Source organism: Conger conger, chromosome 1, assembly GCF_963514075.1.
Source record: "Conger conger chromosome 1, fConCon1.1, whole genome shotgun sequence".
Classification (NCBI taxonomy): domain Eukaryota; kingdom Metazoa; phylum Chordata; class Actinopteri; order Anguilliformes; family Congridae; genus Conger; species Conger conger.
Window position 1 is genome coordinate 69270104 of NC_083760.1, and position 72089 is coordinate 69342192.

Here is a 72089-nt window from a genome sequence, read left to right on the forward strand (position 1 = left end):
TCTGCCGATCCCTGAGACAAGTGATTGACAATACACCATGTGATGTGAATGGAACATTTTTGGAATGAAAAATTTTATTTCAAAAATTGGGGAGCTCACTTTCCTCGTATCAACATTTTAGTTTGTGCCTATACTGGTCCGTACCATGTGAAACTGTTAAACAAGGGCCATTAAAAATGTGAATCTCACTATTGATTTTCACTGAACAGCCGTGACAACTTGTACACATAATTTCAAGGTACACGTACACATAATTTTGTGTTTGCGTGTGTTTCTTTAGGATCTCTGGGTGTCTGTAGGCACCAGCTATAGGGTGCGGAAGCCTGCAGACCCCCACTGCTCCCTTACCTGGAGACAGGCCAAAGGTTTGATCCCCACCCAGGCTCAGAATTATAATTTTGCTGTGGAAATGACTTCAAAGTCTGTGGGGACCTGCTAATGACAGTGCTGTCTATAGTCGCATCATCAGCCCATGCATTGGCAGCAATCATTTGGCTGCTTGCAACATGTCACTGGTGTCCGCCGCCTGATGATGTGATCTTTGTCCCTTGGATCTATAGACTGGCATTTGGCTCCACGGCATCTTCAGCCCTGATGTGCATGTTAACACTGCGATAGCCGATATTCAGATGAGAGAGTTAAGACCACTCCAGCCAATATTCAGATGGGAAGCCTTGATTAGGTGCAAAGTTATGTTAAAGAATCAGCTTTCTTTGTCTCTTCTATTCATTTCCCAATTGCCTGCCTCATTGCACGTGTATTACCCATGACAAGTACTTCATTACGAAAGTGTACAAACATCTGACTTATTTTATTTTCCTTACAGAATATTGTTTTGCATATTTGGCTTTTGCAGTGACAGTCTTGAATGATTGATATATCTACGAGGAAGATAAAAATATATAGATGCATATCAAGTGCTGATTTCAGCAATTCACAATAGATTTGCATTACATTAGCAATTACCACAATTTAATTCAATACCCGAGGCACTGTGTGCCTTTGTACAATTTTAGCATTCACTAGGAATAAGAGACTCATTCTGTATTGAGCTTTTTACTCTTACACAATGTGAACACTTATGTAGGCAAGCATGATTATGTCCTACACAATCAATGCCATTATTCCAGAAGCCAGCCATTAAAGCCCTCTTCTTAGATCAAGGGAGAGACATTTTGTTGATATATTTCTTCAAAAATATTGAGTAAACCCTTTTGACTAAACTGGTTCTGGAACACATTTTAACTGGCCCTAGGGTAAAAGTATGCAAGGACTAAATTAAAACAATGTTAATTTCACAGCTTCAGAGTGGCATTCCCTTGACAAACAGCGTCAAAAAACAAGGCAATAAGCAGATGCCTGCATGCAAATGGTTTGGTAGATCGATCCCAGTGCCACTTGGGCCTCTGCACTCCTCCCTGAGATAAACATCTACTTAACAGGATTAGTGTCATCTTTTTTTCAGTAGAGCAATTAAGGGGTTTAGAGACCCTCCTGCCGATCGGGGACACAGCTCTGCCTTTTCTGGGGACACAGCTTCAATTATTCTGTCTTCAAACGTGATGGAAGAGAAGGAGAGCCTTTAGTCACTGCCACAGAAAGAGACATAAAACAGCCACATTCCCCTGTAGCTCTATGTTAGCGTCAATGATCAGATCAGCCTTTTTATCACAGATTAATGGCTTCCTATGAAGGTATGCATTGGGTTCACTCTATCATATTAGCCCAGCTGAAGTATGCAGGCACTGGTGAAAGGGCTGGTAAAACCAGGCTGTATGTTCTGCTAATGCTATAGGGAGACCCTGAGTGAAGTTTTACTTCACTGCTCTCTAGATGACCCCTCTCTCTCACACACACTCACATACGCACACCCCCGCTGTCTCTGCTGGATGTTGCTGGGCCTCTACTCAAGCCTGGACCTGATGAAATACAGAAACACAGAGCTCCGTGAGGAGATGAGGTGTGACGCTGCTCTCTCTGTGAGGATTGGGTCAGAGGTCAAGCTGTCTCTCAGCTCCCCCCTGTGCAGATTGCAGTCACAGGCCGGTCAACAGAGGTTCAAGTGTCAGTGATTGACCAGAGAGTGACAAGCACGAGTCTTTGGTCCAGATGAAAAGTTCTTGGCCTCCTTACACAGGACTGTAAGGCTGGATATACTGACAGAGCTCTCCCTGTTGCCTCACCCCTAACTGAACTGTCATCCACTTCATGCCATGACAGTAGCTTATTTATTTGCTTAGTAGACACCCTTTGAGGGCAGTGAACAGTGCTGTCTGTTTTACATATCATATTCAGGCATTTGTTTACAAAGGTGAACTCTTCCATAGGACCACCTTGGGTAAATAAACTTGCCAAAGGGTATAGCAACAATGGTTCCCCTGGGATTGTCAACCATCCCCCTCAGGCCCAGATTCAGGAGCTCTGTCCTATCTAAACTCAACTGCCTTCACTGGCACTCTGACCTGCACTTTCTTTAACTCCTTTTACAGACTGCTTTGCACAACCCCCTGTGTCTTTACCTCATGCCGTATGCTCATGTTCACAGCACATATAATGTATTCAGAGGTCCCCAAAGAAATTTTGATTGTAATTATTATATGATGCTTGAACAGGATTCCAAATTAGGAATAGAATGCTTCACAATGACAAGCCTTCTACACAATGCAGTTTGGACTTTGACGATTTAATCCAGCATATCAATTAAACACCTAAATGCTAACATTTTCTGTTTATTGTAGCCAACATTTAACGATTTTGATCATTTTAATTCATACACTTCTAAGAATACATACTGTACTTTCTGTAGTGTATCCCTTTCTGTGATTGGTATCTTTAAAAACTAAAAAAAAAAATTTTTTTTTAAAGGGTTACTTATCACAGGGATTACTACTCTATTCACAAGTCTAAGGTGTTGAATGCACACTGAGTGTACACTGATTTGTGCAACTTCCAATACATTATATTAACAGTTATTTCTGGTTCTGTGTGGTTGTGCATGTTTGCATGCGTGCGTGTGTGTGTGTGTGTGTGTGTGTGTGTGTGTGTGCGTGCACACGTTGCAGGAGGACGAAGGTAGGAGGGGAATTAAAAAATGCTGTCAAACCATGGCTTGGGGCTGTTGGCTACTGACAGTGCCTCTGAAGCTCTCCAGAACTGGAGAGGGATCCAGATGTGGGAAAGCAATCACATACGGGCTCTACACCTAAGTACGGGCAGGAGATAAAATAACTCCTCCTGGTGCCAGGAGTACCTCTCACATCCCTGGGAGAGGGGAACCCTTCCAGCCCTCTGCCCCTCATTGACATAGAAACTCCTGACATGTTGCTTCATGGGATGTAGAGTGACATATTTTATTTCTTCAACCAAGTTCATCCTGGTTGTTTTTTCTGACTGCTTTGAGCTTCCCAGGCTCCACCTTGTCACCAGGAAGTCTCTGCTTACTGTAGTTATTGACAACAAATGAAACAAATGTATTTAATGAGACAATGTGTGCTTCTTCAGTGCACCACAACAATACTCATTTGGAGCTGGAACGACTTCATATAAATTTTGATTAAACTCAAAATTAGCGTGATTCTGGGTTTATATAAAGATGATATAAACATGAAGGCCAACATATATGGCTGGACACCACCAGCCAGTAGAAGAGAAACTGGTGCACACACTGGCAGTGTCTGATAGTCAAATATGCAGACCTGATCAAGTGTATTGATCATCATTTGAAGGGGCCATGGAGCTGCAGCAGTAATTAGGGCTTTTGAGTGTGGATTATCCAGAGAGAAAAGGTCACAACCCTACAGACCCTCAGCCTCAGCTAAGTCACGATGGATGAGCTGATGTCCACATGCACCACATTCTCCATCATTCTTTAATTTTGTGTGATTTGTGCTCTTCATTATTATTTGTTTAAAATGTGACCACTGGATTCATTTAGTAAATCAAAAATAAGAATGCAGAGAGAGAGAGAGGGAGAGAGAGAGAGAGAGAGCTGGCCTTTGAATTTGGAACATTTAATATTGTGGTAAAGCAGTATATTTATATTTTTCTCACAAAAAAAGCTAATGGGTTATTTTCTTCAGTGGTCTTGGTTGCTGCTTTCAACATGTGAGAAGTAGCATCTGCTTGATATAATAATTAACTAAAAAAAGGTGTATATATATGTATCATTGTATCAATGTATCATTATTTAACACATATATCTATATATCATATAGAATTAAATCTGTCACACATAAAAATGTGAGCAGAAAAGCGGGAAATGTAGCCTATGTATGTCTGCTGGGGTTCTTGGGCTGCCTGTCTGTAAAGTTGATTTATCGGATGATTGAAATTCTGAACAAACCCCCAGATTGTGACTAACAGCACCCCTAGTGGTGACTGCCGCATTGATCGAACTTGTACGGATAAGGGACAATGCTTTTTGAGAAAAAAACGCGTGTCGTGCGTCCTCTGCACCTACCCGTTTACTGCTCACTTGTACGAGTTGTAATCTACTGTCTACGCCTGTCAGTGTGCAAAATAAATTTAAATAAAGGAGGCTAAAATCACCAACTGTGTTCTATTATATGGGTCAAGTTCCAACATACGAATGTTGGTTTAACAATTTTAGGTTTAAAAAAAAAGTTTTTTCGACATTCTGAGGTGTTCCAGAACTCCATTGCTTTCAGTTACCAGTCGTGATTGTTTCCAGCATTAGAATGTTCATTTAAGACTGCTCTAATCAGATATTTGTGATCTTACATCTTAAATGACATTGTAGTACAGTAAACATTGTTTTCACGCGACGTTTCATCTCATATGTATCCACACATTGTTTCAAACATTAAAATAAAAATATTTTTATTTTAATGTATTTCCTTTGAGGAAAAGAAATTGAACTGAAGTCAATTTCGACAAATGCTAGGTTGGAAAGTAGGCTGGTTCATTCTGATAGCTCACTAATGATTGTTGTGAGACAGAAAAACTATTGCCCGCACAGACTGAAAAGCATCCCGTTACTTCCCATATGGTGACACAGCTTTCAGTCCAAGTAGCCTACGGGAAAGTAGATGCTGTAGCTACAATTCGAGAAGGATACTTAATTCACGATGGACTCACACGAGAATTCTGGGACGAGAGCCCATTACGAAAAGAAGTTGATTTTAGAAAGAGGAAGTTAAATTCAGAGCTGAGCAAATGCTGTTTCTCAAGTCGAGGCCGAACAAAGTCTGTTTGACCACACTAATCAAACATTTCTGTTAGCTTCCGTATGACACGATAGCAGGCTTTAACCTAACTTCCGTGTTACGCTGGCTGAATACAGGAGCAACACGTACAAGTGCACACCACCATGCAGCCGATTCCTGAAGATTTAACTGCTCTCATTTCAGGTATTAAGAAAACAGTGCATGCTTAAAGTTGGTTTTTCAATGAAACGGTGCGCGTACTCCACGGTGACTAGTAATGCATGCTGGCGGCATTATTGCCTATAGTTTAGAGTTAAAAGAGGAAGTATTTAATCGGTAAAACGCATGGATTTCTGAGAAACGTCTGTTTTTCAAGTAGCATACTCACTCGGAAAATGAGTAGAGTGAAAACTAATCTTGTAATGGGGATTTTAAATAGTCCTCGTATGATATAATGTCAGATACTAATAATACATTTGCTGAAGTAACAGTTATGCGAATGGTAATTCATTTGCACGCTTCATTGAAATATAGTGCAGATATGAGGCTATTTTTTTCATTGACAATTCTTTTTATTTTATTTTAAATCATTTTAATAATTTCTGAATAATTCAGTTGGATTTCTCGACGAAATGTAGAATTAATAACCTGCAGTTTTTATGTAATTTCTAGTAGCTACAGTTGATTAACATCCGTCTCTAAAGTTGTCGGCTATTTGTACCTACTGGCCAAAGCAGACACTGCATGAAGTAGCCCATGCATGCATCCTGAATTCTTCTTCAGTCTGCACATCATAAATGCAAAATTACGGTACCTGTCAGTGTGGTAAAGTCGCGGAAAAGCAATAGAACTCTGCCACGTATAGCATGCAAATATTACTATGTAATTCCTACTTTTTGCTATGTTTGCAAAAGTTAGATGTATGTTGATGGTTTAGCTATATAATGAGAAGTTATATTTTCAGTAGTGAATGTTCTAGAAACGTGTATCTGCTATTATACGAGATTAACTTTCTCTAACTACGTAGCCTATCTAGGCTACACATATAAAACAATGTATTGTGACACATTCCATATTGGCCTTCGTTTTTAGATTTGGAGTCTTTTTTGTCCGATGGACTTAAAGGAGAAACCTTGAGCAAGAAGGCGAAAGAAAAACGAGATTTATTTCTCAAACGGATTAAAGAGGCCAAATTGAGGTATACACCCTTGATTTACAAGCTCATTTTATGCAGACATTCATAATGGATGTTCTAAGGCTATAAAAACATGCCCCCAGGTGAAAGATGTTAAGATAATGTGAGTGTCATTGCACATTTTGACGATTCCAAACGGTTATATAATTCATTGCAGTGCAAGTTTGGTAACCAGATCTAGATAAATATGAACCAATATAAAGAGATGCTATTTAAATAAGTATTTGCAAGATTCGATGCTACACTTGGACAAGTTAAAACTACCTTTCCAAGACAATTCTACTGGTATTCACTTTGTACATGTAGGCTTAACCTATTGTGAGCATACTGGTTACTGGTGACTTTATCTGGTTATGTCTAGTCTCTGATCAGCAGTGCATCATGATCAGCCAGTTCCCAAGAGCTAAATTCATACTCATACCGACTCAAATCAGTCATAGTTGTGATATACAAATATGTGTAAAGTGATAAAAAGCCATTTGCCACCTGTAGCTTGGAAGCCTAGCTATGTATTCCCTATATTTTACAAAAGTAGGGATAGATGTATAGTTTTGCTTTTTCATGTGTATTTTGTTTACATTTGCTCTGGAAAATAGAAAATTAGAAATGTGATTGTGTCACTTTAACCCTGACTTGTATTTTTGTCTTTTACAGTTACCCTCATGACTTTAAGGAAAAACGTGAGTGCTGTGTGTGAGTGTATATGTGATAGAGATAGTTCACTGCTCAACCTCACTTTTAAATACACATATTCCTTGTGGCAACAGACCATGCTAGACCAAAACCTTCACTCAATCCTAGGAGTGTTGAGAGGGGGTTTGTTTGCATTTGGGCCACTAAGTAATTTTGGTTAATGAAAATCAGTGCTTGCGTCACTGGGATGTAGAATTGATGCTGAGTGGTCATCTGGGCTTAAGACCTAAACACTAGAGAAAGCCTTGCCTTGTGAAACAAACAGGAAACCAGAGCTGAGCCATGAGGAAGTGTCGGAATCATATTTGCATTGCAAATAACAACAGCAAGGTCTGGTCTGTGCTAATATTTTTGGCTAACCACTGGCCTAAGTTGTTCATGAAAACATGGTTTGTGTATCCTAACTCTCCCATTTAATTTTACACATGGGTTGTTGGTCCTTTTTTTGGTCCGGTTTCACAATCATACTTACAGTATACAGCTTGTTTAGTCTGGCCTGTATTGATACAGGAAGATCATTTATAGACTACGGGCTTGCCTGAAGCCGATTACTTTGTGAGCATGGCTAAAGCCTATAACAGTAGCGGTTTGAAAGGCACAACTGAAGAGAAAGAGAGTGGCTATTTCAGATCAATTCATCACAGGAAAATGACTTGGTGGATTAGGTGTTACACATAGAGCTGAGCAGCCATTAGTTTAGCATCAAGTACCTTTACGTTTTAAAGTTGATAATCAATTAAACTGTCGTGAAAATGCACTCTCTGGTGTTTAAAAACGTTTCATTGATATGGGATTCTCAAAAATGTTTTTAAATAATTGCCCAGTTTGTTTGATTATTACAGTGGCCATTACAGATAAACATAGCTGCTTAAGAAACCTCCTGGCTATTATAGCTGGTCTGTTGATTGGTGGGAAATATGTGGTTTGGTTTGATCATGTTAATGGCTTGCAATCTGAACAAATGGACTTTAACTGTGTAACCTAGGAGACACAGAGGATTCAGACGAGGTGGACGAAGGGGACAGCAACAACGATGGAGGGTCACTGCACTCGGAGCGCACGGACAAGGATGAGGACACCCCTTATGATGGTGCGTGATCTCTGGGTGACTTATGTTTTTTAAATGGCTGCTTAACCAGTTGGAGCGCGGTATGTGGCGGTGTGGTTAAGGTAGTGGTCTTGCATCCCATTAGCTGCTGGTTCAGTTCCCAGGTGGAGCATTGCTGGTGTACCCTGCATAGTGACATCATGGAGCATGAGAAACTGTACTGGTAGCAACAGCAGCCTATATTTTTGGAATTCTTTATGCTCAGATGTTGCTCTTGTGCTTTTAATGATTTATGCGCTACAAGCCTCAGTGACTGCCGTGTGACTTTGAAAGCGCAATAGATTGTGCTGTGGCTGCTGTGGACACAGCATAGCTATCATTTGTCCCCTTGGCAGTGATTCTGCAGGAGTGCCATGTTTGAACTGTGCTGAGCTGTCCCTTTGGCCACATCCATCCTCTGTTTTACGGCTGATGTGATGGTAATCGTCAAAGAGGGATCAGCCGGGTCTCCACTCGATGTTTGATATTCCGACACAAACACTGAAAATGACTCATTAATTATTCTCTCAATAAACACAAACTGCCTGTATTTGACGAACATATGCAGCGATACAAATGGTATAAACAGCGTCTGTAAAGTCTAATGTTCTCTGCTGTGATAAAGGGCGTATTACAGTAGAACAGATGTTTGACTGGACTTGCACTGGATCTTGAAAATTAGCATGTATGCCTTAGGAGCAGTTAGGGTTGAGCAGACATTAATGGAATGCTTTAAGGGTGGTGGGCCTGTATGTGGAGCAGTGAGCATAGTTTGCGTTTAGGGGGAGAGAGTGTATATTTGACTCTACACAGAACACAGAGCTCTGTGTTCCCCCCCCCCCAGGGCTGCTGTTCTTTCTGTTCTTTCTGTAAAACATGCAGACTTCCAGAGATGAACCAGCTGTTTGGTGTAGAGAATGAGGGGCGATTGAAGGGTTGCATGTCAGGACTCTGAGATTTTTAGGTTTCAAGCGGTGTGAGTTATGTTGGTGATGTTCAATGGCCTTCTGCCATAGCAGTGATTTAATACCCTGTTAAACCTCAAAGGAGTGGCTTGGAAGATCTGTGTATATTTCTGCCACACTTGCATGCCTCCTATTTGTTATTATATAAATCTATGAAGATTTAATCATGATCAATACCTTTATTTTTACAGATGGCACATTAAGTGCTTGCTTCTGTTCATAAAACAACATGCTGTGTTGCCTGAAGATTTTTATGTATTAGATTTTTTAGTTGTGGTTGTGATGGCCCATGAAATGCTGCATCTTTGGAATGCAGGACATTTCAAAATGAATTCACTTGCGTTCTTATAAGAAATAAATAATTTGGCATCATAAAATATGGCAAATGAAGAGCCTGATGGATTGAATTGTCGGTTTTACACAATAAAGGTGTATGTCGGAGCTTACAAGTGTTGCAAGCTTATTTCCATAACTCACAATGATAACATAAATATATGTCATTCATAATTTTATTTTGACACTTGTAACAGAAGTGGCAAGAAATAGGCAGCAGATGATGTTTTGGCACGCAGCTTATTATTGAAAAACTATAGAAGAAAATGTTAAAATTTTTACTTATGCTGTTCCAGCTAGGAAGAGCCTGACATGCTACCAATGGCTGTTTAAATATTATGATCAGAAATGTCAGACACTGAAATAGGATTGGCTCAAGAAACGGGTGTAATTATGTTATTCTGGTTCAAGTCTTGGTCATCGCCCACTGTAATCTTACATTTATTTTTTACCCACTGTGAAATAGCCATATTCATAAGTCCAGTATATTGCAGACGTATGAATGATGTGTACTGGGAATGCATGAGTGTGAGTGAGCAAGTGCACATGCCTTTGTGTTTGTACTTGTGCACATGTGAGCTTGCACATTTGTATGTCAGGGTTTGTGTGCAAGTGTGTGTGAGAATGCATTGCTGTAATGCTGAGAGTAAAATGAGCATCACCAGTGGTGGGTTTGCTTAGAGGTCACTTCTCAAACACAGGAGCATTGAGCAGAGAAAGGGATTCCTTTATCTTGGCAACAGCAGCAGCCTAGCAATTGTGTGGAGAAGAGACTGGGAAGGAGAAAGCCCTTTCGGACAGGCGCTTCACTGGCAGGGAGAAAGGAGAAGGGACGTTATTGTAAGCTGATGAACGGTAAACAACTGGAGTTTGAAGACGATAATCTCCTCAACCAGCATATCATTGTGTGTGTGTGTGTGTGTGTGTGTGTGTGTGTGTGTAAAATAGTATGCATGGTCAAAATGCTTTGAGGATGACAGTAATGTGCATTACATTTGTCTTCTGTAGTTTGGTTACTAATGAATAGTTGGAATGGAATGAATATTGAAGTTGGTGATATTGCAGGCTTCTACCATTTTGTATTGGTCTAGCAATGAAACTGACGGGGGGAATATCAGATATGAATTACTGTTGTCAAATATTCAGCTAACCATTCAACTATAGGTCTAAAAGTGGAAGAACTGTGTATCTGGAGTTGAAACAAATTAAAGCTATTTGTATTTATTAGTAAGTAATTGATTATTCTGTGGATTAATTGTTGTTTGGAAGAGGTTAATGAGTTGAACTGAATTAAGTGCAAATTAGGTAGTTGGGCACAGTCCAAAGTGGAAATATGAAATACCAAGCTGAGAAATTACCTTAATAGTTTTTGTTTTGTTGGTACAAACCATTTTGGCTTGCTGTGAGTAAGCTGATATTTCTAACAGGTCCTGGTGTAAGTTTGTTTGTGTGCGAGCAATGTTATAATTTTGCTTTGTGTGTGTTAGACCTGTGTCCTATCAAGGGAGACCTTAAGTAATGCACACTTCTGAAGCTCCTGTGGGGAACTTGGATACATTTTCAGCACAGCCACTGGTATAGAAACCATTCTGGAATCAATATCCTCACATTGCCCCACAGGAGCTAACTGAATTATTCATCTCTTAAAGGCATCTTCCCGCATATGGATGGAAAAATGGTCAATCAAAAGCTTCCCCCTCTCTCTTCTCCTGCCTTGCAGTGTGTGCAAGCAGACTCCATTTCACATTATCTAACACCTTATCTGTTTTCACCCCTCTCTCACCCCTTTTCTCAAATCTGTTTATCTCCATCTCTTCCAGCTCTTATATAGCTACTGAAGGCCTACTGAAGTGTTTGAACGGATGGTCTTAGTCATCACTAAGTGCCCCTGAGTGCACATGCCAACATGTCATACAGCAGTAGTTAGGAATTGTGCTTAGAACCGGTAGGCTGGAGCATTGTTTTCCCACTCTCAAGCGAGCATTGCTTGAGGAAAACTGCTAAGCTGTATGAACTAATTTATAAAAATGTAAACTGCAAGTCACCCTCATACTGTATGCGCACCTGGGTTGGAAACAAATCAAGTGCAAGAATGGAATGGAAAGAATGATCGCTCTGGTTGATATACCCTAAGAGTCCCTTTTCAAAGTTAGTTTCATCTATTTTAGCCGCTGTTGTTTCAGTCTGTGTGCTGTTGCTTGTCAATCACTTTGTTTTGCTATGTAACAAAATCAACAAAAAGGTTTGTGCTCATCTATATCCGTCATCTATAAAACATTGTGCATCTCAAACGGAGCCTTCGGTGAACTTTCATTTGGTTTTCACTATGCTTATTTCGGATTTTATTTATTTGTTGGACTATATTTTGTTTTTGTAGAAGATAACCAAGCTAATTTGTGGACATAACATTTTTTTAAGCTGCATTGTAAAAGCTTCTGTAGAAAACTGCAATGTTGTGACAACACGAAAATCATAACATCCGTTGGCCCTGCTCATAGAGAGATAGACACTCCTCCCAGTTGGGTTTTCAGCTATTTCTGATTAGTCAGGTGTATTCAATCGCTCCCTTGGTGCAGGTATAACAGCTTTCAGTATCTAGTCTTGATTCTAGGCTTTTAATTGCCTTTAGAGTCTGTTATTGGGCCAGAGGACCAGACGCAATGGTAGTCAAGGAAGCAATTATGAGGCTGAGAATTAAGAGCAATAAGCTCTTTCCAATTTTATTCTCATTTTACTATTAGATGGTACCAAGGATGTCAGTTGTCTGTCTACCATTGGTGAAACTTTTGGTCTCAACAATGCATCTACTTATGTCTAGGCCACTGTTATGTGGACATGCAAGGGCAAGCTTATTGTTGATTGGTTCAGGACATGAACCAGCATTGTAAGCCACTTTGTTTTGTAAACAAAAAATTTGGGCTGAATCCCTGCTTTTATAATGCTAAATTTGAGAGCATAAACACAATGTATGGCGCAAGACTGATATTTCAGTGATTGCTACAAATTAAGCATGACGTTCACCGATATCTTAAAATAGTTGCCGACTAGCTTTATCTCACCCACTATGATAATGTGAAACCTATTGAAAATAAGAGATATTAGATATCTGAAATTATAATTCCTTTTAGTCTTTAATTTGCATGCAAAATCCTTAGTAGCCCAAACTATCCGTATTAGGCTATTCCTAGTAGCCCAGACTATCGGTATTATGCTATTCCTAGTAGCCTAGACTATCCGTATTATGCTATTCCTAGTAGCCCAGACTATCCGTATTAGGCTATTCCTAGTAGCCCAGACTATCCGTATTAGGCTATTCCTAGTAGCCCAGACTATCCGTATTAGGCTATTCCTAGTAACCCAGACTATCCGTATTAGGCTATTCCTAGTAGCCCAGACTATCCGTATTAGGCTATTCCTAGTAGCCCAGACTATCCGTATTAATATCCGTATAACGCTATTCCTAATGACAGAAGTTTAGCATTTGCACAACACTTAATGAAGTAGCTGCGTGTTCACAAGATGCATTCCGATTATTAGTGATGAAAATAAACATCAAATTCTGATCGTGCGATAGATGAAGCAAAATGCTGCTAGGAATGCTGCAAAAAAAGAGGGCTTCTGTCAAAGCTTCCTGACCTGTTGCAATCCTACTGCAATCCTATGTAAAGCTGCTGGCAGAACTAAAGAATTATGACATTGTGAGGATTCCTGAACTTTAAAACAGCTTTACGACAATGTGTCAATGTGTTATGTGCATTACACAATGAACGACCTCATCATGTGACCCAACTTCTCAGCCTTCATTTGTAGTTCCCTGTGGATAATAGTATATCAGCTTCTATTTCATGTTCATTTTGAGCCATGTTTTCTTTTTGAGGATGCCATCCACTAAGCATATGATCAGTGTGCTGAATGAGGAAACGCTTATCTCCTTTGCAAGATATGGATGTTTATGGATATGGATGGATTTTTGCGCATGAAAAAAGGGGTCTTTGGGATTCTCTGTAATAAGCTTTAATCAATTCATGGAGTCATTTTTGCAGCAAAATTCCGATGCTAAAGGACATAATTGGAAGTAATCTGTAAAACTAATGCACTAAAGGTCTAATGTCACTGTTAATTGCAGATGCCACAGAGCAGATATTTACGAAATTCCTTCCAATGGAAGCACAAGAAGGATGAGGAGCAGAGGAGAAAGTTTGGTTTAGAGACCCAATGTGATTAGTTTGCATATTCCAGTTCATCCAGGTATTTAGAGAAAATGTGAGCATAAGAGGGAGAATAGGTTTCTGATGGCGTGATTAAACGTGCCGCGATTTAGGCCTGGTTCACTGTGCGCAGTAGATCAGGGGGGTGCAGGGCTGTTCTCTTGGACCCATTGCTATGGCATGGTTCATACATCACAGACCTGTGCCCTTGAGGTACCACGAGGCTCGCTGAAATGATTAATCACGTGAATCCAAGTTCCAACCTGTGAGAGACATGGTCACAGGGTAGCCAGCCCCACCACTCCACTCAGCCCCCAGGGCACCTGCGGGCCGAGGCTAAGCAGGGATGAAAGATTGGTCTTGCCAACTCCCTGTGTAAGTTTGCCCCCGGCTCTATAACACGAGTCAACTTTGTCCGTACAAAATTATTCCCAATTGAAACAATTAGTGCAGCATTAAGTGCAATTAGAAGTAAACCAGGAAGAGCGGGCTGGGCGGAGCCCAGGGTGGATGACAGATGGTGGGCAGGTCCAGGCCTGGCTGCAGAGTGCAGTGCAGGGCCTCACATTTGCTGAGGAGAAAAAGAGTGGAACATTTTCGCACATCCATTGAGTTTTTTGTAAAAAAAAAAAAGAAAAAAATCATTAAAAATGTACTGCAGGTGCATAGAGCCATAAATAAGTTGGAAATAGCTAACTGCACACTGCCAAAAATATCTGTCTTCACTGAATCAACCTCAGTATTTGAGCTCACCCACAAGTTAATGTTCTCGCAAGTACCTTGTTCAACAACAGTAACACACCTGTGATTTGAACCTACAGCCTTATGATGCTCTTGGGTCAGTGGCTGCTAATTGTCTCTTTGACCATGAAAATAACTGTCCTTCCAACAAAAATAGCTCTGTATTGTGACAAGGGAGATTGAGGAAGTATTGGCAGTTTCCGCCAAACTGGTGGTAATTTACAGTAAAAGTGAGCAGTGCATCAAGGGGGCGGGGGAGTTCTGAGCTTGTGAGTGTGTGTGTGTGTGTGTGTGTGTGTGTGTGTGTAAGAGAAAGAGAAAGAGAAAGAGAAACAGCTAGAGAGACAGAGATAGAAAAGTGTATAGCCAGCAAGTCAACCTGACCAATCTTGACCAGCCTTTTCTGAGGAGAGGCTTTTCCTCTTAAAGGTTTAGATTGATGCCCTGTCAAGCCTCCACAGCAGGCTGGGGTGAGGTCAGCCACGGATGAGATGGCGAGACACAGGAGGTGATGAATTTACAGTCCTTTATGTGTGGACCTGAGGTCTGTTATTACAGTGTGCAGAGGTCAGCTTCCTGTCATATGACTCCTATTGCTGGGTAACATTCCAGAATGTCATGGTATTTTATCAGCAGGACTGCTGTTAATGCGCTGCTCTATACCAGCTCACGCTCAGTGTGCTCCATTGGTCCTGATATTTCTCTACCCTCTGATTTTTCATCCATATTGGGAAGGTGCCTCTTGCTGTTCACCTGTATCGTCCTGCTATTGGGAGGATGCAGACCAGTCTACACTTCCTCAAGCCAACTGCTTCTTTCCATTCTTCAGTCTCCCAGCTGACACTGCCACGTTGCAGGTGCCTGATTAACCAACGATGCTGCTGAGCAGTGGGATGAAGGTTTCCGTACCTGCTGATGTGCACCTGGGTGAGGTTATGGTTGTCCATCAGCCCACGGATATTGTGGCCACAGTTGCTACTGGACTTGGTCCGGGGGTCTGAAGACACAACAAAACATGTCACTCAGGAATGCTTTAGCTGAATGCTCCACTTTGGGGCTGCTGTTGGTTCAGATACTTCAGTCTTCTTGATTGACAGCAAAGGTGCATAACTGATATCCCACCCCTACACATGGATAGAATATCAAGATTCAAATCAATATTATTTGTATAACACCTTTTACAGTCAGAAGATTGTGTGTATCAGACCAACGGAAAACTTATTTTCTGGTTATTATCTTGTGGAGAGTGGTGTGTGTTGTGAAATGAAGATAGCCAGTCAGAGGAACAATCCAATCCAGAGTGTTTCTTGGAATGACAATTCTTGCAATCTCATCAAGTAGTGAGGGCTGGGACAGCAAGCTGGCTAGCAGGTGAGCAGGTGACAGGTGAAATGTGTTTTATTGGCGGGAGGAAATGAATGGCAGTCATAGTAGGATGAAGTGGGATTAAGTGAAAGTGTATTGAACCAACCTCCCATCAACCGTGCCCTCAATCTCATAAAGGATTGCCCCGCTCGTGAGCAGATATCGATGAATGATCTGCAGCGGGGAAAAATGACAGAGGCAAGCGTAGCATTTACATCGATAATGAATGTTATTGTCAGAGAGGTGACAGATTCACTGTTTCGCTATCCATTGAAGACAAAGAAGAGTGATGGCTTCCCTAATGTCCCTGTTCTCCTCTGCTTTCTCATCCGGAAAGCTCTGCCAGTTTGGCAGAATGCAGGACTACGAGGTATCTGCATCAAAATGTCTTCTGTCATCATTAAAAAAAATTGTGATTTTTTGCCAAACGTCTAACGGAAAGATACAGCAGGGATATCATGTTTTTGGAAAATAATGACCTGAGAATAATGTCTTTATGTGGTGAACTGACAAGCACTGTTTTTTGCATTATTTGTTGTGATTTCCTCCAGTTTCTCTTGACACCCATAATTTTTTTGAGTTCATCAAGGTACACTGCGCATTTGGGCTGCAGACATATGTAAATATTGGTGTTAGTGCAGTTAGAGTGTATTTATGGTAAGTGGAATGTTCTGATCTCTACTGACAGATCCGTGTCACCTATCACATGTTGGAAGGGATGGTTGCCTACCAGCAGTCCCTTTCAAAAGCTGATGTGTCAACATTGGATGGAAAGTAAAAACATAACTTGGTGAGAGTCTCTGGATGATGACAATATCTAGTTCCTGACCTCCCCAAAGATGTCTCTCCATGCCTCCCTTCCAGAACCAATCACTCTGCTACCACCACTTTCATTTTCACCTTGAGGAAAAAAAATAAGTCCAAGCTTACTTGTCATCTTCTCATGTGAGTTAACAACCATGCCATGATCTGATGCTAATAAATCATCCAGGGTATATTTCATATTAATTTAGCCCTAATGAAGACATGGACAGTGCAGGCTTAAACAGCGGTGACAGAGTGACACTGATAAATGAGAGAGCTGGCACCTTCTTCATTCTGCCGCAAAGCTCATCTCTGCACTCTGAGCGATCCACCCAACACAAGGCACTGTGTGAAGATTGTGTGGTTCTATGTTCTGTTTGACACTCAATGCGTTTGTGGCTGGTAATGATGTGATGGACCTGTTTGTCTGTTGTTAGGGGTGCAAGACAATGTTTCTGATTGGTCAGTATAGGGTGTGGTTATGGTTTCATTTTAGATGAAGACATGGTCTATGATTGACTATAGTGAATCATTAGTGAAGGCATGATCAAAGATGAGAATCATGGAAGTGGTTGAATGCACCAGGTTCATAATCTTACGTAATTTCGTGTTCCAGAACTTTTCTAAAAACTTGGAAGACAAGTTTTCAAATGAGGTTGTCTGAAACCCATTTGCCTTCACTGGAAGAAAAACAAACTGGTCTCAGGCAGTCTATTCAGATAAATCTATCTTAGCCATCATGACAAATAATATGGTGTCAGGATGGCTAAGATAGATTTATCTGAAACTCATTATTATTTATTTAAACCACAGCCCTGGTAATTCCCAGTAAGATCAGTGTGTGAGGAAAGTGATGTTATTCTGTTTCCATGGTTTATGCAACAAGCATGAAATAAACGTCTCACACAAGGAAGCAGTGGAGCTTGAAATGCAGTCATCAAAGGGAGTCTTTCATCGCTCAACTGATTGCATCGGAGGTGTCCAGGCATGTAAATGGTGGAAAATAGAGGTTGTTTTGTGTTGATTGGTTGTTGGTATGAAAACATATACGGGTCACGTGTTCCTTCAGTGCCACATTATATTGTTCTCTCCCGTGAGATAACAATGTGTATCAGTGATACTCAACACTTCCCCCCTCTCTAGTGCTCAGTGGGATACTGGCTCGGGCCCGCTGCCTCTTTTCTGGAACAGACATGAGCATTGGTTATTGGAATTAGTCATCCACTGTCATCCACCACTCAACTCATTGATCTTCATTGCACTTTGTGACTTGCTGGGAGGTGTCACCCCTGATCCCAGCACAGAGATTCAAGCCGGTATGGTCCACTATTGAGAGGTTTATGAAATGCAACATGTAATCTTTACTGACTCCTTTACTGATCTCATTCACTGGTAGCATATTGGCCTTTAATGACTGATGGTGGGTGAAGATATGAGCACATCCCTGTCATTCATATTTGACTGCAGAAATGGGTGCTTGTGCTGCATCCAAGCTAAGTTATGTAACGGTAGAATTGCAGTTTGAATTTCATGTAACCTAATTATTCCAATTGTGTGTTCCCAGCTGAGCATGTTGTAGAACTTTAATGCAGTAAGTCAAAATAAAAGCACACTATGCAAACTGCACATCATGCCTTTGGCAAAACAGTCAGATTACTGGAATTGGAGGAGCTGTCGGCTGATTTGACGGAAGCACGTCCCCTCGGCCCAAACCTGGTAACAAAGGGAGAAGACAAAACCATCTCTCCCTGGTCTCCTCAGTTCACCTTTTCTCAAAGATGGATCATCTGTGCTGGATGTGACCTACTTCTCTGTACACTTGCTCTCATTCTTTCATTTCGAGCAAGACCTCTTGTATTGGCTGGAGACAACTTTTCTTGCAATAAGACACAAGGAACTAAGCCATTTTGTCAGCAGTTTTCATAGTTGAATAAGGTATGAAGTTTCAATGGTGAGAACTTAATTGATTAGTCAGCACATTCTCGAAGTGATGACCTTTTGTTATGTGGAGCATGGACGTATAGGAGAGTTCCCTGTATTTTGTGTATGTTACCCATGGAGGCTCTTACTTGTTCCTCTGGATTCTCCTAGGTGTTCAGCAATCTCCACCCATACCTGCCCAGGATCTTGTATCTGTATTCAAGGCTGGATACTTGGAGAAGCGTAGGAAAGGTGGGTCTACGTTTTAAATACTGTAGTGTAAAACGAGAAACGTTACACAGAAATTTTGAAAGTGATTAAAATGATCAGATTTAAGTATCGCAAATTGTCTGTCATGGGTCTGGTATTCCTACTTTAATCCAAAACGGAAAAAACAAAGCATGTGAACTTAGCTGGCTAGCTCATCCCTTGTATACATTTTTTAATCAATTGTTATTTATTTAGACATTTCTTGCTAATATTTTACTGTTATCGGTGAACTAGCACATTTTTATAGTAATCTATGCAGTATCTAATATCTTGTGATTCGTGTGGTAGACTAGTGGTGTAGTTCTTACTTCTGTCTAGAATATTCGCTAAAACTGGGATTTCACAACCCTAGTATATATGATCCAAACACAGATGAAAATGGTGCTGTCATACACAAGTGAAGTCACAAGTGAGACAACATGAATAAAATGAACATTGGATCATAGCCTACATTGTATTGAATTTGACAAAAAACAGATATGCTGTTGTAAATTACATGTATATTGGTAGAGAAGGGAAAGTGTGTTGTAACCAAACTTTTATTGCTGTGAAAATTTATTTTAGGCAAATGAGTGATGTTGCTGCCAAAGTGCCATGTTTTACCTTGTTTTTACAAAAAAATTGTTTGTAGCTGATGTATTTAAAGGAACAGCAATGATGCTGTAACAGCAGAAATTAGATTGATTGTCACTGTTAATTAGATGTGATCAATCAGTGTTTGATTCAAGACAGAAACATGCTCTGATGGATCACCTTACAGTTGCAAAAAGTATGATATATAAACAATTTGCTGTTGATTGGGCGAGAAAGTGCAATAAAACCCACCAGAGCATTAATGGCAGAATAGCAGAGCATTTCCCCTCAGACATAGGTGGCAACAGGAGACACAGTGAGAATGTAAATCACTTCCATCTGATTGGGTAAATGCAGTATGGGTACAGGAAGAACTACATTCGCCGTATTATTAATTGTGGATATATTAGAATCATGCACAAGATCTCATTTGAAATAGGAATTGTGAAAAAAAATGGAAGCCATTAGTGCTTCTTTGCATTGCATTTTGATAGTAATGTTGTATTTCTCCTAGATCACAGCTTCTTTGGAACAGAGTGGCAGAAGAGGTGGTGTGCCCTTAGCAACCGAACATTCTATTACTACGGGAGTGAGAAAGGTATGGTACATACACATGTGCGTAGAGGTCCTCACATTTCTAATTACTCTTCATTCAAACTGTGACTACTACTGCTTTAGACTACAAACCCCCAAAGCCCTACACCTGCCAATGTAAAGCCAGCTGGTCAACAGAAACCTATCAAAGTATCTAAAATATCATTCCTGACACACACAAACTGTCTGAGCCATCAGAAACATATATAATATCTATAACTGAAATGATCCATAAAAAAGCATGAGAAACATTTTATATGCATGTTCTCAAATATATGCTGTCTGGTTTCACTCTTACATTTCAGATAAACAGCAAAAGGGGGAGTTCTGCATTGATGGTTATGAGGTGAAAATGAACAGCACGCTGCGTAAAGATACTAAGAAAGATTGCTGTTTTGAGATCTGTGCTCCAGACAAGCGTGTATATCAGGTCAGTCCTGCAACCACGACACTAACACTTCACCTTGCACAGGAATACTCTGGTGTTTTTTATACGTTTTTGGTTTTAGTAACAAATTGTTGCACATGAGTATTTTGGACTGAAGGAAAAAACTGTGAGGGTCTTTTCCTCTCTGGTGTTTTTCCATATGAAGAGTTTTGTAGAAATAATGCTATCATGTTGTGTGAATTTTAGAAGTTATTCTGATAATTGTGCAATTCTGACTTGCTCTTTGTGGTTAGAGTAGGTGACTAATACGTTGTGTGTGTCTATTTATGCCTGTCTGCAGATGTACGGACATGTACTGGGCTCTGTGGTTAGAGAGAGTGTAACTATGTTTAGAGTGTGTGTGTGTGTGTGTGTGTGTGTGTGTGTGTGTGTGTGTGTGTGTTTTACACTGAGGTTAGACAGTGCCGTGTGAGATCGTACTCTAAATGCATTGGTTCAAATAAAAAAAGGAAATGTTCTGTTCGCCACCCATGGATTGTTTCGCATGTATTCGGTTCTGTTTGGTTCGCTTGCCTCAAAAATCTTCTTTTCTTTCTAGCTTATGAAATAGACACTCACAACTTGCTGTTTAAAATTTCTCATGTAAAGGTTATTTTGTTCCTTTGTTGTAAATGAGAAAAAGAAATTCAGAGATCATTTAAACTCTCATTGTTTTCATTTAAATCAAAGGTCTCACAGAACTATTTGCATAGGCTTTTTGCTGAAGCACCTAACAGTCGGTCAGTTTGTGAAGTAGCAAATGCGCAAGAAAAACCAAGCCTGTGATAATGATTTGTTTAGTCTTAACAATGCTCGTAATAGGAAAAAAAAATGGTGGTGGAAAACTCAACGTCTATGTGTAACCACTGCTTCTCAAATGTGTCATATGCTAATGCTAAGACATTGAACATTTTCCATTGACAGGACTCTGGTGTGTCTGTTACAAATTCATCAAAGTGGTTTCAACTGCAATGAAATCGCAAGTAGAAAAACTAGTATTTTCTAAAGAAATCTTCAATCTGATGGGTGAAAACCTGTTTGTCTTCATGCCTTTGATAATGATTTTTAATAACCATTAGAATAACTTTTTTTATCATATATTTTGAAATTAGATTGGCATTGTTGCAATGGCACTTTTAGTTCTCTTTTGGTTTACCCATAATTTACAGAACCAAACTGAACCGCGACTGACACCAAACCCATGAACCACACGTTTTGTTAAAATTGCACCCCTAGTGCACACATGCATACCGTGGTTAGATTGTGCTTACAACTGTAACCATGTAACTAGCAGCTTCACAGGCCTGAGTTCATCTTCTGCAGCTGATGATGTCGTCAGGTGCAGGCTGCAGGGTGCACACGACAGGAGTAGCTTCAGGAAACTGAAAGATGCAGGAGTGAAACGGGGGGGTCTGGGCACCATCAAGGCTGGGCGAGTGACAGTGATGAAGGAAAGTAACTTCCTCTTCGCACATATGCCATCTGTCACTCCTGCCCTCAGATCCATCAGCCCCCCCCCCTTCTCAATCCTGCAAATTTGTCTAAATCAACTGAACATCATAGGAGGCAACCATGCAGCAAAGAGAAGGAAGGCACAGACAGGGTGCACATTGGGTCTCTAAGGAAGAGTGACACTGATCTCTCTGTCTGGCTCTCTCTCTCTCTCCTTTCCTCCCTCCCTTCCTCTTCCCCTCCCCCTCTCTGCGTGTCGCTGTAATGGCTCCAGTTTGCGGCTGCCTCGCCGAGAGATGCAGAGGAGTGGGTGGAGCAGATCCGCTTTGTTCTGAGAGGTGAGCAGCTCTGATGGTGTGAACAGCTTGTTTAGAGCCATTTATAGCCACTCTATTAAGGCCTCTACCCACTGGCCATGAGCTCATGAAGTGTTTCATTTCCTGTTGTGCAGCAAATTATGTACAGCACCTCAATGCTTACATACTAAACCGATGAATACATATCACTATGCTGATAACCTTTGAGATATAAGGAGATATTATATCATCAGGGCTTATTCAATGTAAAAACCTGATGTCACTTTATTATGAGATACAAACCAATATTAAGTAAGAGTTAAAAATGATCATTCTTCATCCTTATCCTGGAGGCTTGGATTGTTTGTATTCTTCACATGATCCATTTTGTTATAGCTGGGTTGGGTATTCAGGTTAACTACAACAACTTGCTCTGGGATCAACAGCAATGATGCACCTGGGATGTATAGCTGGAGCCCAATGGTCTAGTTTCCTAATTGCTACTCCACATGACATAACATAAGATTAATCACTACGCATACATACACACATACATGCACTACATGCATACATACACCCATGCATCATCACGCACTGAAGGTGTCCTCCTGTCTGTAGACACGTGTTTAGTACCATACACACATGCATCATCACGCACTGAAGGTGTCCTCCAGTCTGTAGACACATGTCCTCCTGTCTGTAGACACGTGTTTAGGACCATACACATATGCAGTCATCCTGTCTGTAGACTTGTGTTTAGTACCATACACACATGCATCATCACGCACTGAAGGAGTCCTCCGGTCTGTAGACACATGTCCTCCTGTCTGTAGACACGTGTTTAGTACCATACACACATGCAGTCCTCACGTCTGTAGACACGTGTTTAGTACCATACACACATGCATCATCACGCACTGAAGGAGTCCTCCTGTCTGTAGACATGGAGTCGGGGCTTATCCCTGAGGATGAGGATGAGCAGGAGACCTACGATGACATCGGTGTTCCAGAGGAGCGGCCCTCGCTCCACACCCCCACCCCTACCCCCTCACACTCGGAACCCGTGGACGATGACATCTACGAGGAGCTCCCAGGTAAGCCGGCTCCCTGTCCCCTATGTCTCCTTCAAATGTCATGATGTCATTCGGGCAAAACTGAAGAGAGATGAAACGTGGACCTGTGCTTGATGGATATTTGGAATTCACATGGGAACCATCTATGCAGCACTCACCCCTCTCTCTATATGCACTTGCACATAATATACAGTATATCCATAGCTTTCCCCATCCCTCTGGAGGAAAGTGGCTATCCTCCCTGTTGGATTCTTGCCTGTAGCCAGCTTGCTCCTCGAATAAGTGCTGCAGTCAGGAAGAAGGATAAATAGGGCAGTAATTAATGAATCTTGTGTTGGGCTGCCTGTAAGCCTTAGAGTGTGTCGCTGTAATTAAACCAAGTATAGGACACACGACTTCATTCTCTCTCTCACGCACACATACAGTACGTACACGCACACATGCACACACACACACACACACACACTCTAATTGACTAAATGACTAATGGGGTGTTAAACAGGATGCATTCCACCTCAGAACATCACAGTGATATGGTGACCTTGTTACTGTGACATTAATTGTCAATAGAGGCTTGGTTAGCTTCACTGCCCGGCCGCCTTAGAAGATTTGTAATGCTCATTGGGCTGCTCTCTGACAGCGTAATAAGAGCAGTCTATTTGTGTACCTGTGGGCTCACCACTGGGAATACGAGGCATTATCCTACATAAGCACAATGGAGGGAGGTAATCGGTTATCGCTGTAAGTCCAGGGCAGCAGGGTGTTCTGACACTGGAACACCTATATAGCAGTGTCACAGATCTACACTGGGCTCAGTGTTTGTCTGATAACTGCTTTAGATCTTGCAGTGCATAAGTATCATTTTATATGTACGGTATAGTATCTTGGACAGTTTAGACTAGCTACTGTATATTGTACATTGTGAATCCCTCATTCTGTGCATAAGCTATTGCTCATTTAATAATACATTATGTGTTCTTGCTGTTACTGAAATGGGAATTAAATTGTGGTGCCAGAAATTTAAAAACAATCCGCTTGGCCCAACGCAGCAGCTTGAAATATATGTATTTCTGGGGATATAATTAATCTGGGGAAAAGGCTGTCGTGGCTTGCTCTATGAAAGAACCATTGTAGGATTCAATGTTGACCATAGCTACATGCAATTTGGGGGAAAATGGGTTCTTGTTGTTCCCTCTAGAACTGACAATTAATTGGTAACATTGGGGATAAGAATTATTCTTTTAAAACGTTACCTGGCAAAAAAAAAACCCAGTACATATTTATATATATTCATATTATATTTTGTTTAGTAACTGACAAACTTGAAGGTTGGCTTCCTCCGTGGAAAGGATTATATATATAAGGATTATATCAAACACTATGTATGAAATGTATAAATGACAAATATTTACAATATAAGCATTTAACTGCATGAGGAGGCGAGGCTGCAAAAGAAACTGAGAAACCTAAACCACTGGAATGCACCCTGACTTTACTGTGCGGTTGATGTACGCAGACCCCTACCATTATTATGTGGAATATTCTGGAATGTCACCTGGAATCCTGTTCCACCACACATTTATTTTTACAGTTGTGTTGGAAGATGAATGTATTTTTTCTCTGTACTTGGTCCTTTTAAACATATGCCTCAATATAATTACATCATGGGACCACTTAACATGTTGCTAAAATAAGACTTACTTACTGTAGTAAGACGAACAAGGCTGCAAGTTGATGCCAAGCCTAGACATGACAAAAAAAGTTATGTTTTTTTTTTACTATCATAAATGCCTTCATATTTATTTTTGTTCAGTGATTTACAGCAGTCTCTTGAAATTATACTTGCATAGTGGGTAATTTTATTGTGCAAATGTAGTTTATATGTCTTGAAAATGCTTGCTCTGGGGGATATTATATTGCAGTCTGGACCACTACGCGGTACTTTTGTGGTCAGGCTTTTAGTGGCTTCCATTCTCTTTGTTTTAGTGTACAATAGGCTGACCGACTCAATCACTCATTGTCTCCCAGTAGACTGAGGATTTAGACTGTGGTGTGCAGAATGCAGTGTGTCTTGCTTATTGTACAGTAAATCCAGTTCTGGAAATGGACAGATGTAGTTTGCTAAGAGTGATGCTAACAGGTGAGCTGTCAGAGCAGGACTGAGGTATTAACTTCGGAGTGTTTCCGGATATTTCTGCTCCTGTGCTTGTTACAGCTGAAGAATGTACCTCAGGCTGGGTGTCAGAGCACCGGGTTTCAACCAGATATGAAATATCCCTCCCCCACAGAGGTCCCAGAAATAGCACCCTCTGCCAATCTCATTCCCTGGCAGTATACAGGAGATCCGAGTGATACAACTGCAGGGCATGGTTGCAGCCGCACCCACAAGCGCAGGAGAGACTGTAATAATGGTGCTTGATGATACTTACTCATTTTCACAGCGTACTCATTAGCCACACCCCAGTGTCCTCCCTACACTGCCTGAAGAAACAACATTTTTCTCTACTGAAAAGAATATAGACACAGATAGACACACACACACACACACACAAACACATAGACACACGCACACAAACGCATGCTCACACAAACACATGTGAGCACACACACTCACGCACACAAACGCATGGACATACACTCATGCACCCACACACACTGACACACACACGGGCACAAACACACACACACACACACACAAATACACGCACATGTCCACACACACACACAAACACGGGCACAAACCAACACACGCACACACAAACACACAACACACACACACACGCAAACACAAACACACACAATGTAAAGACGGGAGAGCCATCTGGCTCTGGTTCACCCTAAGATTACAACCACTTACAGCCCCGATTACCGATGCTGCCCCATATATCAGCCCTGTCGCTTCACTCCTGCCAAATAAAGATGTCAGCCTGATGCTCGCCAGGATGAAGAGATACTCTGATGAAATTATCTTCTCGCAGAAATACAGCGCCGTCAAAGTGCTATCCATAAACAACAGCAGCTGGGGCCCACTTCATTATCAGAACCGTGCAGGATCTGGTCCAGTTCTCCATAATGTCTGCTGCAGGCAATGGTCCACTTCCTCAGCACCTGAGAGACAAAGTGCCTCAGACTTCCATCAACTCGAACACAAAGGCATTCTGCTCATGTCAGTAAAGCATTTTGTTTTTCTTTCTTGGATGAAATGCCTGTTTCTCCTCAGAACATGGAGTGGGCTGTGCTGTGGCCCTGCTCATTTAATGTGGGCAAACCAGTATCTGCAGAGAGAGGAGCGAGCCGCCCCTTTATCTCTGCTTCATAGTGTTTGTGTTCCAACTGAGCCTTCCTTGCGTGTATTGCATGTATTGTGTGTATTGCGCGTGTTGCGTGTATTGTGCGTGTTGCGTGTATTGTGCGTGTTGCCTGTATTGTGTGTATTGCGTGTATTGCATGTATTGTGCGTGTTGCGTGTATTGTGTGTATTGCGTGTATTGTGCGTGTTGTGTGTATTGCGTGTATTGTGCGTGTTGCGTGTAGTGTGTGTATTGCGTGTATTGCCTGTATTGCGCGTGTTGTGCGTGTCGTGCTTGTCGTGCGTGCTGTGCATACATGTGTGTGGACATGCATTTGCTACACTGCAGTCTGCGCATATGTGGTGTAGTCTTTCAGATTTATTGTGAATGTGTTCCACTGCCAATGCGGTGAACACATGAGTGTGGTGTCGGGGTGCTGCTGGACAGCAGAAGGAGGGTGTTTGCTCCTGCTTCCCTGTTTGAGATCAGGGGCAGAACAGGACCAGAGCAGACCAGCTGCCTGTGCCCACAGCCCGCCCAGAGCCGCTCGGCTCACCATAGGAACGGCACACTGAGCATTACCTATGCAAGAGGCATCTTAATTAATCTTGGTGATGACAGTATGTTCCTCTTTCAGTAAGACTCCATATTGATTAATAATAATGCCATTGAACAGAATGACAAATGATGCTGCCTGGAAATGCATAACTTTTTCCAATCAATTTTGTGCTTTATTTTGCTCCTGTTGGGAGCTTGGTTTGCAAGGATGTAACATCCAAGTTTTTCCCCAGTGGAGTCTAAGGCTTATAGCAGTGCCGCTGATGTGTGGCTGTGTGTGTGTGTGTGCATGCATTGGGTGTGTATGGATGAGTGTCTGTATATTTGGTTGCCATACATGCTTGTATAAAAGTAACCATGTAAGTGTGGACTGCTCTTCATGATCAGCATGCAGTATATTTCAGTGTAGAGACCCAGTCCCCTTAATGCATCACTGTGACGCCCTCATTCCCATCTTCTGTCTCACCCTGAGAGACGGTACCTGCTCTTGCGTTCGGTTTCCAGAGCTCAACTCCGGAAATAAGCATGAAGGCCCTCCTATATAAATATAAATGTACATTTCCACCGAAAGCAAGTGCTCCAGAGCAACAGCATCTCTGTTTTTTTATTATCTGGAAAGGCGCAATTCTATTCCCAAAATCCTCCCTCCATGTGTCTACTAGGTGTAAATATAATTTGCCGTGTTCAGGTTATGCATAATTATGAAGCGTTCAGCGTATTTTGGGTGGTATTTATTATCGTTTTTTCCACGGAAGCCCGTGAAGATGTTTTGAATGTGGGCTGAGCGAGAGGAATTGGGTTGGGAGCGCTGAGGATCTGTTGCCTGCATTACCCTGAAGCCCAGTGGAGCGGGTAATTTAGATCCCATCTGTGAGTCCGGCTCCCGATCCAGCCCTCCCCGTGTCCCAGTCACTTCTTGGAGACTCCCACAGTGTTGTGCTTCCTGAGAAACCAGTGGGAATAACGCACACATCACAACACATACATCAAGTATTCGGTCTTCTGCTCTAATAATTAGATTTGTATGTTTCTCTTCGCAGTTGTGCGAGTCATGCACTTGGAGAGAGCCGGGGCCATTTTAAGCTCATCCCTTACCTCCTTTGCTTTTACAGTAGCCGAGACTTTGCTGAATATCCTTGTTCATCCATCTTCCTGACTGTGTCTCTACACATTATGTGTATAAAATACTCTTCACTTAAGGACCAGGGAGATCGGTGCTTATAAACATTTAACGTAATAATTGATTTCAACACAAGGCATCAACAGTACACCACTATCTGTCCGGACAAGACAATTTGTCAAGCTCTATTGCCAAACCATTGTAGATTTTTATTCATTGGGCTCTGTTGTATTTTCTTTGCTAAGAGTGCTGTGTCAATTAAAATTGGATTAATTGAGTACATCCAGGCTAGCACAAATGTAATGGCTGGTTTGTATTGTTTGTTACATGGTGTATAGAGGACTTTTATTGTCCATATTTTGGCCGGACCAGGCCTTTTATCATACATAGTTTATGCCTGTTGATCATTCTCCTGTGTTTGGTGGCTTTGATAGCCTGGGCATTCAGTAAATAATTACAGAGGCTTTGTTTTGTTGTCCTGGTAGTAGGTTTGCTCCATGGTTAAGCACAGTTCTTACGCTGAGCATGTATATCTCAGTATGGTGGGGCGGGCTGTCTCAGGCCTGTGGCTGCTGCTCAGGATCAGTGGGAGCAGCTCTGCTGAAGCTGTAGCGGGCAGGGCCGTGGGCTAACTGTTAAAGCTGTACTGGGCAACTGTTGAAGCTGGCTGTTGTACCTGTCAGGGCCATGGGCTAACTGTTCAAGCAGGCTGTTGTAGCAGGAAGGGCCGTGGGCTAACTGTTAAAGCGGGCTGTTGTAGCAGGAAGGGCTGTAGGCTAACTTTTAAAGTGGGCTGTTGTAGTGGGCAGGGCTGGAGGCTAACTTTTAAAGTGGGCTGTTGTAGTGGGCAGGGCTGGAGGCTAACTTTTAAAGTGGGCTGTTGTAGTGGGCAGGGCTGTAGGCTAACCGTTAAAAGTGGCCTGTTATAGCGGGCAGGGCTGTAGGCTAACTTTTAAAGTGGGCTGTTGTAGCGGGCAGGGCTGTGGGCTAACTGTTAAAGCAGGCTGTTGTAGCGGGCAGGGCCATGGGCTAACTGTTGAAGCAGGCTGTTGTAGCAGGCAGGGCCGTGGGCTAACTGTTGAAGCAAGCTGTTGAACTCTCTGTTGTGTTTTCCCTCCTCAGACGAAGACCTGCCTAATCCTCCAAAGACAACAGTGGAGGCAGTGAGCAAACCCCCCTCTCCCGCCGTGACAGGTAATTACACCCAGATCCGCCTCTCCCGGTCGTTCCGCTAACTGCCCCACAATCCCTTAATCTGGCGGAGTTCAGGCCTGCCTGCCGCGTGTGTGCTTTACTGGCAGAGGCGTGGGGACACTGCGCTGTTGTGGGCCAGGGAGAGCGGCGTGTCAGGGGGATTTACAAAGTAAGCCAATTTATACAAGGTATCCCGGCCTGAATTAGTGGGTAATGACTCAATTAGCTTTCATTTCTGCACAGAGGAGATTTGGCTGCATAAATTATGGCTGTCATCATTGGGAAAGTGTCACCGGCAAAGGACAGTTTATAAATACAACACACAAGCGCTGTCACACCTATACCCGTGTAATATAGACATCTTTGTATACTTTGTGGTGGAGGGGAACAGACTTGTGCCATTCAGCGCGTGACAGGGGACGGGGCCCGGCCCGGGGGAGAGCCCGCGCCAGCGTCTGTGAAAAGGTCAACTTGACACGGGCGCTGCCCATCGACCCGCCGCTCTGTCTGCTTTGATAAAAATCAGATAAACTTAAGACCACTCATTGATCCCCAGGCTGTTTAAATGTTGGCCATGCATATCTTTATTGCATATGATTAGCCGAGCAGGCAAATGAAGACCTAGAGGAGATGAGGGAGGAGGAGGGGGGGGGGGGGGGGGAGGGACCGCTGACGGTGGTGCAAAGCGGCCCTGGCCTGGGTCCCGGGCCCCACAGGAAGGGCCCCGCCGAGGTCTGCCCACTGCCCTTTACTCCTCTGGCCCGCGGGGCAGGGGTGTGGAGGCTCGGGCTGCGCTGCCCGGCCCTGGCTCTCCTGTCTGGGTCGTCTCTGCCCCAGTCCTCCCGTTGGGCTGGAAATGGCGGGCGTGTCTCTGCGGCAGCGCCCAGGCTGGTTGTTTCAGCGTGGGGCACCGGTGCCTGGGGAAGTGTCGAAAGGGTGACCCCGCTCAAGGGATGTCACCTCACGGGGCTCCCCCATGCCCTGACGTGGACAGGAAGTGAGCCAGTATGCACAGGAAGCACGTCTGACAGGCAGGAAGTCCGAGAAAGAGGGGCAAGATGGATGAGAATGTTGGTATATGAGTTGCACTGGAGCCAAGATGGATTTACTTATGTCATTCATCTCTATGATCTGTGAAACATCCTGTCATATTTAACCACTCATATTTTCCTCTAGAAAAAAGTCATTCTGGGGAATTTATTAGGTGCACACTGAGTAAAAATGCGTTGCACTGAATCTTAAGAATCGTTTTCCAGGATTTAGACTCTCAGTGTAGAGAGGGACTCTGCTCGATGATGTCATGAGGTCATGGCCTCTTGCGCAGTCTAGCCGACGTCCCCTGTGTCTCCCATGCTGGGCGTTTCTCAGCCCCCTTGTTGTTTTGGAAACAGATGTCATGTGATCAGGTCAGGAATGCCGGATCATAAGCACTATAAGGCCAGGGAATCCAGCCTCTATGTACACACAGCACTCCAGTGAACAGAAAGAAAAGCTTAAAGCCCTGGACACTCCAGTCAGTCTGATGGAATTACTTGGAACCTGTTTGTTCTTTAAGAATAATAATATTATGTATGGACAACCAACACTGTTTAGCATTATGGAGGAAGCATGGGAGGTATATACTCTGTGTTTTTTCATTGATTTCATGCTTGAGATAGTTTCATTTTTATTTAGTAAATCCAGAGGCTGGGCCAAGAGCACTTGCAAATTGACCCTAAAACCATTTTATCAAGGGGTATTTTTGCATGGATCTGTCTGCAAACCAGATTGTATGTGGAGGAGTGAAAGGAAATGAGTAAGTTACTCTTCCAGGAGCTGGAGCGCTGTGATTCCTTGTGAAACTCTCCAGCAAAGGACTACAACAGCACCTTGTCAGTCCTCTACTGCCAACTAGTGGTCAGGCTATGCTGCAGCGATGCCTCTACTCTGACTGCCGTGTACACAGCCACAGATACACACCTCTCTCTTGCGCAACACATTGCCTCTATTCATCAGACATCTGTGTGCTTTTGGGGCATTTCACTCAAGATGAATTCTCTCTGCCAGGGAGGAAAGCGGGAAAGGAGGCATTAGTGTTATACTGGATAATATAATAATAATAATTCAAATATAAGTACTTTTTATATACTGTACAATTTTTGTAATATTAGATTTATAAACTTCTATCCTGCATATTTATTAAGCAGTATTAACTGAAAAAACCATTATTTTAAAGGCCGTGGACTGTAACTGAGTTATTGCTCATTATTGTATTTTGCCGGTCTTTAAAAATGAATTTCATGGGGTGAAAAATTGTTCTGTCTTGTGCAAGCATTTGTGTGGACTATGGAACATGACAGCTGGTGACAGTACTGCCCACCTCTGTCGGTTTTAATCACACTTCTGTCCCTGACAGTAAACAAGAGCACCGACTACAAGAACTACTACCAGGGTATGTGGGATTGCACCGGAGACCAGTCCGATGAGCTGTCTTTCAAACGCGGAGACGCCATCTACGTTCTGAGCAAGGTGGGTGCCCAGAAGCCTGCGCTGCACTCAGAGGCCTGTCCTGCACTCAGAGGCCTGTCCTGCACTCAGAGGCCTGTCCTGCACTCAGAGGCCTTTCCTGCACTCAGAGGCCTGCGCTGCACTCAGAGGCCTGTCCTGCACTCAGAGGCCTGTCCTGCACTCAGAGGCCTGTCCTGCACTCAGAGGCCTGCCCTGCACTCAGAGGCCTGCCCTGCACTCAGAGGCCTGCCCTGCACTCAGAGGCCTGCCCTGCACTCAGAGGCCTGCCCTGCACTCAGAGGCCTGTCCTGCACTCAGAGGCCTGAGGCCTGCCCTGCACTCAGGGGCCTGAGGCCTGCCCTGCACTCAGGGGCCTGAGGCCTGCCCTGCACTCAGGGGCCTGAGGCCTGCCCTGCACTCAGGGGCCTGAGGCCTGCCCTGCACTCAGGGGCCTGAGGCCTGCCCTGCACTCAGGGGCCTGAGGCCTGCCCTGCACTCAGGGGCCTGAGGCCTGCCCTGCACTCAGGGGCCTGAGGCCTGCCCTGCACTCAGAGGCCTGCCCTGCACTCAGAGGCCTGTCCTGCACTCAGAGGCCTGCCCTGCACTCAGAGGCCTGTCCTGCACTCAGAGGCCTGTCCTGCACTCAGAGGCCTGCCCTGCACTCAGAGGCCTGCCCTGCACTCAGAGGCCTGCCCTGCACTCAGAGGCCTGCCCTGCACTCAGAGGCCTGCCCTGCACTCAGAGGCCTGTCCTGCACTCAGAGGCCTGCCCTGCACTCAGAGGCCTGCCCTGCACTCAGAGGTCTGTCCTGCACTCAGAGGCCTGTCCTGCACTCAGAGGCCTGTCCTGCACTCAGAGGCCTGTCCTGCACTCAGAGGCCTGTCCTGCACTCAGAGGCCTGTCCTGCACTCAGAGGCCTGCCCTGCACTCAGAGACCCACTGCCAAACCTTTCACACCCACGCTTAAACCACACAGTGCTGAACGGAAAGTCCCTGGTATCCTAGCTCGGGCCAGGCCTGTTGGTGTGGGCGAGGTGTGAGCTATTTGTGTGAGCTGTGTGTGTGAGCTGTGTGTGTGAGCTGTGTGTGAGAGCTGTGTGTGAGCTGTGTGTGAGCTGTGTGTGTGTTGGAGTTTGTGTGTTGGAGTTTCTGTTGCAGTGGAAACACTTTCAGCGCTCCTGGCCTTGGCTTTGTGTGGCGTTTCAACACTCGGCTGTTTTGTGCGTACTTCAGTGTGCTGGAGCTCTGCCAGTTCTGTGTTTTGCTAAGCAGTTTTGCGAGAGAGATCAATCGTTAATGTCTCAGACGTCTCCATCACTGCTCGCTGCTGTGTTCAGTGTGAGTTCGGAATGAATTCCTGTCTGATTTTGCACAAGGTGTTGAAATGAGTCGATTTGTTTGGGGAAATGAGTATTTTGCTTACATGGTAGGTAAGGATGTGAACAAGGTGTGTGTGTGTGTGTGTGTGTGTGCCTGCGTGTATGTTTTCCTACTGATCTGGCATGTGTCTGCTTTTAAAGTAAATGGAGGATTTAATTTGGTATTACATTTCTAACTGTTGTAAATGTTGCTGCCATCGCACCAATGCAGTCATGGCACGCCTCTCTGGATGATGGATTCAAAGATTAGTGGGGGAAGTTCATGACATCCATTAGGTTTGCAATCTGTAATAGTTGTAACAGGACATCTGCACCTGATTTAAATGTGTTAATTGCCATTCCTGTATTTGTGGTCTTAACCCTGTGGACTCTGTTTGTTATCCTAATAATATATTGCAGACAGTGGTGAGCTACTGCCCAGCTGTATCCGCCTTTCCACATTCAAGTCTGCCATCTAGAGGTGGAAAAGAGTGGTTACAGTAGATTTTGTTCCTCATTCTCATACAGGTGTACTGGTGCTCAGAGTGTAGCGACCAGGGCTGAATATTTTGATATTGTTCCCATGTGATAATCACACACACGTAATTACAGTTACGTGCAGTCATAACATGATTAATATATTCATAAACCATTATTGTTCAGCCTAATGTTCCGAGTTCAGTGTTGGGTATTATTAGCAAGAGAGTCTACAAGAGGTAAGGAATTAGTGACTATAAGTATAGATGCTGTTATTTGTTCACAGAGCTGTTTTGCCTTGTCTCTAAAATTATTGTAATGCAGCCTGATGTTCCCTGATGCTAACATGCTCATTGGATCAAAACCATTGTATGGTGTATGTGTAGTATTATTATTCATTATTTTAGCATCTTCCTTGATCCAGGAAGAGTTGCATGAAGCACAGTTCACGCATCACCCTTCTATCAATGCAGAGACTTGCTGGACTCAGATTATATGTGTTTTTCTCGCTCAATAATGCAGTGTAAACGCAGTATCTCACCAAGGGAACAGATTGAAGGCTTCTGGTTAGCGGTTGACTGTGAATAGCGTGTGTGAAGGGTATGGTGTTGTTAACCCTGGCCAGGGTGTCTGCTGGAGGAGGTGACCTCCCCGCCTCCTCGCGGGAGGCTCCCTCAGCCCTGATTCATGTCCCCGCCGCGCTTTCATCTGGGCTCAGTCTCCCGCGTCTCTCCTCTCCCGCCGCTCTTTATCGCTTTATTAATGCTCATCCACTCCTTCATTTGGAGCTATTACCTGTGGCGCGTGATGAATATCCACATAATTTAACGCCTGCTCCTCACGCCGGGTGACATGAGCAGGGCTGAGAGAGGCGGGCGGCCGAGGGGAGAGAGACTGAGAGAGAGAGAGAGCGACGGAGTGACGGAGAGAGGGAGAGAGAGACAGAGAGAGAGAGCGACGGAGAGAGGGAGAGAGAGACGGTGAGAGAGAGCGACGGAGAGAGGGAGAGAGAGGGAGAGAGGGAGAGAGAGAGCGACAGAGAGGGAGAGAGAGACAGAGAGAGAGAGCGACGGAGAGAGGGAGAGAGAGACGGTGAGAAAGAGACGGGGAGAGGGAGAGATAAGGTGAAAGAGAGACGGGGAGAGAGAGGCAGAGAGAGAGAGAGAGCGATGGAGAGAGGGAGAGAGAGATGGAGAGAGAGAGAGACAGAGAGAGAGAGGCGGAGAGAAAGACTGAGCTCCAGCAGGACCCGCGGGGCCTGCTCTGGCCGAGCCCAGTCTGAGAGGCTCATGTGTTTCTCATCAACACAGACACAGCAGGATGGCACATACTTTCAGCGTCGCAGGAACCTCAATCACGTTCCGCACATTGTGCTCAGCCACCTTATTGTACCTTGACCACCTCAGAGAAACCTCACTCTCAGTGTATTGAGCCTGGGTCATATGACATCTGTGTTAGTACAAGCAGGGTGTTTTTGGCCTCACTCTCCATCTTGTGCCGTTTAGGAGTACCAGAACTTCGGCTGGTGGGTGGGTGAGATGAACGGCTCCATCGGCATCGTGCCCAAAGATTACCTCACGGAGATGTACGCTATATAAGAGACGTGAGGTAAGTGTACATTCAGACATCCAGCTCCCCCTCAGCACCAGGGACCGTGTTTAAGCTCTTCTCCCTGACACCCATTCTGCTGTGGGGCCTTAGTGAGTCAATGTGTCAGAGACAGCCTGACTGTGTCTGGACTGCTCTAAACCACAATCTCTGTCTCTCCCAAGGGTTGACCCTACTGCTGTCATAACTAATTTTCTCAATTTGTGTGTGTCTGTGTGTGTCTGTGTGTCTGTATGTGTGTGCGTGTGTGCGCTTGCGTGCGTATTTTAGGGCCATCTGGATCCCTTCCTATGTCTTGAACTGCTGGTAAATGGATTTTGGAGATAAGAATGGTACAGTGGTACGGATCTGTATTTTAGCGTAGCTTCTTTGTTCAACAAAACCTGTGCACTTGTTTTCTACTGAACCAAAATATGCACGAAAATTATGAATTATATCAGCTGATCCAAAACAGAACTTTCAAGGTGATTTCACCAATACATGTTGAGTATTAAATAAAAATGATTGTCAGATATGTTTCATTGCTTTTAATTTATTTGTAATTCCTGCTTTGTGGACTGTAATATTATACATGTTTTCCATTGCTTTACTGATATATGAATTCTGTGAATTATTTCCTACTATAAAGTCAGCGAGAGATCAGACAGTGGGGTGCTTAGATGTAACACAGCCTGAGATCGTTAATGCTTTATGGGTGTTGGCAGCCTGGGGTATGATGTTAAAGATACCAGTAGATGCCAGTAGATGGCAGCAAATGTCCAGTGCAGTTATTTGTGGGTTTTAGTTATAGGTTACTACTAATTTACTCTTTCATATCTAACATGATTTCTAAATAAAAGTTTTTGCCAAGCTGTCATGTGTTTTTAATGAACAATTACCACTTACTATAGCATTCTGGTGTCCTGTCCTTGTTAACAGCATGTTCTTGTAGCATTTTTAACTGGTCACATCTCAACCTGCTGAGTATTATTTTCTATCATTTACAGTTCATTTTTGGTTTTAAAACATGTAGGATATCAGATTAGATGCTATCTAAATATGCTATAGAATGTATTTTTTACTGTTGCACACAATTATTCTATACACATCTAGAAGCACTATGTTCCTTTTGGCAGTCCCTGAGAAACACGATCAGTTGTGAATAAATAAGTTTATTACATTTGTAACTCTTGCCACAATTGCACACTAGGTGCTGACTATGAGAATCTTAAAATAATATTATTATGTGATTTAAAATCGTAGAAGTATGCCACAATATGTCAGTTCTGAACAAAACATTGTTTGCTGTCTAATGATTGTACTGAATGATCCCTCATTTAAGTGGAAGTTTCTTCACTGTAAATTAAGGAGATTATGATTATTTTATTCCATCTTTCATTTTTTAGGTTGAAAAAAAACTGAAATGTCTGCTAAGCATTAAGATGGTAGCCACCAGAAAGTTAGGCAATTCAGGTAATCTAATGTGTTTTATATGTGCAGCGTGGAATGTGGTAATTAATCAAAACATGATGAAGTACATGACTGAGGTGCCATTAGGCCCAGGGGCTGGACTGGACTGAAGTAAATGGCGTCAGGAAGGAATAAATGCAGAGGTGTCAAGAGTGGAAATGTGCTTTGTAGCTGAACTTATTTTTTTCTCTCTCAGATGCCTGTTGGTCATTGCAAAGTGTGTGGCAGCTTTCTTCATGCTGTTGATTCTCTGTGCTAACAGCAGGATATGTTTGACTTATACTGGCGTACTGCATTGCAAAAACAGGATTTTTCTTATTTTTTCTGGAGGTGAAGAAATGCCACATTTCTCTGCAAATATGTAGCTAGATGAGTCATTGAGCTCAGTAATTAATCATGTTGTATGGAAGGTTGTTTGTGTATTGGACCATACAGTCATAGAACACATGCTATGTTGCAAATGTTCGTGAATGCTTGTGTGTGCTCAGCCAAAGAAATTATAATTAAAAAACACATTGTGTATAGACATTTGATCATATTTCTCTGTACTCTCATTTCCTGTATTGTCGCTGGTAAGTATTTTTGTAGACGTGAAACTGACAACATTATATGGAACAATATTTTCAAATGGAGTGGAACATAGCTGAAAATAAATTGTTGCTGTCATCACAGTGTCGCCTGTTGGACTGGGTTTCACATTGTTGGACTGTTATCTTGACAGACATTTACCTACCTATGACAGTTAATATCAGAGCAAATTAGAACAGCATCGGGAAAGTAATTGTTTAGTGATTTTGATTTGGTGTCTCAATGTTATGATGCTGATACACACCCAGCAGACCTCTTCATTAGACCTGTCAGCTCTGTGTTGTGTTGGCTGGAAAGTTTTCTTGCTGAATGCGTCACTGTGGATAGTGTCTGGATCTGGATTAGTATTTTTAGTAAGCTGACAGTGTTGTGCCATTAAGGTTGTGTGTGAGTGAGACGACTGCATTTTTTTTGTCTCCCCAATTAATTTCCTGTCCCCATCTGAGTATTTGTCTTGTGTCAGCTTACAGTAGACACGCTGAAACATGTTGGCACCATCGTAAATACTGTCCATATAAAGTTAGTTAATTAAAAAATACAAGCAAGCGGGAATACAGTTCAAAATGACACAACATTTGGAAACCAGTCCTGGTTATAAGTCATGAGCAATCTTACTAATTACCAGCACAAAAAGAGATGTGAAATATGAGCTAATAATGGGGCTAAGATATTTTTTAAACCTCAAAATATCAGTTTGATTTATACAATAAACCTAAAATGAACATAAAATGGCTATTGTGAATATCAGTGAATTAGAATGAAATATCCTATGAAATGAGAAGAAAATGGAAAGACTGAGTTCTAGGAAAGTGGGAGAGACTGGAGGAGGAGATGCGTGGCCTGGGAGGCAGACAGACGGACAGACAGACAGACAGATAGACGGACAGAAGGGGGCAGAGGGGAGGATGGAGCCTTATGGAGGGGAGCGAGGTGGAAAAAGGACGAGGGGAACTAGAGGAAAGCAGGACAGCAGTGGAGGTGAAGCAGATACAGGATCAGTAGTGTCAAGGAAAGATAGAGGGGGAAAATATTGTGGATGGATGTGCACATAAGGGAGAGAGGGGGACAGCAGAATGGATGTGTGTAAGAGAGACAGCAGAATGGATGTGTGTAAGAGAGAGACAGCAGAATGGATGTGTGTAAGAGAGAGAGAGAGAGGTAGCGCAGTACTGAGATCCGGCAGGAGCAGGAGAGGGAGGTGGGCTTCATTAGTATGCTGGTGGGCTGCACTGCTGCTCCTTCCCATGGTGCAGTGTGGGGGAGGGGATGATGGGAAGGCTCATCTGTCCCTGCTGCAGGGCTTCAACCTGGCAGAGCGTCACACAGAGTTAACCCCTTCATCACACATCCACAGGAGCATTCTGCTTTTCTGCTTTTAAAAGGCCACTGTGCCATCAGGGTGTACACCAGCACCGCAAGAACACTAAAACAGGCACTTTTAGCCACAATAAAAGCATAAAGACCACAGAGGTTGTCATGCTTTGGAAGGTCTGCCTGCCGTAAAGGAAGCACCTTCTGCGCTTGTTAGGGCGGTTGGCAGGCGGGGGATGGAGTTGGAGGAGGAGGGTGAAACGCTAGCATTGGTGCTAACTGTCAGCTACACCATAATCGGGGGGGAGGGGTAGTAGTTTGTGTTGGGCCGGACCGATCCAGCGATGGCATTGATTGCAATAGTGTAGTGGGCCTGCACACTGAGGTAGAGACCGATCCCACTGAGACCCAGACACACGGGGAATGTGGAAGACACGGGCCCGATGGGGCAGGGCTTAGTGAATGAGTAATAACATACGTAGGCTGCCCATTGGACAATGCACAGAACTGCTGATACATGACTTTTGGTTCAGCAGCCAGGCATCTGCATACACCCCCCCCCCCCCCCCACCCCACCCCCAGTGAAACGTTCTGTCAGGTCTTCTGCTGTTTCAGAACCAGCATAAATCTGCTCCACTGCTGCCTCCACCCTTTTACACCCAAGTCTGTGATCACTGTGTAATCTTACATTTTCATAATTATTATCCAATATCAATCATTCAACACCAAGTCAGAGAAATCCAAGCATCAGTTGATGGCTTTGCACGAGTTCCTGCATAGTTTTGTGATCATCTTCTGGTCCTTCACTTAGGCTTGATGTTAATTCCTTCCTTAAAACATTTTGGCATTTCTCCCTAATCATTTTAAGGAACGTGGTCATATCCTGGGCATTTTATGGGTTAGTGGTCATTGCTGGTTTGGCCCATTCTGGTTTGGGTCTTGGGTGAGTGTTTGGTGTGGGAACGCAGGTTGGTGTGGAATGATGGGGCAGACGGGAGGCTCGGTGTGGGCAGTATTTTGAGCGGGCGGAGAAGAAGAGGGTTCTCCCTGTTCCCTTAGCAGGCTGAGCTCCGGGGTCCTCCGGAGTGAAGACCAGGCACCATACTGTAGCTCGCTGTCCTCTGGGTGACATTCAAACTACATATAAATCCCGCTCTTTATGAGACCAGTGTGCTAAATTACACACTCTAATTGCAAATGTAATGAATTACCGTAATTAGTTATGGGCTAGAATGAATTAATGGGGGAGCTGGTTGTAGTGTGATCTGCTGCTCTGTGGTATGGGGGGGGGGGGGGGGGGGGGGGGGTGCCACATGTTGGGGGGACAGAGAGACAGTCACTGCATATATATCCTGAAGTAATAAGATTTCAGCTGACGGTGCATGGCCTAGCAATGAAGGAGAGTAGCCCATTTCCTGGCTCTGACCTGCCCAGCAGTCTGCTCTCAAAAGTGCTGCCAGAACACTAGTGCTGTCTCGGTCAGAAGACTTGCTTTGTTTGTGTTAATATTTAGCTAGTGCTTCCTCTGGAATCAGGCCCTGGGGGTAATGACCTGGTCCTGACCATCTGGCTGCTGTTGGCTACATGTTACATGCTGAAATTCATAACAGGACTAAGCTGCCACAGCGTATTAAAGGAGTGTGAGACTGGGGTGGGAGTGCATTACCTGTTAACTTCATTTCCTGTGCCCTCCAAGAAGATGGAAGCTGAAGTGCTAGCCAACATCTCCCCCTCCGTGTGACAGTAGGTCTGGAAGGCCTAGATTATTCCTGTAATTGTTCCTCTGCAAGGGCAGATTATCTTGCAGCAGTAATGGTCACATTCCACTATTTTACTGAAACCTCCTGCTGCTGCTGAACAACCTTCTTCAAAAGCCTGCATTCACCGGTCTACAGTATATAATACTGTAATGTAATAATGTAATAATGTAATGTAATGTAATGTACAGTATAGCATAACAGAAATGTCAATAGCCCCGTGATATACTAATGCAATTTCTGTCAATTTTACATTAATCAGTGGCAACATTCATGTGGTTGTGGTTTTAAGGAAGCTAGATATTTACTATACTGTGGCATTATGTAAAAGGCATTATGTAAAAGTATATCTAAAGACAAGCAAGCTGAAAAAAACAGTGGGGGGGGCATTTTTCTCTCTCTACCTCTCTCGCTCGTTCACTCACACACACACACCCGCACATGCACACGGAGTGAACAAAACGATGGAAAGAAAGTGGTCAGGAAAACGAGAGGTAGCATGTACTAAAAAGTAGAGGCTACTGCACAGGTGTGGCCCATTAGTTATTAAAGCAAATAAGAGCATGGCAGGTTTATAGGATAGTATATTGTATGTTGCAGGTTTTTAGTTGAGCTTGTACCCTGCTCAAGAGCATAAGAACAATGACAAACGAATGGTTAATTGATTCATCTATTGCTCTTATCACTAAACCACATGGTTGCCCCAAAGTCCAGTGTAAATTGAATAGTGAATCTGCAACTGTAATACAATACATTTTTTCACCTGTGTGGGTGTGTGCGAGTATATCTGTGCATGTGTGGGCTTGTGTGCACGCTTTTGTGTGTGTGTGTGTGTGTGTGTGTGTGTGTGTGTGTGTGCGCGCACCCTCCACAGTTTAATCACTGCCGGCAGCAAACCAATCAGATCAGAACTGCACCACTGACTGAGGAACAGAACAGGTAAAATATTGCGCCTTTGGTTTATGATGATAATTAAGTTTCTGTTAATGGCTCTCAACCCATCCTCTCAGCCCTGCACATCTCAGAGCCCACAATATATGGGACCTTTTATTGCAGTTTAACAGTAAAATAGAAGCTTTTTGAGATAAATGTCAGAGTGCCATTTATCTTCAGGACACTAAACTTTGCCTGTAATAATGAAATATCAGAGCTAAAATCTGCAAATATGAAATCAAAATTTCAGAATTGGCCTTAGTTTGAGGTACCCAAAGAACTGCTGCAGGGAGTGGTGCAGGTGGACAGAGGAGAGACGCAGGGGATTCAGGGGGCAGAGACTGACAGGATTCAGGGGGCAGAGACTGAGAGGATGCAAGGGGCAGAGACTGAGAGGATTCAGGGGCAGAGACTGACAGGATTCGGGGGCAGAGACTGACAGGATTCAGGGGGCAGAGACTGAGAGGATTCAGGGGCAGAGACTGACAGGATTCAGGGGGCAGAGACTGACAGGATTCAGGGGGCAGAGACTGAGAGGATGCAGGGAGCAGAGACTGAGAGGATGCAGGGGCAGAGACTGACAGGATTCAGGGGCAGAGACTGACAGGATTCAGGGGCAGAGACTGAGAGGATTCAGGGGCAGAGACTGACAGGATTCAGGGGGCAGAGACTGACAGGATTCAGGGGGCAGAGACTGAGAGGATGCAGGGAGCAGAGACTGACAGGATTCAGGGGGCAGAGAATGAGGATGCAGGGGGCAGAGACTGACAGGATTCAGGGGGCAGAGACTGACAGGATTCAGGGGGCAGAGACTGAGAGGATGCAGGGGGCAGAGACTGACAGGATTCAGGGGGCAGAGACTGACAGGATTCAGGGGGCAGAAACTGACAGGATTCAGGGGCAGAGACTGACAGGATTCAGGGGCAGAGACTGACAGGATTCAGGGGGCAGAGACTGACAGGATTCAGGGGGTAGAGACTGACAGGATTCAGAGGGCAGAGACTGACAGGATGCAGGGGGCAGACAGGATGCAGGGGGCAGAGACTGTGAGAATGCAGGGGGCAGAGACTGACAGGATTCAGGGGCAGAGACTGACAGGACTGGTCTTCATGAGAAACTGTGGCAGTTGTTGTTTTCTTTGACAGATGCGGAAACCAACATAAGATCAGTTACTTACCCATTTAGTGTACTCTGCTGTTGAGTGTGCCCTGAGGTTATGTTTCATGTAAAAAGCTGAAATGAGGAGATGCACTTTTGGGTGGTGTACAGTATTCGGTTAAATGCTGGTTCATGGTGCACTGAGAATAGGGTAGCATGTAGCATGTTGACCGGCAGCTAACCAGTTTGGCTTGACTGTAAAGGATCTCCTGCAAAGTGTCTTTTACAACAAAGTGTTTGTGTGTGTGTGTGTGTGTGTGTGTGTGTGTGTGATGGAATGCAGTTATTGCTATATTTGGTATGTTGTATCATTGTTTATTGTCCTTTAATTTATGGGTGAGACATTCACACATCTGACAGGTGCATTAGCATACAAGAGGTGACTTTCTCAGTGGAAATAGCTTTTAAAAGTTAAAGTATTCTCATCCATCATCACTATGGTCTTTCATAATTTTGTATTTTCTTAGCCAAAACACTTCCACAGGTTGACCAATAGAGCTTACATTTCATCCAGTTGCACAGATGGTTACATACTGAAATCTCATGGCAGCTGTGTGCTTGCTTACTTCTGTTTATAGTAATAAAATCAGTATTCACATCTATATACATGGCTGGAAATGTTCAATATTACCAATTTATGACATAAATATCTTATATGCCAGCTTCCACAGCAAAACAATCATATTTGTATTATATGCTATTTCATGAATAGCCATACTCTGTATATGGCAGGTAAAACCACTGACCTTTAACAGTGGGTAATACCCAGACAACGAAGAGATTAAATGATAGATGGCATTACCCTGGCCAGAGTCCAGAACTGCGGCGTTTCCACCCCCTCATCTACCAACCTTTGTGATAGGTTAATATTCGGAGGAGGGCGGGAGGATTAAACAGCCTAATTGAATGGTCTCTCCACCCATGGTTATGTTGATTACAGAGAGAGGGCCTGGGCCAGGATTTAACATCATCCTCGGTTTTAATGATACACCTCGTTAATTAGCAGTGCTTTCCCTGCTCTCTCTTTCTCACTTTCTCTCCATCACTGACCTGACACAGAAAAGGCCAGCGCTCATTGCAGTCATGCATACAAATGCAGCCGCCGATAGCCCACCCCGTCTATCCTCACTGGAGCGTTTATTTCAAATGAGTTCCTCATCTTCCTTGTCAAAGCTAAAATACTATGATCTGGACTATTTTTCTTATCCCAGTTGCTGTTTGTACCCTGGATATAATATGGAGTTCAAAATATTCCATTATTAAATCTCTTTCCAACTGAGAACATGGATGACTGCCATTTCACTCAGTGTTATTTAAGTTTCTGGAGGATTACACGTCTTTTATTCATGCACGAATTTCAATCGCATCTGTTTGCAGTACATCACTTGCAGCCCCATCTTTCCTGCTATACAGCATGTGCGACCCCACCATCGGTAATTATTTCTACTCTTTCAAGCACTGCATTCTCCTCACAGTGGACACTGCGATGGAGTCATGGGCTGTTTCCAGTGCTATCCCGAGTGCATAAATTAACTCAAAGAATCAAATTAGCATTCGAGAACGAACAAGTCTACACCGCATGGTGCCACAGTGCAAACGTGCCTTTGTGCAGGGAGCAATACCAAGGTCACCGAGAGCTAGTAACACCTCCTCCCCCCTCCCGACTGCTCTCTGGGATGGCTTACTGGTAGGGAGAAGGTCTACGATGCTACCCGCAGAAACTGCTTCAATCAGCACAGCGCTCTAATGGCTGGTAATGAGGAGGGGGACAGGAAAAGAAGCTTTCGTGATTAATAATTCAGCGGTGAGGAGATTCAATTTCACCACTGATGGCTTCTTTTCTTCGCGCATTTCCCATTTGTTCTTAAATTTGGTCGGCACTGTTAATGATCCCAAACGAAGTGTAATTAATTACACGGTACAGCGGCCGCTCAAATACTGTTTGCGAGGAGCTGATATCATCCTCCCAGCCTAGGGAATAATGTCTATTGTGAGGAAATGTTCTCTGGAAGATATTCTCTCTATTACAGCCTCTATCTGGAATAAGAAAGACAGGAGGAGCTGTGTGCATCCTTCTTTATCAGTGTAATTGTTATCAACTAGGGAAGAACACATTCTTCCACAACATTAATCTTGTGAGTGCGGGTTAGCTAGGAAGCTCTCGTTTGGAAATCATGAGATTGTTTTTGTGGACTGGTGAATATTATTTCTCTGTAGTTGAGAAAACAACTTGGGGGTAATTATTTATGAAAGCATGGCACATCTTGTTTTCATATAATTTTTGGAGTAAATTAAAATGGGGTTGTTGCTGGAATACTAATTTGCTCTACTATATTTTCTCCATTGATATTTAAGTAGGTACGCAAGTCAATACTGAATTATTTTTCAGCGCACTAAATCACAACAGCACTGGTTGAATTGGGGTGCATGTAACTTTTTGTTGAGGATGTATAATTCCTGTTCGATCTTTAGCTCTGTCAAGCAGCCAGGATCCACTGATTTATTCTCTGAAGAATAATTGTTATAACTAATCTCATAAAAAGCTTTCTAGAACGTTCTTGAATGTTTTACAATAATGCAAACCATGGAAGTAGTATTTCACTTCATGATTTGAAAACTTTATGATTTTAAAAGCCATGTGTTCATTTAAAAAGAAAACTACTTTGTAAAGGGTTATCAGTCTTTTGTCCCAAAAAAGTAATAAATGATATTTGAAAATGTAGACATTTTAATGAAACTAATTTATTCTCAATGTACCACTTTTATTATGTGTATTAATGGCATACTTTTTAAGAAAGGGTTCAGCGTGGTTTTGTGAACATTCACATGACAGATGATATCACTGTCAAGGTGACAGTACCCCCTGTTGTTCCCTGTGTGCCTCTCATAATGGTTGCCTCCCGTGGAGTGGAATTATATCTCTCTCCAGTGACAACATGCGTCTGCATTCGCCCCTCCTGCCCCACTGTGCTCAAGTCATTTGAAACCTGCTGGAACTCTGGGTTTGACATCATCATTAAAGACTACAACTTTTATGATATTCTCAACAAAAAATGAGTTTCTGCTAAAAAGAGCTATTGAATGAGTCCTTTGTCTTACTCTAGCCTGTACTGTATTTCTTATTCTGTGTGCTAATTGTCCTGGATTACGTAACATAGTCACTAGAATAAGAGCCTATTATGCTTTTGGCCCCCACCTTTTTTATTATAGGGTATTTTATGGGGGAGAATTTATGTAGGTAAAGCTGACATAGAATAGTAAAGCAGGGATCTCAAACTCCACTCCTAGAGGTTCATAGGCTGTAGTGTGCTGGTCTTTGGTGTGTTTCTGAAAACAGCTTATTTTAAGTCTTTGACTGGCTAAAGAGTTCACACACTTTGTTCCCATGGCCAAATGGCTAAAATTTGAAAGCAAACCAAGTAAATCCTGTGGACACTGCCTGTGGGACTGTAAGTAAAGATCTTGAGCAGTGAGAAGTGGGAAAGGGGTGACATTTAGGGCTGTAGGGTGTTATTGAGTGGGAAGTGTCTTTGAAGGCTTCAGTATCTATGCACTATATGCATGTGGAAGGGGGCCGCTGACAAGGCTCCGCTGCCATTGGAAGATTACGCTGCTCATGAGATACAGTATGTGGCACTATGGAGGATTCTCCTACAGACTTATAAAGGCTTAAATGGCCGCCCTACATCAGCGACTTTCTCCTCATTCAGAGACTGCTCTACAGATGCTGGCTCTGCTCAATGAGACACAGAAGCTCCATCTTCATAGTCCCAGAGCTTCAGAACTTTCTCCCCCAGTCCATTTAGTACTGAGACATTTAAAGCAAAACTGAAAGCTCATCTTTTTAGCCTGGGATATTGTTCATGGATTTATAATGATGTTTGTTGGTGGTGTATCACATATGTTGTAAGTGGTTATATTATGCTGACTATGGTACCAACTTCCATTTATTAGAAAGGCTGTAGCCTGTAATCTTTATTGTTCATTGGTGGCCAGTCCTTAACCACAGAGAGAAACAAGCTATGAATCTTTTCACTGCTGACAGATACTGTAGCTGTTAACTTGCCAAGCAATCTGATTGTGATTAAATACTGTTTATTTTATAATTTAAGTGTATATTTTACATTTTACCAATTCTTTTGAATTTGAATTGAATATAAAAAAAAATAGCAACACCTATGAGTGGATTGTGTTATGAATTGTTTACAAGAGTGAAAACAAAAAACCTGTTACTCTCCCCATGTGTTTTTAGGAAAGAATTGTTAGGCCTATATGTCCTCACAAATTTTGTAGTGTGAAAAATGTAAGTCTTTGGAGTTTTGACAGTCCTGACATTTCCAGTACCTTTGAGTTGACAAGAAGAGGTCTTACAGGAACTCTAGCACCATGAGTGACAGGCTAAGGCTCTAGATAAAATGTTTGGGTTTAAAAAACCACCATACCAGAGCCAGTATGTGAATCTTTGCCACTCACTTGGGTCTGTGATGCAAGTGGGCTACACTTGAGCTTCCCTCAACAGGCTAAAAGGTTGAGAGCAGTATTTTGTTTGAATCAATAGATTTTCATTTTTGGGACTCTTGACAGCATGCGGTATGTTTTCCTTGAGGCTATTTTCCAACAATGCATCCCTCTCTTTATAACCATAATCATATTGCAATTGCTCTTTCATCCACATTTTTTCATATCAATCTTATATTAATCTAATATCTCTGCAGCAGTGTTTTTTTAGCGGTCAGTTCCATATCCAGAAATGCAGCATGTGCAAGAACCATCATTTGATGTATTATTATTTATTATTATCGCCAACAATTTCAAAGGATAGATTAACCCTTCGCACTTTAGGACCACCTTAATGGACAGTCAGTTCTAATTCCAGAATCACAGCTGCCTGTGAGTTGCCCCTTTGCTGTCTGAGGTGCCATTTCCACTGGAAAAATACTGGCTGTGGTCAGTCAGTAATGAACACAGAGCCCTCCCACCTGAAGGCTTTCTCTGGCGGTTTGGTCAGGCCTTGACGCTGAGAGACAGAAGGGGCGGTTTGTTAAAGTTCTCCTATCCAGTCCGCTCTTCGTCGTTAATCTTTATTGATGGGGCCGGTTAATTGGGTGAAGGGAGTGACAGGCAGCCGGGTGTGAGGAGGCCATCATTCACATAGACGGGGAGGAATCAGGTCTCAGGTGATGGACAGAGACTGGGTGCAGAAACAGAGAACGCCCTGCGGTACTTCCGGATATCAACAGACAGCTCTCAGACAAGCTTGCTCTGCTTTGTCATAAACACCATCATTTACTCTATGTTTTCGATCCCTGACATTATACATTATAACCATGTATTGGATGAAGATTGAAGGCTGGCAGTTAAAATTTACTTAGTAAGCCACTATCTTGGCTGAAGATAGATGTTAACCCATCTTGGCTTTAAATGACTACTTCTAGAACTATAGATATGCATGTAAGAATTACATAATATGTTCCAGAGCACCCTTGTTATTCTGAACACATAAGGTCATATGATAATTCTTGCCAATAAATAGTTTGGGAGCTAGCCATTCTCATTGCATATTTATGAGCAGTCTGATCCGTTGCTGACTTTGTTTCTGAATTACTGGCTTTTACAAGAATCGCTCATATCCATAGTAACAAGAATCATAATCATGAAAATAAGTAGTAGTCTTACTGGTGGTGAATATTTATGAACATATTTATATATATATATATATATATATATATGAACTGGAATTACTGCTGTTACAGTAGCCTTTTGTACAGTAGTAATGTTAAAGTCTGCTTTCTTGTCATATAGAGCCACTCTCTTTTGAACATGTATTTGAGGGAAATCATGAATAGCTAATACCCTGGAAATTTGAGCAGATGTCTCAAGGTCACAGTTTAGCAGTCCACTGAAGCACCTTTCTGCATCGCTAGATTCTCAGAGGACTCGCCAGGTCCTTCGTCATCAGGATTTATGAGACGCACTGCCACATGTCATGTGACGTGTCATGTGACAAGTCGGAATTCCCACATATGGAGTCTATCTCCATATGTGGGCTCTCCCATCAGTAACCAGTGACCTCTGAAAGGCGTTCATGGTGTCTAATTTTAGTGTGCTGTACGAGGGAAGAATGAATGATCCTCTGGTGCCTGTGAATGGATCTCTACAGGTGATAGAAGCTTGCTAGCCTGCTTGTGAGGTCTATTAGAATAAAGAATAGCATATTGCCGCTCAGAGCTCTAACACATTAATTCTGGATTAAGCATAGATTAAGTTTGTGAAGTTGTCCTAAATAGGGGATCTCCAGTCACCTCTGATTGGCTAGAATTGTGTCATATGACCTTCTAAGTCCACCAATCAGACTGTGTCATGTGATCGGTGGTGTGTCCTGCCCATCAGGGGAGAGAAATAGGATGAAGTTTCTCTCAGAACAAATCAAAGCTGACAGGGGCTATCAAAGTGACAGGTGTTTGTCCATCTGCAGTAAACATCTCCCACTGCTCACTACTGTGCCATTGGGTAGGGATTATTTAGAGGGGTTCTTGGAACTGCTCTCACCCTGTTTACTCTCCCGGTGTCAAGCCTTGTGACTCTGTCTACACTCACATTGTCCAACTTCATGTCTGTCAGCTTGTTAGCGAGTAACTGATAGTCACATACTCTGCTGGACTTTATTAGGGGAGAAAGGGGGGAGGTGAGAGGTTCTAGCTGAAACTGGAGCTAAGTGAAATGAGAGACAGCTGACCCAATCCCTACCTCAGCTGGTCACCTCACTCTCCCTCGTCTCTGTCGAAAATGACTCTGTGACACTGGGAGGCCTGTGTATTCCTCCAGTTATAATGCATCTTCCTGAAATTGACTGATCAACCTCCTGTGAAATCTGGCATGCTTGCATCTGTGCAATTCACATGAATGTGGAAATATCTGAGGAATTATACCTGGGTGTTGCTCTGGTTAAAGTGTACAGGAGCATTTCCTTACTGAGGTGACTGCTAACTTCCTCTCAGAAAGGGCCAGAGATTCGCTTTCAGGAGGTGGAGTCAGAGTGGAAATCTAGAATGTCAGGGTGTCAGATTGACAAATATAACATCTCAATCAAGTCAGGGGCTTGAGCTGAGTGACAAGGGTGTGTTGCTACAGACTGATCCAGTATCTGTTCTGGAAGCGAGAGAGGAGAGTAGGGTTTCGGTAATATTTATATCAGAATGATATATAGTGGCATAAATCTGCCAATGTCTACCGATTTCAATAGAGTTGTGTTTAGGATCCTGACTTATATTCAAAACACTGGGGAGTGTGTAATATATCGTACACACTTTTAATATTTCTGCTGTATATTTTGTGACCACGGCAATGTTTACATAGAAACATGCTACGAGGCAAACTTCCCCTAGGTGATCTTTCACTGGTTTCAATAATTCACACATAGAATTTCTGAGATGTTCGAGAGAAATTATAACCATGCTTTTCACTGCTTTTTTTTAACTACACATATCTAGACAGGGAATCTCATTTTTCCAACTACATAAATATGTATCATTGATATATCTAGGTTGGTGTAATGCATCCTGCAATATTAAATGTAGATGTACACTTGTATTAATCTTCTCTTTATGCTATGAATATATTAATTGCATTTGCACCTCTACATGAATGTATACACATTTAGAATCACTACATCCTGTCTTTTAATAACAATAAATTAATTTCAATTACTACCAAAAGGCCGCTATTACAACGCAATAGGATTTATCCTCGTTTTCTTTGTTTTCAGTAATATAACATTTGCTGGATGCCAAAGCAAGCATCGGGGACATAGGCTTATCAGTTTGAACTGAAACTCCTTCCAAATGGTCACTGTGAATCATTATTTGATGTGGCATCACAAACAGTCATAGCAAGGATTCCAGGAGGAATCTACTCTCTCTGCATATTGTTAAAATGTCAGCCTATACTGTTCTCGCTGTTAAATATTTGTATTGTCACATATGAAATATTTTGCTGTAATAGCAAATGAATTAATATATATCATTAAACAAGACTGGGAGATGCCCTGGCTGCTGCCCAGGTGTAGGGTAATAAGCTTATTTAGAGTAATTTGTGACTGTACGTCTGGAATAAGCGATCAGCGCTGGCTGGGGATCTGCTGCAAAGTAAGGAGAATTTAGTCTCCTCATAAAAAAATTCTTCTGCCAGTGTATTTCACTCTGACACTTTTATGCTTTTTTATTTTCTAGCCCATTGCAGCTGCAAGCTGCTGGCTGATTTATGTGCCTTGGCAATGAGGCATGGGGGCCAGCAGCACAGCGACGCCCCAATCATTTCCCCACCCGAGCCCTCCTTTCTTATCCCTGGGCTTTTTCCTTAACTTTAATACATGTTTTAGTCAATATAAGTCACCATTAAACAAAAAAAAAAAAAGATATGTAAGAAATTTAAAAATGCAACATTTTTATTTCATATTGACAGTTTTGGGTGAAATGCATTACAGCTTGTTGGAATCTGGGCCCCATCTTTCCAATAGGCAGCAAGCCCCACCAAGTACAATACTGTAAGTAAATGATTATGATACGGTAAAATTGTCTCAGTTCCATTTTCATGTTCCCCTCATACGCTGTAGGGCACGGCTTCAGAAGAGAGGAGTGTGACTCACTGATAGGTATGAGGTCTACGGAGGGTGGGCTGTGACTTTCTCCACAACAGTGATTCTGCTTGTTCCCAGTAATTGGTATATCGTGAGTGGAATCCTCGCTTGCCGTTAGCTTCGCAACAGTTGAAGTAACCAACCTAACCATGCGGAACAAAGCAAAAGGTAGCTTGTCGGCTTTGATGAATGAACGACAACTCGCATCGCAACTCATTTCCTCCCTGACAAGGAAATGACAGAGAAAAATGTTGTGTTGCTGCTGTGGCAGTAATGAGGAAAGCTTTGCGGAGGGAGGTGGGTGTTAGGACAGAGGACAGAGGACACAATGCTTCCACTCTTCCAACATGGCCACCATTTTGTTTTTGTCCTGAGAGACACGGGGTGTGGTGTGATAACACTGCAATTGATCTTCCCCTGTCCAAAGTATCTATTTATGGCAATATGTAAATCACTTTGTGACAGAAGCATGTAAAATTCAAAATAAGCGCCAAATGTTGAATTCCTACTTGCAATGTTCTGATCCTCTGTAACATGAAAGATTGTATGTCAGTTATGGGAAATATTTGTATGTATTTTATTTCACATTCAATTAGTTTTGCTTTCTCAGAATCAAAACAGTCTCTGCATAGCAAACTGTAGACTGTAAACAGTGAATGTTACATCCCATCCAATCAGTGTGCGCCAGAACACAGGACTGATCATAGATAACCCAAGGTCAGTAAGGGTCATTCTCAGATCAATTTAACCATAAAATTCATCAAAATGTTTCTGTGGTAATTATTTCATGTGTGCAGTAACCCCATAAAATCATGGTGGTCTGGTTGTGTTATTCGTAACCATATTGTTCTTTTCTGCTTGGTTTATTCTTAACCACATTTTTATAATCATGGTGGTCTGCTTGTGTTATTCTTAACCACATTTTTATAATCAATGATCTCCTGCTTGTCATATTAATAGTGAGTAATATTTTAATAACTTGTCATTCACACAAATTAATCCCAGCCCCAACTAATATACAGCACCAACATGGGTGATACAGGGACACCATTTTGCGCTAGAATAGCCACCATGTATTCCCTCATGCAGGGATAATTGAACCAATTAAACTAAGGATCATCATATAGGAAGATTGAGGAGGTTTGGTTGGGATCTTGGCCAGGGCACTGGATGACTCACTACTCTTTGCAATAAGTGCCATTGTATCTCCAATAAACACAATTCACTGAAGACTCAGTGCCTCTCATCTAAAAAATACACAGCATAATGGTGCCATCACTGCATCAGGGGATTAGCGTTTTTCATGGTCCAGAGTACAGACTGTCCCCTACTGGCCCACCATGCCATCTTCTCATTCAAATATTAACCAAGACTAACCCAGCTTAGCTTCAATCACAGGGCATGAGTGAGGTGCAGCATGGTACAGCTGCTGGCTGACACTGCAGGGGGGAAACTCTTGGCAGGGAACAAAACTCCATGCTGAGGTTGTTGTGGCTGATCTGCGCCGATTTCTCCTTCTGCACCCGTCACAGAGCTGCCGAAATATGCGACCTGACAAACCCCACTGTTCCGCTTCATTCTGTAATGGCTCTGGTATATTAAGATACTTAAAATTCACAAACAGCTCAGTGTTTCCTTTGAATTCACAGTAGGTGAAGCAGATCTACTCAAGCAGCTCCATTTGTGTATCTCTCTCCCTGCAGGCCCGCTGCCCTGCGTATTCATTAAAGACCTCGGAGCCTTCGGTAGAGAATGGCTCTGTTTCATTACAGTCAGACTTCATTTCGTATGAATCTACACTCAAAGTGCTTTCGTCTCTGCGGAAAGTACTGTTGCTGTTGCTGTAGATGTACCGTTATGAGGAGCGAATAAAGATTTCAATATGCCCCAGCTGCGTAAGGGCACTATGGTTTAATAAAAGAAAGCTGCGGTTGACAATTCTGTATTATTCTATATCATATGTATCTTATTCTATATCACTCTGACGTCATGTGAAGGCGAGATCACTGGTCGTGTTCAAAATTGATTGATTGAATAGAGAACAAGATCTGAGAAAATGCTTGATTTGAGAGTCATTTGATTTCTGAACAGTGTTCTTTGCCCAGGTGATGCTGTTCAGAAGCTATACTGTTCCAGGTCAGATGTAGTTTTTCTTGAACCAGTTAATAAAATGCAATACCTGTCACAAGAATAACAGTGAACTTTAATTTAGTGAATAATGGAATGCAGTCTCTGCTTTACATATTTTATCCGATCGGCTACCTAAATTGTTGAATATCTTTGAACTAAAAAAAGCCTTATAAATGATTAATCATAATCAATATGAAAAGTCCTTAGGCTAGCAAGAGTTACAGTACAGACTCTTGAGGGTGAGTAGGAACTTACATTAAGACATAATAATTTTGAAATGGATTTTTATTTTGACAGTTAAAGAGTAGGAGTTTCATGTTACATTCAACATGTTTTTTTCCATGCAGGATTCAAGGCTGTATGGGCAACATACCAGACTGATACACTGATGAAGTAGACCGACACATCTGCTAGTATATTACCTGTGTTAAGTAATTAATTTCATATCCCCATAACAGACCAAATTAATTCCTTTTCCTCATCACCTGCCTCTTCCAGAAATTGTTATTTTACAAGAGTATTGTTTCAGCCAATGATTTTCTTTGGCTGTAATAATATGGCAGGCGGAAGCAGTGAATAATGTATGAACTGTGTACCTTATCTTCCCTGTGTCACTGGCACCTCACTCTGAATGCTTTGTGGAACTAAATGCTCTGTGCTGAAAGGTTCTTAGCCTGCTCTGGACAGCAGAGTTATCCCGCTCTCGCAAAAGGACATTCATCACCAGGATTGGGGACCGCGCGCGGTGATCTATCGCTTCTGCAGAAACCCCATGAACAGACGTGTAATTATCCCATTTAAAGTATGCCCGGAGAGAAAGAGCCAGCTATAATTTAAATTGTTTTGTTTCCCTGAAGCCAAAAGCTCTCTGCGATAGACTCGGTGTAATGGAGACTGATATTTATTATCAGTTATTTATTAAGGTGACGCTAATTGTATAGATATTTAATCAGCTCTGTGAGGAGCGCGGTTCTCGCTCGGCTTGGAGCCGTATATTTCCCGCTCTTTCTCTTCTCTTTTGTTGATGTGGCGGGAGATGCAGATAATTGAATTGGCGAGGATTTTCTGTCTTCTCTGGCAGAGGGGAAATTGGAGTCTTCAGATTCCATTAGCGGAGCCATTCTGCAGTCGCTCACACCAGCATGTCAGAACGGGATGCAGTCAGGGTGTGTGGAGAGGAGGAAATGATCAACACGGACCCCAGCATAATAATGATGTGAGCTGCAGGGGAGAGAGCGTGTCTGGGTGAGGGGCTGGAAGGGCCGGTGGAGTGGGCCTGAGCAGAGAGAGTGTGTCTGGGTGAGGGGCTGAGCAGAGAGAGTGTGTCTGGGTGAGGGGCTGGAAGGGCCGGTGGAGTGGGCCTGAGCAGAGAGAGCGTGTCTGGGTGAGGGGCTGGAAGGGCCGGTGGAGTGGGCCTGAGCAGAGAGAGTGTGTCTGGGTGAGGGGCTGAGCAGAGAGAGCGTGTCTGGGTGAGGGGCTGAAAGGGCCGGTGGAGTGGGCCTGAGCAGAGAGAGTGTGTCTGGGTGAGGGGCTGAAAGTGCCGGTGGAGTGGGCCTGAGCAGAGAGAGTGTGTCTGGGTGAGGGGCTGAAAGGGCCGGTGGAGTGGGCCTGAGCAGAGAGAGTGTGTCTGGGTGAGGGGCTGAAAGGGCCGGTGGAGAGGGCCAGAGCAGAGAGAAGGGTGGGGGAGGGGTGAGACTGTTGGGACTTGGGAGGGGGTCAGGTGCAGCTCTCTGCTTCTCCCTTTCCATCCCCATTCTGGCTGTGTGCATGTGTTTTTGTGTGTGTGTGTGTGAGTGTGTATCTGTGTGTGTGTGTGTGTGTGTGTGTGTGTGTGCGTGCATGCCTTCACTTGTGTGCATGTGTTTTTGTGTGTGTGTGTGTGTGTGTGTGTGAGTGTGTGCGTGTGTGCGTGTGTGTCTTCATTACATTACATTATTGGCATTTGGCAGACGCTCTTATCCAGAGCAACATACAGTTGATTAGACTAAGCAGGAGACAATCCTCCCCTGGAGCAATGCAGGGTTAAGGGCCTTGCTCAAGGGCCCAACAGCTGTGCGGATCTTATTGTGGCTACACCGGGATTAGAACCACTGACCTTGTGTGTCCCAGTCATTTACCTTAACCTTACCTTGCCTGCTACAGGCCGCCCTAGCGCCCTCACTTGTGTGCATGTGTTTTTGTGTGTGTGTGTGTGAGTGTGTGCATGTGTGTCTGTGTGTGTGTGCGTGCATGCCTTCACTTGTGTGCATGTGTTTGTGTGTGTGTGTGTGTCTGTGTCTGTGTGTGTGTGTACTGTATGTGTGTGGGCACATGCATCTGTGCACCTGTCTGTTTATATTTTACAGGCTTCTCGAATTATACCTCCGTTACAGTACTGACTGCAAATACTGACTCAGTTCATAAGCAAAGCAGATGTAATTATGAGCATTAACTGCCAGCCAGTTTTGTCAGCAATATTCCACCCTGAGCAGGGTACTAAGCAGCAGAGGAAGCAGAGTGGTCAAGTGCTTATAGATGTGTGCCAGGATGCGGTGCAGGGCTCAGTATGGTGCAGAGAGGAATAGCAGGGATCAGTATGGTGCAGAGAGGAATAGCAGGGATCAGTATGGTGCAGAGAGGAATAGCAGGGATCAGTATGGTGCAGAGAGGAATAGCAGGGATCAGTATGGTGCAGAGAGGAATAGCAGGGCTCTGCAGCAGATGGTCAGATCCCTGCGGAGCTGTTTCCCCGTTCTCTCACCTTCTGCAGCGCCCGTCTAAAAGCTGACTGACAGAGCACCAACAGTGTCCGTGTTGGGGAGGGCAATCACGCCGATGACATTGGCAGGACACATTTCCACGTTACAAAAGCGCTTTCTTCTCGCAATTTTTTTTTTCCTTCTCCCCCCCCCCCCCTTTTTAATATCAGCCAGTTCCTCTTACTCACTGCTGTGCCGTCTCAAGGCTGGAGAAACTCCGGGTCAATTTCATTTCATTGCGCTGATGTTTTCCTCTCCTTCCACCCTGAGCGGACTGATTAAGTTCGGTCAGAGCCGGCGGTATGGAGCTGGCGTTCAGGTTGGACCATTAACCGATCGATTCACTGGGGCCTGCTGAGCTTGCGCGTGTCAGGGTTGTCATGGTAGCGCCTTGGCTTTGACAGGCAAGGCCGCACCTGTTCTACCCTAGTCAGCTGAAGGTTAACGGCCGATAGACCAGTGAAACAGGCAATTATGGTATAGTCAATTCCACTCAGAGGAATACTTGAGCAGTAAATATTTCAGATCGGGGCACACAATTAAGGAGGAGCAGAATATTCCCTGGGAAAATCCATGGCTATTACTCCTGTGTCTGTGAGCGCTCCATGGGGGCGGCTGAACGAAACGAGGCTCCGAGGGGGATCGATACTCAATACCGCGCGGTGAAAGGCACTCGGCAGCGGGAATATCAGATCATCACAATTCCTCTTTTATCATCCTGGAATCAGAGCGATTTAATGGAAAATTCACACTAGAGTTTGAGCACTTTATCTATTTTATATACTGTATATAAAAACTATACACATGCTTCTTGGCGAAATTGGTGACCAGTTACACCCTGCATTTCTGTGTGGTGGAATAGCTGATGAAGGGAAAGTACTGTATTTTGGTGAATTGAAAAGTTGTCATTGAACATTGTCATGGAATCTCCCTTCTCCTTGCCTGTCATTTGTTCTGTGTATATTTTTATGATATTAACAACACAATATTTTTATACCTGAAGAGCCACGCAGGCAGCCCCAGGGAACAAAAACACAGTCCCATATAAAGGGCAGACTCAAAAATAAAGAATATGCAGCCAAGCCTTGTAAATATGGTCAATGATTAAGTGCACAGCACCTATTCAACCACTGGCCTGAAAATAAATAATAAATAATAAATAAAGTTTAGAAGGACCACTATGATAAGGGGAAATTAGAGGTGTGATGCATTGTGTGTTCAGAGATGCACTTCTGCATACCACTTTTTGTTTATTTTGAGGATCTTGGAAAATCTGATAATGCAATCATTGTTTCAGTGTAGTGCTGTTCTTTTTCCATCAGGTCATATTTTAATGAACATTTTAAAATGAATGTACAGTAGGTCTGCTGGGCTGCATCATTCACAACAGCAACATCATTTTTCTCAATGATTCTCTCCCTCTTAACAATGGCCTCAGCTCGTAGTAGTAGCAGAAGAATTGTGTCGTATATACAGTGGCAACAGTATATTTATGAGAGGACAGGGAATGGAGGACAGCAGGGGTGCCCCAGCTCACCGTTTGAAGGGACATCATTCACACATCCCAAACCCCCCCCCCCCCCCCCCCGCCCCCACACACACACACACGCACGCACATACACACACTTTCTCTGTGAGTGCCACAGAGAGAAGGCCATAGCCTGTCCCCAGTGACTTTAGCAGCTAATCTAAAATGTAGTCTCTAATTTTCCCTTCATTTTTTCTGACAAATGCCAGATGTTCCTGGAATAGTGGGATTTAGGTAACTGTCCACTGATAAAAAAAATAAAAAATGGGAATAAATACCAAGTGCATTCTTTGTTTCTCTGTGTCAGCATTCTGTCTATTGCATTCTCAGTATTAAAGACTTGTGTGGCAAGTGTAGGATCAGAGAACAGGGCCCGTGTGGTAATTGATATCTAAGAATCATAGGAATGAGTGTGACACATGGTAAATAAGCATGTGGTCTGACGGGGCGGGCAGGGGGAGGTGGGGGAGCTGTGTGACAGGATGCCTGATATCCTGAGACAGAGACAGGTGAGCCAGACTCCTCGAGTGGACTAAGGAGAAAGTGTTTAACACTGGTTCTTTGACACTGATGAATTGACACTAGAAAAAATCGAAGATTCAGTAATCAGGCGATGGATCTGATAACAACAACATTTTTCAGTTGTGTCATAGTCCATGCAGAGAGACATTGACCACCGCCACTCGTCATTGGCCAACCTTTTGATCTTTTCCCAACCCCTGATTGGGTTCCGGATCATCGTCTGTTTTCCTAATTTCTGGTGAATGCTCAATCAAAGCAAACAAAAACACACTTGAACTGAATTTGAACAGTACAACAGGGAACTGAGAAAGGCAGAACCAATGCAGTTTATTTTGGGTGTAACCGTTTCATTCTTAATTAGGAGCGGGAAAGGAAAGTTACAAATTGTGACAAAAAATCATGTTAGAACATAAGCTATTTTTATTATGTAGGAGATACCCTTGTCTGACAAATATGTCTTTTATATCATGTTTTTGCAACAGTCTTTATGCAAGCAACCTATATATTAGTTGGATATATGGTTTGTATTGTTGGGTAAAGTGTGTACAAACCACAGAACTGTACCCAATATTCCACTCTGCTGCCTATCGAGCTATGACCAATTTGAAACACCAGCTACCAGCTGTTTCAAAACCTAGCCTGAGCTGTTCTTTTCAGTCGGGCATTTAGAAATGTTGCTTCCTTTCATTGCAGTACTTTACAAACGTAGTCAAATAAAAACATGACAGTCTGGACAAAATCCTAGAGGATTCTTTGATAATTAGGTTTTTCATAATGAGTGAATTCTCTGCCCCTCTTTTCACATTGTATCCCAGCCTGTTTGATGGTGTGTGTAAAACACACACTGCAGATTTACACACGCTTGCATGCACAGAAGTGTCTTCCATCTCACTCTCCTCAGTGACAGCAATGGCTCCTCATATAATTGCAACTCCAGGGACCAGAAGAACGGATTGCTTATGACAAGTTATTATATATCTTTAATGAAATGTACAAATGGTGTGAAACATCTTTAGATATGTGTCAGGACTGCTTGGTTGTCACCATTGCACAATTGTAGATCCCCTCCCCTGCCAGCATCTGATGCACCCACAGACACACACATTGTACATATAGGGAGCATATAGAATGTAAGTGCAGGGACTGTCTCGCATTAGGAGTTGTGTCTAGATCTGGCTGCACAGGGGAGGGTGGGGGGGTGGTGGTGGTGGTGGGGGGGGGTAGCATCTCCTGGTCCAGGGCTGGAGTCACACTGGCCATATGTAATTGGATTGTTCTGTGATCAGCTAGGGACGAGTCCATTTGAATATCACGCTGCGCCTAGCTCCGGCTGCTCTGACAGCTTCATTACCTCTGTGTGTAAAAATGACTGCAGGGTAATGCAACCGGCTCGCAGTCACTCACATACCGAGGTAAGAGGGTGGGGTGGGGAGGGGGGGGGGACACAGCACACATCACCGCCAGCCAGACAGCTTTTGTGCAATTTAATAAGTCATCTTCAGGAAGCAGTCCTCCCACTCCCAATTTACTGTGATATGTGGTGGCCTGGCCTCGCACGCCCGTTGAGTGGGTGAGGTGACGAGGTGACACTCTCCGTCAGTCACGGAGGCGCAAGCCTTTTGTCTGCGCTATTATGAATTTCTAATGAATGTTACATTTCCTTCCATGAGACACAGTAATCTAATTAATATTACAGAAATGTCAAGTGCATATCAGTCCACCGACAGTGTTGATCACCTCTGCATTAGCATAACAACACGGAAGGTGGTAGCCAGTTCATATATACACACACAAAGACGTGCACGCGCGCACGCACGCACGCACACCCTCATTCACGCAAACAAGCACGCAAACTAGCGCACACAAAATTCTCTCTTTGACGGTACGTATGCTGCCCCATACCAAATGTTGTACAAAATCAGTGAGAGACATTTCTAATATGGAGAAACATTTCTGTTCAACTGCATTACTACTGGCCTTTTATAGAGATATAAATATGAGATACTATACACAGTTGCAGTCTAAAAACATAATTTTACATAATTTATTTGTCTTTAAAAAAATAAAATAATTGACAGACTGTGTGTTTAATGTGAAGATGGGAGTTAAAAAACATTCTGTGATCCTTATGCTCATTTTTAGTTATTAGCGATCAAACGGGTCATTTCGGTTACAGTGAGCAGCGTGTGGAATGGTACTCCTGCTGGATATTGCCGCTGTGAACCCACGCGTGGCGGCTCTGTCAGGGACGCGGACACGCGACAGCAGGAGTGACATTAACCAGCGCGCGGCAGGCAGGGCGGCGAAACGAAGCCTGTCACCGTCACCGTCAGCGTCGCTTCGGCGGCGGCAACACAATCAACCGGCTGACACCGACACTTCTCCGCGGGAGTGAATCCAGCGGCATCCCCATGGGACCTCCCTGTACATTCCCGACGAAAAAAAAAACACACACCCCAATTCCTGTTAAGTGCCAGCAGACTCCTCTGAGATCTTATTAAAAATTCTTCCCGACATCATAAAGCATGTGGTGTCAGGTGGATGACAAGACTCTTAACAGTTCCTGCTTTTTGGAAGGAGAGCACCATGAGATGGTGCAGCTCGAAAAATCAACCTGTCGGGAAAAAAACCTGCATGGTAGGCACTTTTAACAAGGGGTGAGAAGGTGAGATAGAGGAGGACAGAGACCCATTCACATCAACTGTATTAAGATAGGGGAAACGATGTGACAGGAGGGGGGAATAGTTTTTAGACTTCAGTACCCTGTCTGGAAGATAATTAAGTGCTGTTCCTTTACAGAAAAGCTAGACTGCTGCAACACTTGATATCTCAGCTCACAGCTGCTCTTTTCTTTGCTTCTCTGTGTGTTGTACCATATTTTTGTCCAAAATTATTGACATTCAGAAACGCTATACCTGTATTTAAGCATATCCCAGCAAAAATGCATATTCTTATCAATCATAATGTTAATCATAATACAGAATAATTATATGAAGAGGAAAAGTATGACAATGATTTGACCTATTAGTCATATTACGTTGAGAAAAAACATGATGAAGTACAGATGTAATGGAAGAGGAAGAAAATTACAAAAAAGATGATGATGATGAGGATGATGATGATGATGATGATGATGATGAAGAATACTTGATACCCTACAGGTGTTTGTGACATAGACCACAGGTGACTTTATCGCTTGACACTGATGGAACACACATATGCAATATGAATACTATATGCAGCACCACACCATGCTGCAAACACTCACATATGGTTTAAATAGACCACACATGAAGAGGCAATGCGTGACAGGTGGACCTTAACATTTACTCCATTACAATACATCATAGCAAAAAAACCCTTGTTTTATTTTCACAATAAGAAAATATGCTCTGTGCTTGTTGTTACTGTTTTGTTTGATATTTTCTTTATGATTTCCATGAAAATCAGATGATATGCATTATTGCACATCGTAACAATCTGAAGTTAATGTTGAAAACCACAGCATAGCTGCCCTCTACTGGGCAAATTTGTATCAATGGAATTCCATGCTTAATCCATTATTTATTCTACCTAGCACAATGTATAATAAAAATTCAGCAATTAATGCTAACATAATGCCAATGTTATTACCTACTGTTTAATAATCTTTTTAATAATATAAATGATTATGTCATTTAAAAAAAAAGAAAAATTATGGCTTCTGCTTTTTTGTTCCTTTTTTACAGTCATATTTTTTCATATTTTGCTATATCTCTTCATTTGTTCTGTATTATGCTTACTAGATTTGTAACTTTTGGATGCACTTGTAGATTTGAACTGGGGTTATAATTTTACTCTGTGTCAGGATCAAGAGCAGAGTACTACCCAACCAAATATGTAACCCATATTTTGACTGTAGGTTCATTGCCTGTCTCCACCGATCTTCCCACAGATACGGTCATTCACACTTGTTTGCTATGAGCTTTGAACTTGCTATTATAGCCACACACACACATGTGCTTTATACCAGCCTGACAACCCCATAACACTGTATAGCTCACAAAAACCCTACACCTACAATCCCTGCTCCATTGCCTCCCAGACTGCCGCTCACTCAGAGCTCTTCCTGATTGGCTACACACATGGCAGCATTATAGAGCCATTCATGCTCTTGATGCTCTATTAGAGGCTGAATGAAATGTGACTGTTGTACCCATAATATCAAACATAACTCCCTTGTTAGCAGGTACTAAAAGAGTGAGAATGAGTGAGCGAGAGAAGGGGATAGAGAGAGGCTTAATTTACTGTGATAATAATCATGTTATGGGGATGCAAACTGAGCTCCTTCAGGACTGGTGTATTGTGAGGCTAATGCCCGGACAAAAACTGAGCAGGCTAATGCAACAATCTCATCACCTACTGTTTTACATTTATTTTCAGAAAGTGGTGATATCATTTATAAACCATTTGTATGGTTTATATTTTTCTGCTATTAAATAACAATTAACATTCCCAGCTTGAAAATAAAAATGATTCTTCAGACAGACTATACCGTACTTCATTTCCTGCACATGATTATTACTTTATAACAGTATTAAGAACCTGGAGATACCTCATACCTCTACTTTTACTTTATTCCTTGCTAGAAATCCAACGGTTTGTGAGTCATACACTATACTCATAAAATCTTAAGGAGCCTGCAAAGACTACAAATGTCTAGCAATCCATATCTAGCAATTCCAACATGAGAACTATCAAGGCCGAATTTCACATTCCTTATACCAAGATACAAGCTCAGAACTGTTTTATATTATTTTTAGTTTTTTTTAACATTACTCTATTCATAGAGAACATTTTCCTTTTCTTCTTCTTCTTATTATTATAGATGTAGTATGCATAGTTGTAGGAGGACTGTAGTACAGTAACAGGCATAACACTGGTGATGGGGAGGTATACAGGATGTAGACAACACGTCCTGATGATAATAGCATTTCTTTCACTAGCCTACTATATGTTATTAATAATATAAAATATAGATCCTGAATCATTTGCAACTAACCGTATACAATTTAGAATTTTGTTTTGAATCATTCCATAAAGACATTAACGTATTCCATTTCACATATTTTGAACTGATTTCGTTGTTCTTGACGTTCTTATTTCCGGTGAAATGCCCGTCTGGGTGGAGGATTGTGTCACGACTCTCTGCTTCCAGTTGCCAGGGGTTACTAAATTAAGTTGCCATTGGATACCACAGAGCGACCGCCTTCTTTTCATGGCACAGGAGCATTGAGATGCACGCGAAATGTTCTGCTCATAGGCTAGCTACACGCCACAGTAACCGCGCCCAAATTCTACGTCTATATTCAAGCAATAGCGAACGTGTACGTCACCCGTGAAAATAATATTGAGCTTCCTGATAATAGAAAATGAATCAATGAGTCATTAAAAAAAAACGAAATTTAGTCAATAGAAAATCTTCGAACTTGTATGTTGGATTGGCTACAATGAAGATTTCTTGTACAAACTGCATTTGTGCTTGAAATTCAATGTTCACTTATCCATTGATTATACAGTAACCATGTTTAACAATGTAACTTGGGGATATCCCAATTACAATATTACAATTTGTCTTTAAAAAAATATGCTATATAGTATGTAACATTTAATGTCAAAAAAACGTTTTATTCTGAAAACTCTCAATTGCTTACTAGCCTGTTTCTTTGGCTAGGCCTCGTCAAAATCTACTTGCACCTAGATCAGATGCTGTGGCAGAACCAGAAACTAGCAGTTAATTGAAACCTACAAATTTGTCTGAAATGACGCAGTTCTGCAAAGAAGAGTGGGACAATCCTCCACAAAGATGGGGAAGCCTGATATCAAATTATAGTAAGTTTGCTTGCAATTATTGCAACCAGTTATTAAGTTCACAGGTTTGCTTTGGGAGTTTGATTACCATTTATTTTATTGAATGAAAAAGTTATTTAAAAATGTGTTTTGTGTTTACTCATACAGTGACAAACATGCAATAGTAGAGGGAATCATTTTGGGAGCACATGCTTTTTCATGGCACGAAGTACAAAAATACAAAAAAAACATAATTCCAAAAAAATGTGAGCAACATCAGTGAATAACATGAAAAGTAGTTTCCTTTATTTATAGGCACATTTTCTTCTAAAAACCTTCCAATGTAGTCAATTCCATGTGGCTTGCACCCAGAATGACCAACTTAACAATATACCCATATGAAATGAAATTCAATGGAATTAAATACAATACTGTGCATATATACAATTTATATCAAAGTCCAGTGAAAATGCAGCTGACTGAATTTCAGAAATGGAAGACCTTCTCCTAGCTCTTAGTTATTCCAGTGACAAAGCAGTGAACGCTGAACGAAAAAATGGTGTGTAAACATATCTTGTGACATTGATTAAACATACATACGCATTGAACAATATAAAAACAGCATAACAATACGCCATTTATATCATGTGTAAAATAAAACCAGTGTTAAGATAAGAGCTTGATATTGTTTTCCAAATGATGCATTTATACAATATAGATCTAATAAGCATAGATGACTATGCATTCAAAATCAGCTGTATGCTATGAAAATAATGATAACTATACATACATCCTTCACCAAGTCATGGCTGTTTCTTTTAAGTAAAAGATCATTTTTAAAATCTAGAATTTACAGTCCATGTAGCCTTCATTAACCTGAGATTTGTAAACTACAGTAAAGCCAATACAAAAGGTTAAAATAGGTAAAATACTTCAACATGATTAAAACCTTCCCCAGTAAGGCAGAAATGTAAAAGTTTAAGGTCCAATTAAATGTCACTGTATGCACTTTTTCTAAAAGCAAAACAAAATTCAACCAGGTCATGCACACACAGAAAACATGTTCTTCACTCAGTTGACCTTGATTCTGCTGTAAAAAAATAAAATAAAATTTGAGAAGGCCCTAATGGATAAGCAAACCTTAGCAGGCGCTCAAGGAAACAAGCTCATTTATTCACCACAGCTGTTATGTACAAATAAATTAACCAGAAACATCTGGCTTCCCTAAATGTGGATGATGTACAGTTAAAGGCAACGCATGTAAAATAAACTTGAGCCAGCTGAACCACTGGTCTCAAACCTCACTTTCAGGCACTTTGAGGATGGAAACTTGGGCTAAGTTCAGCAGCAGGAGAATCTGCCAAGCACTTCCTGTCAGGACCGTAGGGCATCAGGGCTAAACCTCCTGCTCACGGACACAGACACGCAGCTCAAGAGCTCTTCGTTGACGGGCATGGCGTTCTGTCCTCCTCACTGGCCGTTACAGCTTCGCTGCTTTGCCCCAGGCCCGATGAGGACGTGCTGAAGGAAAGGAGTGATTTTCAGTTCCCACACATTATGGCAAAAGCAGGAAAAAGCTGAGGTCATAGGATTCATTGACACGATCTGTAAGATTTTATACATAACACCACACCACAGTGATTCGAAGATATGAAGAGGGCTAGCACTAGCCCAATATCACTTCTGTGAGGTCTTATACTAGCTTCAAAATTAAACATTTTTTATCAAAAACTACATCCAGATATCAACCCACCAAACATTTTGCCTTGCATCGGAACCCTTAAAAAAATATGATGAAAATTATCACACCAAAACACACTGCTGTTTTTCATAATGGCATTCTTAAGCCATTTTACAACTAACACAATGAATAACAGTATAAACAAAAATTTGTGGGATCAGAACAATTTTCTGAGTATTGCTGAGATCCATCCACAAATACTGAGTGTTGTTTCAGAACACTGAATGTTTCTGTAGATTTGACAGTGAAACTATGAGGTCACCTCTCACAGTCCGAGTCACAGCAGGCCTTGTCCTCTCCTTCAGGCAGCTCCTCCGCAAAGTGGAAACGGCGGAACTCACAGCCGCAGCGCTGGATGGCCTGGTCCACAGAGAAGCGCGTCTGCCCCGACGCACAGGCCTCCATCTTAGCCACGCTCAGCTGGGACTGCAGAAAGAGGTGCAGGCGACTGTCTGATAGAACCACGGGGTTCTGCAGGATTCTGTCGGCAGGAAGAGGGGAATGGGAAAGCTTGTTAGCTTCAAACTGCAGGTATTCACTGGAACATAACTACACTAAAATCAAAATGGTTACAATCCAAAATTGGCAAGAAGAATCCATAAATATCACTGTGTTCCCCCAAAACAGTTTTTCAGTCAATTCTAGTAACGGAAGCCAGTTTAGTAATGGAACAGCAGCGTCTCCTCTGCAACCCATACCATCATTTCAGTCATAATATAGGAGGCTAAACTGCTAAAACAGCTCTATACATGTACCTCCTTAGGTTTTCGACCAAGTACCCCATTGGAACAGAGCACTTCACAGAAGTAATGCTGAATATTTATTTCATTGCAATTGAGCTTGACATCAACAGGGATTCCAGGAGATGGAATAGCAGAAGAGCTTTGCGGCCTGTTGGCTCGCCAACTGAAGCTGTAGCAATAGCCTCACATTTTATGTCCCCTTCAAATCAGATTTATTTCCCCAATACATTTTGCTTGAATGTTTTAGGCAGTGACCCATTTAATGACCACTAATACAAACAATGACAGACATTAATTTAGTTCTACTTACACATTAATGTTCACACTAATTTATGAATTAACTGATCTGCTCTATTTCTGCAATAAACCTCAAGCCTTCCACCGCACACAAGCGCAATACGGAGATTCCAGAAACCTCCACTGTACAGTCGATTACTGCAAGTGAAATCTCATGGGAATTGTCTCAGTCAGTACCTGCAATACAGTCACATCACTAACCACAAACTACACACCTTCATTATCATCAATTTAACAGGACTGTAGATATACGAACGTGCAGGCTGTACTTAATTCAGCACAATGGTTGAAAGTGTAACATTCACTTGCCGATGATATGCCATGATGGTATGTATAATAACCAATTATTCTTCTAAATAATTACATTTAATTACATTCACTAGTTTCCTAAAGCACATACAACCAGAGACTGCTGTACTCAAGGAAAGAAGTACTGACTCAATATGAACTAAACTTCACCCAGGTTCAATGACGGCTGTTAGCGGACTTCCCCATGAGATTAGCTCTGAAAATGGGCACTCACACATCCAGGAACTCCTGAAGCCCTTTCATTCGCTGAGAGACCTGCTGGGCACTGTTGAGGCTGAAGAAGGGGTTCTTGGGTGGAAGTCTGGGGAGCTCCCTGCAGGAGGATATTAGTGACAACAAGACCCTGACTACAGGCACACCTGGGCTCTCAGGTTACCCCAGTAACATTCCATCAGTAAACAGGTCTTCATTTTCAAAGCATCAAGCTCTGAAACCACACCCTTAGAAAAAAAGAACAATAATACTACCCCCTCAGAAAGGGACACTGGAGCCAGAGAGCCAGCAATTCCATAGTGCATTGTTCCTTTACATGTATACCATTCTCTGAATTTGGACATAATGTTTTTCCAATTCCCTTTCAAAACTACAGTTCTCTCACAGGTTAATTGGAATGAATGCAAAATCTTGTCTGTGATACAGATGATCATTATCCCTGTACAGAAACAATATACACTCAGTGACCACTTTATTAAGCACACCTCTACAGCTTGGCAATGGAAAGATCTAATTAACGATGCATAAAAGTATGCACACATGGTGAAGAGGTTTAGTTATTGTACAGACCAAACATCAGAACGGGGTAAAATGCGATCCATATGACTCTGACCAGGGACAAACAAAAAACATCCAACGAGTGGTTCCGTGGGCTAAAAACAACTTGTTAATGAAGAAGGCGAGAAGAGAATGGACTGGTTCAAGCTGACAAAGGCAAGAGTACCTCAAATAACCATGCATTACAATGGTGGTATGCAGAAGGGCATCTGTCAATACACAACACGTCCAACCGGGAAGTGGATGGGCCAAGACAAATAAGTACAATCAAATATATCGAACAAATACCAAATATATCGAACAAATACCAAATATATCTAACAAATACCAAATAAAGTGGTGACTGAGTATAACTCAATTTAGCAAGCTCTACCAATAAACATTTGCACAACAATAGTGTATACAGGTTGTTTTTAAAATACAGTACTGTGCAAAAGTCTTGTATAACATTCTGTACAAAAAAGATTCTTTCCAAAAAAAAAAAACCTCTATGAAAGGTCCATACTATACTACATTACATTTTAGGAATTTGACAGAATAGTTAAAAACTGAATCAAATCAATATCTTTTGTGACCACACTTCTCTGAGATAGCCAACGCTGTCCTGCAGTTCTATAAAACAATCAGCAGGGAGGTTGTTCCAAGCATGTTGGAGAACTTTCCACAATTCTTCTGCAGACATTGGTTGGCTCCTTGCTTCTGATCTCAGACAGCCTTTATCAAGTTTTTATGTAAAAAGTAGTGAGGTGCTTACAGTAATATGTTACTTTTTAAAATTAAATACAAAAATGTCTCCGTAAAATTTAATCTTTTGGAAAATGAATATTTGGAAATCTCAAATGTGTTCTTTTATACTAACCCACACAAAAAATAAACATATATATAATAAAGTCTAGGGTTCCTAAGACTTCTGCACAGTACTGTGTGTGTGTGTGTGTGTGTGTGTGTGTGTGTGTGTGTGTGTGTATATATATATATATATATATATATATATAAATGCAGCTGGAATGAAGCGGTTACTGGTGAATGACACGTACGCTAAAAGAGCATTCTCCTGCAGTCTTTGCCGGAGCCATACAAACTCGCTGTATCTCCTCCTCACACACGATATCTTCTTAGTGAAGCACATGCTGTTAGTCTGACAGGAGGAAACGTTCCTATTAGCATTGACAATGCAGACACACTCAAGTAAGCAGACACACTTAAGATACTTCAAAAGAGCAAAGCCTGATCCCATTTAAAACGATTAGAATTACTTTACTATGTTTGATGCTCCTCCGTACCTGGATTACCAGGTAAGGAGTAGCATCAAATGATTCATTCTTCTTGTTACAGTCATTGTTGTGACTGGAAAGCCCTAAAAGAATTTCCTTAAATGTCAAAGGTTTTCAAGAGGAAGTTTCTCTCTGAAAAGAGGAAGCCACACAAACAAAAATTACAAGCAAATAAGAATAAAAGCACAGCCTAGTTAGATTTTTGTTTAAGTTATTCCGTTCAAAATGAGATACTCCCAACAATATGGCTCAACACAATTATATTTGTTGCCTTTTGTTGTTCTCCTCCAAGCTCTTCAGAGAAGGCAAAACACTTAAATGGAGAAATGTCTTCAACTAAAAAAACAAAGCAACAGTCTCATGCTTTAGATGAAATTGGAAGTGCTTTAGGTCTTCTGATAAGCTTTGCCAATGAAAACCTCTACCTTTTCAGCACAATGCACGTCTGAATTGTGTAATTCAGAGTAATTCATCCTGGTTGCCATTTCGTAGTACTTACGTTTATGCAGACTTCATAATCAATGTGGGCATGCCAAAAATCTTCTTTTTGGATTTGTGGATCCCGGACCCAAACACTGACAAATTCCTGTTGACGCATCAGAATCAGATTAGCGAGATAAGCAAAGGTATGGTGTCAAGAGTATCCACTCAATTCTGTGCCTTTCCAAATGAAGGAGGGCGTCTCAGCCTGACTGCTAACAGCTTCAGCTTTTCAGTGGAAAAAAAACAGGAAGTGCTGAACCGGACTCTCATGTCAAAAAGGAAACGTTCCTCCAAAGCTCTGGGGCACTAAATTACTAAACAAGTATAGTTGTGCTAAAGAACCACTCAATTTAGAAAGTATAAATGATGTGTACAGACTAGTATGATGAGGTGGTTCTAATGCTTGCACAATCCGTTAAGAAATCTGAAAATGACACACAACAGAATTAGGAAGCTGACAGGAACTGACAAAATGACTAATAAAATACTTTAAGACATAAGCTTTATTTTCCAACATGTGTACGGTGCTTTATTAGTGACTCAACTAATTGACCAAACATTTTTCAAATAAAATATTTGCAAACAAAAATTAAAAATGGTTTCACAATTATCAGCACCCCTGTTTTAATACTTTGTGCAAACATCCAGCCATCCAGCCTTTTCTTATACTTTGTGATAAAGCTGGAATCACTGATGTCCTAGGGTTTGTGTTTATGGACCCCCTCTTTCCATTGCAACCACAGGCTTCGTGGGATTTAAGTCTTGAGACTGAGATGGCCATTTCATAACATGGATGATGATTTCACCTATCCATTTCTGTGTTGCATGTGTGTTTGGAGATATCATCCTGCTGGACAATCTACCCGTGTCTCAGCTTCCTAGTGGAGACAGCCAAAATTTCTGCCAAAATTACTTTGTTGAAATAAATACATCGTTAAATAGTGCCCCCAGACCACTGGCAGCAAAACATCTCCAAAACATCAATGAACCACCTCCATATTTGACAGTAGGTATGAGGTGTTTCTCCCTCTATGCATTCCTCTTTTGCCAAACATGTTGATGGTGCGTATGGCTAAAACATTCAATTATGAACCATAGCATTTCCTTCCAGTCTTCATTCTAATGTTTGCAAGATGATTGGTTTTGTTTAGAGTGCTCAAGGGCTGTCATCATGCCACCCTTTCAAAGAGTTTGTAGTTAAGGAAGAGCCACTGTATGTTCTTTTTGAGATAGGTTGCATCTTGGGGTCATCCAATCTCTGCCATTGTTAATCCTTAATCCCTCACCATTTTCCCCACCATCCATGGGGCAATGAGCCCCTCTTCCTGGCAAGTTTGCAAACATTCCATATGTTTTACCATGTTTTCTGCTGAATGGCACATTTATTTTTTGGTCCCACTGCCAGATTGCGATGGTCAATTACCACCTGTCTCTTCTGAATTGAGAGTTCTATGATGATGGATTAAAATGGGGATTTTGCATGGTTGTTACCACATTTTACACTAGTGAAACCAGAAGTGATGGAATGACACAATATAGTTATTTTAGACAAAGATTTAAAACATTATTTACAATAATTGTTGGGGATACAAATCATTTTGACACCTATGGTTTTCAGAAAATAATAGATTACTTAAAAAAAACATTGAAACATAAAAGTATTGAAACAAAACTATTGAACATAACATTTAGATTATCGATATGGCGTGATGAATGTAATTCATATTGGCAAGGGTAAAACTTTTCTAAGTTTCAAAAAAGAGAAAAATGACACTGTTGAAATGAAGTTATTTAAACTTGAACCATTAGTCATGTATCACAGACTTGTGTTGCTAGACTGGACCCTTCTTGCACTCTAAGCATATGGCTCATTACTCTTCCTGCATACTCAAGGGGTGCATCTGCAGTTCATGAATGAGGCTATAGAAATCACATTCCCATAGAAATCGCTGGGGAGTGTGATCTGATGAAGGCCAGGCCGGTCAAAAAAAAAGCATAATTTTAATAAGTGATTATTTTCATGAGTGAGTGTCCTGCCTTTTCTTTTGTGTATATGTAGAACTGCAGCTTGGTAGCTTGTGCAACCTTTTCCCATGAGGCCTGGCACCACAGACACACAGAAATATGATACAGTAAAAATGAAGAGGAAGCACGTACCTGTCTCATTACATTATCAATCACATCTTCCATTGCAAAAGTCAAAGCTGAGGGAAGAAAGCTTTTTTTATACATACATACTGCAGATCAAATAAGTTATCTTATAGATTAAATATATAGCAAGTGGTTGGGGGGCAAAACCACTTGGTTGGCCTGCATCAACAGTGCACATACAATACATGGCCTTTGTTCTGTAGGGCTTACAAATGCACACAGGAAATTGAATAAAACACATGCAACAACATTTTTGGTACACAACTACATGTTCTATTGCTGTACTTTAACTATCAGCAACTGGCTTATGATTGTCAACTTCATGCCATGGGTAAGAGACAAGATATGATTTTAAAAAACAAGGATTCAACATCAAATACATTCTGGAAAATATTATTAATCGACGGATTGTGGTCATGACTGGTTTACGTCATAACATTTTCAGAAATGCTGCAAGGAAAATGCAGGCACTGACACAGAACAGCCCAA

The 72089-nt window shown here is 42.4% G+C and overlaps 2 protein-coding genes across 2 annotated transcripts in view; one reads left to right on the forward strand and one right to left on the reverse strand.

Annotated features, from left to right (window-relative positions):
* Positions 1–5041: 5041 nt before the first annotated feature.
* skap2 (src kinase associated phosphoprotein 2) lies at positions 5042–36102 on the forward strand. The gene is made up of 13 exons (XM_061221254.1): positions 5042–5369; positions 6258–6363; positions 7015–7040; positions 8039–8143; positions 18648–18728; positions 19834–19917; positions 20219–20343; positions 22067–22130; positions 23030–23182; positions 29252–29323; positions 31719–31831; positions 35151–35253; positions 35524–36102. Exons 1-12 carry the CDS (start codon positions 5330–5332, stop codon positions 35241–35243), a joined length of 1062 nt encoding a protein of 353 aa, XP_061077238.1. The 5' UTR covers positions 5042–5329; the 3' UTR covers positions 35244–35253; positions 35524–36102.
* Positions 36103–64115: 28013 nt separating this feature from the next.
* The window catches only part of snx10b (sorting nexin 10b), a 9175-nt gene continuing 1201 nt past the window's right edge, over positions 64116–72089 (reverse strand). The window contains exons 2-7 of the mRNA XM_061250073.1: positions 71607–71653; positions 69466–69552; positions 68730–68830; positions 67136–67234; positions 65835–66053; positions 64116–65352 (exon numbers count right to left, since the gene is read on the reverse strand). Of these exons, the coding sequence (XP_061106057.1) occupies positions 65262–65352; positions 65835–66053; positions 67136–67234; positions 68730–68830; positions 69466–69552; positions 71607–71639 (630 nt within the window). The 5' untranslated portion in view covers positions 71640–71653 and the 3' untranslated portion in view covers positions 64116–65261. The remainder of the gene's footprint in view (positions 65353–65834; positions 66054–67135; positions 67235–68729; positions 68831–69465; positions 69553–71606; positions 71654–72089) is intronic.

What these genes read in the sequence shown, in the direction of transcription:
- skap2 (XM_061221254.1), top strand. Translation starts at nt 5,330, where the DNA reads ATGCAGCCGATTCCTGAAGATTTAACTGCTCTCATTTCAG. An exon ending in TCATGACTTTAAGGAAAAAC is followed by an intron (nt 7,041 to 8,038) that starts GTGAGTGCTGTG and finishes TGTGTAACCTAG; the next exon opens with GAGACACAGAGGATTCAGAC. An exon ending in TTACTACGGGAGTGAGAAAG is followed by an intron (nt 19,918 to 20,218) that starts GTATGGTACATA and finishes CTTACATTTCAG; the next exon opens with ATAAACAGCAAAAGGGGGAG.